The sequence below is a fragment of the Lampetra fluviatilis genome, chromosome 77 (genome assembly GCF_964198595.1).
Source record: "Lampetra fluviatilis chromosome 77, kcLamFluv1.1, whole genome shotgun sequence".
Classification (NCBI taxonomy): Eukaryota; Metazoa; Chordata; class Hyperoartia; order Petromyzontiformes; family Petromyzontidae; genus Lampetra; species Lampetra fluviatilis.
Window position 1 is genome coordinate 3,044,990 of NC_136351.1, and position 72,089 is coordinate 3,117,078.

The 72,089-nt window shown below is 49.4% G+C and overlaps 1 protein-coding gene across 1 annotated transcript; it reads left to right on the forward strand.

The window, feature by feature from the left end:
- The first annotated feature begins 706 nt into the window (after window positions 1-706).
- Window positions 707-21,641, forward strand: TATDN1 (TatD DNase domain containing 1). Its single transcript, XM_078884073.1, has 12 exons — window positions 707-802; window positions 4,955-5,020; window positions 5,466-5,515; window positions 6,377-6,440; window positions 11,086-11,226; window positions 13,442-13,484; window positions 13,994-14,079; window positions 14,703-14,743; window positions 17,401-17,477; window positions 18,025-18,095; window positions 18,208-18,334; window positions 21,439-21,641. Exons 1-12 carry the CDS (start codon window positions 766-768, stop codon window positions 21,533-21,535), a joined length of 900 nt encoding a protein of 299 aa, XP_078740199.1. The 5' UTR covers window positions 707-765; the 3' UTR covers window positions 21,536-21,641.
- The last annotated feature ends 50,448 nt before the right edge of the window (window positions 21,642-72,089 follow it).

Consider the following 72,089-nt stretch of genomic DNA (forward strand, 5'->3'; position numbering starts at 1 on the left):
GAGGTGTAGATTTGTGCAGTAGTTTCAGGCTGCCGCGCCCGCCGCAATCAGTTATAATGTAACGTTGTAAGCCTCATTTTCGCGCCCCTTTACCTTGGCGCCCGGGGACACGTGTACCCCCCTGCCCCCCCCCCCCTAGCTACGCCTCTGTGTGTGTGCATCTCAATCAGTACAGTAAGTGACTCTTGGTCCATCTCAATCATTACAGGTGAGTGACTCTGTCTCACCTTTCCAGTGAGAAATCAATTCCCAGCACAGTCAGTTCATGAACAAATTAGCATATTTAAAATCAAGGATGCACTTTCACACATAAAGTGGTCACAGTATCTCTAGAAAAGACTTGGAGTGAAATCGATACAACCACAGCAACGATCAGCTGGCAATCAGCACCAACCAAATAGACAAATTCGATTAATCGATTGTAATTTAATTTGCGAATCTGATCAATTCACACTACGTATGACGTCACGCTAGGCTGTAGGATGACGTTTCACGTCGGAGGTTTGGTGGGTTCAGCACCCGAGTGACGTCTGGTTAGAGAAGGGGCAGGGACGCGACGTGACGTCATGTAAGCGGGTGTTCCTTCAGCTTATCAAAGACGTCACGCCATGCTGTACGTGAAAGGGTGGTGGGTTACCACCCGAGTGACGTCTGGTCAGGAGGTGGCGGGGGGGAGGGAGGGATGTGACGTCATGTCACCGGGCGTTCCTTCAGCTCGGCGTGACGTCAGGCGAGTGGGAGCGTGGCAAGGCTTCTGTTCTCGCAATGGCGGCTATTCGCAGCGCGGCGCTGAGATTCGTGGGTGAGAGAAGACGCCATTCCTTCTCCTCATCCCTCTCCCCTCCGTGGCTGAGTGCCGCGATGAGAGGACCACACCCCGCCCGGCCTCGCCGACCGCGCCCTGTAGCTCCGTAGAAGACGGAAACACTGGCGGCAAGGCCTAGTCGAGTTCCCCAGGGCTAGCGTGAAGCCTCGGTGTCGCCTAGCGCCGTGGCCTGGATTCATTGCCTCGAACTCCACGGAGGAGACAGGCTGCACCGCCTCCTCCTTCCCGCCCGATCATGTTGCCACGGTTACAGAATCAAAACGCTTATACTGCTGGAGGCGCAATCCGATGAGCTATAAAGCTCTTTTTATCAGATATCCAGTGTGGGGCACGGGAGCAACGTTACTGCAATAAACTACCCATTAACACGATGGGAGTGTTAACTATAGGCAAGGTAAACATGACTTTAAATATATACAAATATTACTTTTTTTTTCCTCTTAAACAGTTAAAGCCCACTGAGCTACGTTGCTCTTTAGAAGCTGCATGGCTGTTACAAATGATAGCTCCGTGAAGTGGCTTATCGTGTGGAAATATATAGCAGCCTAAAGTATAGAAGACACCCACTCACCCAGCCACTCATTCGCCCATTCACCCAGCTATCCACTCACCCAGCCACCCACTCATTCACCCACTCACCCAGCCACCTACTCAACCAGCCACCAACTCATTCGCCCACTCACCCAGCCACCCACTCATTCACTCACCCAGCTACCCACTCATTCAGCCACTCACCCAGCCACACACTCATTCACCCAGCCACCCACTCATTCACTCACCCAGCTATCCACTCACCCAGCCACCCACTCATTCACCCGCTCACCCAGCCATCCACTCACCCAGCCACCCACTCTTCATTCATCCACTCACCCACCAGGGATGTATTATCCAATAGGCCACAGTAGTAGGCACTGTGTCTGGGGCCTACGAAAATTAAAGTGTCAATGAAAACTAATTTTTACCCCTGTTTTTTTATTAATGATTAATCACACCGCGCTGGATAATTGTGCACTCGAGCATATAGGAACATCGGAAACCATTCTGCATAGCTGCAGGTAGGCCAGGTGTGGATTGTTTAAGAGCAGGCAAATGGTGATCGGAGATTGGACCAGAGTACGAGGCGCGCCCCAAATGTAGATTCGGGGCAATCTTCTTGACCGAGGATTTCAGCTGTGTTGTGACGTAGAGGCTGAGTCTGTTGATCGCCGTTGCAGCCGTGGTCAGGTCGCTCCCACTTCTCTGGAGGACAACACAATGCAGTCACGTACCCATCTTCTCCAAGCTTCACTATTTTTCCATAAGAGGTTTTTTTAGTTAGATTGCGTCATTAAAACCCGCCACCACCCGACACAGCCAACTGGTAAGGGTTGTCACATGGTGGCGGATTTTAACGACACTTTTATATATTTACGCGATCTAACCCAAAAAACCTCTATCATGGATGATATTGGTCGCGAAAGCCTACGTGTTAAACTAATCATTATTTTTATTGTCTATTGAGCGGATCCTGCACCTCCCACCTCGACAGGAGAGGGGACGGGGTGGACCGACTACAATGGCCAGATATACATCCTTAAAGCAGTGTAAACATTCTGGAGAGCCACTGGCTGATCGGCTTGTCAGATGTTTGGGCTTTGAGCATATCCGGACGAAGTACTGACGCGTGAAAAACGGGCGGAGGTGACAGCGGCGGTAGTGGTGACATGGACAGCAGCAGTGACAACTGCTGGAAAGTCCTCACTGATAGGCCTGCCGAAACAGAAGTGCCTCGAGCCTACACGAACCTTGATCCGGCCCTGCTCAAATGAGTTGGCTTATCTTACAATAATTTCTATAGCGCCTTCTCCAAGGCACTTTATGCAGAATTAACAAGGGCGCACAACATATGAATGTAATGGTGGAGATGAGGTGAATGAAATAGATGAGAGGAAGCAATTGGACGCGAATCTGTGATGGTGATGCGTGCATTCAGTGAAAGCGAGATTGATGACAGTAAATGATGAATGGATTGAATGAGTGGGGTTGATGAGTGGTAGCCGTATAATGAGAATAATGAGAGGGAACAGTAACGGTGGTGGTTATGAGGTGGAGAGTGTGGGGGGTCGTGGGGTGAGCTAGGGATCATCAATAAGTGAGCTTTGAGTGCAGGGCAGAAATTAGTGAGCAAAGGTGACTGCTTAATGTGGCGTAGTGGACGTGTAGTAAACATCGCCACTATAGGGAGACATTATTTGGGTCTTTCGGTAAAGTCACGTAGATTAGTTCAGAGAAAATAAAAAACTACGATGTTTCGATCGCAGCATAAGCGTTCGTCATCAGGAAAAGGGGGTTAGCTTCTAAAGGTAAACTGTTTATAAAGGTTTGAAATGGGCTTAGCCCAAATGTCAGCAGCCAATGTTAATATAAGTGGTGGGCAGCGACCGCGACGGTGGTAGGTTTTCCCACCAATCAAAGGGCTGCCAAGTAAAAATGAGCATCATAATGTTAGATCGTTGAGCGGCCTCCACGGCGGGCACCCTGAGGTGGCTATGTTAATGTGAGAGATTAGCATGTTAATAGAAATCGCAAAGCATGTACATTGACCCTCCCCTCTGGTCTTCGCACCCTGATGGACTCTCAAGTGACTACATCACATTTATCCCAGCCCGTCTCAGGCCAAATATACGAAAGAGAGGATTTCTCCACAACTCTGATGAATGTGCTCACCTGAGCTATAAGTGATCTGATATGTGCATTGTCTTTGTACTGTTCGAATTTTGGCATTGTTCTCGGGTCTGACACTGATAGACTCGGCCATGAAGAAGGCTGCTGTTTCTGGTGTACGCCAATCAGTTTCAAAGACAATGCCCATATATTATCATAGCATGTTTGCATGTTCACAAATACGTGTGGTTAATGCAGTCTTTGATTCTTTGCAAAAGTATCTGGTGTTTTATTGCCGGAAAGGGTAAAACCTATTCTTATTTTTCATACGCCAATTATGCTGCTTGTTGTGGTTGCTGTAATCACCAGCTACTCGGATTGTGTAAATGTTCCTGTGGGTTTAACTCTCCAACACACAACAACCGGTTTAGTGCTGAACTAGTCACTAAATTGGCCACGTATTGTGTAACGTGACAAACCTCTCACTGATTGGCTGTGTTGGGGTAGTAGTGGCGAGTTTAATAACATGTATACTTATGCAATCTTGAACCCACAAACACTTCTATTGTGGATAATGTTAAGACTGCAGAAGGAGGAATGCAACGAGCTATAAAGCTATATCTTGACCTAAAGCTTTCGTGACTGCAGAATTCATATTCTTTGGGTCTTTCGGTAGTCACGTAGATAGGTTATTTTTTTATTTTTTGAACCTATCTACGTGACCTTACCGAAAGACCCAAAGAATATGAGCTATAAAGCTCTTTCACAGATCTCCAGTTATGGGCACGGGGTCCTACAAGTTACAACAGTGACTGACAATTCATAACTACAGATAGGTGTGAAACATAGAGAACAAAGTTAAGCAAATCACTAAATATGTCTAAATAATGAACAACTTATACGAGAGGCGTGGTGAGTGCTGAACTCTCACCCCCTCTGTGTGTGCCACAGTGCCAGCCTTCATAGGTGCTGCTACTACTTGCTACTAACAGCACTTGCCCCTACATTCTGTTACAGGCTAAACGGGGGATCTTTGTCTGTGTGTGTGTGCGGTAGCACAGCGGTCAGCGCTACACTGTGCGATGAACCCAGCGACCTGAGTTCGATTCCCGCTCACGGCCAACACCAGTGACGATTATTTGAACCGACCCTGGGTCTCCCCTAGGTCGACTCAGCCTCAAATGAGTTACCTGGTGCGGTGTGTAAACATCACCACTGGGGAAACAAAGGCGGCCGGTCGTGGTATTGGCCACCCACCCCCTCGTGTACCGTGCCAGCCTTCATGGGTACTGCTGCTCGTGAACAGCGCTTTCCCCAACAGTCTATGACATGCTATACGGGGGATCATTGTCTTTGTATCTGAAAGTGCAGCTAGCATGGCACAAGCGCCGTCGTGACGTCACCGCCACTGAGTGGTCAATGGTCGTTTTTGTTGATATTGTGTGTACATATCCGTATGTGTGTCTTTGTGTCTCTCTCACTCAGATATTGGGGTGAACCTAACAGACCCCATGTTCAGAGGCATCTACAGAGGCCATCAAAAACACAAAGGTACATCACTCTCACTCAGAGGGTATCTATCATACAGAGTTATCACTCACACAGAAGCATCAATCAGAGGTATCACTCTCATACAGAGGTATCACTCTCACTCAGAGGTATCTCACACAGATGTATCACTCAGAGGTGAATGTGAGTAGATGATTGAGTAGGTGGGTAAGTGAATGTGAGTGAGTGGGTGAGTGGTGAGCAAATTCATGTGAATGAGTGGTTGAGTGAATGTGAGTGAGTCGGTAAGTGAGTGAGTGGGTGAGTAGGTTAATGGGTGAGCGAATGAATGTGAGTGGGTGAGTGGGTGAGCGAATGAATGTGAAATGGTGAATGCGTGTGTGAATAGGTGAGTGAGTGAGTAGGTGAGTGAGTGGGTTGATGGGTGAGGGAGTAATTTAATTAGTATTTGAGTGAGTACCGCTCTCCCCATTGTCTCTCCCGATAGACGACTTTGACGATGTCATCCGCAGAGCGGTGGATGCAGGCGTTGAGAAGGTTCGTACTGGTGGTGATGGTGGTGGTGATGGTAATGATGATAGTGGTGGTTGTGGTGGTTGTGATGGTGGTGGTGGTGGTGTTGGTGATGATGGTGGTGATGGTTGTGGTGGTTATGGTGATGGTTGTGGTTATGATGATGGTGGCGGTGATGGTAATGATGATGATGGGTGCTGGCAATGCTGTGGATGGTGATGGTAATGTTGATGTGGATGGGGTTGATGATGGTAGTGGTGATGTTGATGATGATGGTGGTGGTGATGATGATGATGTTAGTGATGTTGATGATGGTTATGTTGATGATGGTGGTGCTGGCAATGCTGTGGATGGTGATGGTAATGTTGATGTGGATGGTGTTGGAGATGGTGATGGTGATGTTGATGATGATGATGGTGGTGATGATGTTGGTGGTGATGATGTTGGTGGTGATAGTGATGTTGGTGATGTTGATGATGTGGATAGTGATGGTCATGATGTTGATAGTCTTGATAATGTTGATGATGGTAGTGATGATGGTCATATTGATGATGGTGATGTTGATTATGTGGATGGTGGTGGTGATGATGATCGTGGTGATGATATTGTAGATTGTATTGTTGATGATGATGTTGGTGATGATGTTGTTTATGATGTTGGTGGTGATAATGATTTTGTTGATGATGGTGGTGGTGATGTTGATAATGATGACGGTGGTGATGATGATGGTGATGTTGGTGATGGTGATGTTGATGATGTGGAAGATGGTGGTGACGATGATCGTGGTGGTGTTTGTTTATAATGTGGATGGTAATGTTGTTGATGATGATATTGATGATGTTGATGGTGGTGATGTTGTTTATGATGTTGCCGATGTTGTTGAAGTTCATCATCACGGGAGGCAGTCTGAGCGACAGTGAGGAGGCGCTGGCGCTGGCTCACACCTCAGGTGAACTCCTCGCCCTCGGCTTCCACTATCCCAGCAGTTTCCAAAGCTTCATATACACAGCAGGCTACGAGTCTGAATCTGTGTGAGTCCGTGTGTGTCTGTGAGTCTGTGTGAGTCTGTAAGGGTCAGGGTGAGTCTGTGTTAAGGCTATGACTCTGTGTGAGTCTGCGAGTCTGTGCGAGTCTGTAAGGGTCAGGATGAGTCTGTGTTAAGGCTATGAGTCTGTGTGAGTCTGCGAGTCTGTGTGAGTCTGTGTTAAGTCTATGGGTCTGTGTGAGTCTGTGTTTAGGCTGTGAGTCTGTGTGAGTTTGTGATTCTCTATGTGAGTCTGAGTCTTTTTGTGTCTGTATGTGTCTGTGCGAGTCTGTGCGAGTCTGTGTGCGTCTGTGAGAGACTGAGAGTCTGTGTGAGTCGGTGTGATTCCGTATGAGTCTCTGTGAGTGTGTGAGTCTGTGTGAGTCTTTGTGAGTCTGTGCGTGTCTGTGTAATTCCGTGCGAGTCTGTGTCAGTCCGTGTGAGTGAGTGTTAAGTCTACGAGTCTGTGCGGATCTGTGTGAGTCAGTTTTAAGGTTGTGTGTGTGAGAGTGTGTTAAGTTTGTGAGTCTCTATGTGTCTCTGCGAGTCTGTGTGTGTTTGTTTGAGTCTTCATGAGTTTGTGTGAGTCTGCGAGCAGCAGCTTCAAAGCATCATACGCACAACAGATTGCGAGACTGTGTCAGTCCCTGTAAGTCTGAGTAAGTCTGTGATTCTGTGTGAGTCTGTGAGGGTCTGTGAGTCCGTGTTAATGGTGTGAGTCTGTGAGAGTCTATGAGATTCTGTGAGTCTGTGTTAAGTGTGTGGTCTGTGTGGGTCTGTGACAGACTGAGACTCTGTGCGAGTCGGAGTCCGTGTGAGTGTGTGAGTTTGTGTGAGTCTGTGTGAGTCTGTGCGTGTCTGTGTAATTCCGTGTGAGTCCGTGTGAGTCAGTGTTAAGTCTACGAGTCTGTGCGGATCTGTGTGAGTCAGTGTTAAGGATGTGAGTCTGTGAGTGTGTGTTAAGTCTGTGAGTCTCTGTGTCACTGCGAGTCTGTGTGTGTTTAAGTCTGCATGAGTTTGTGTGAGTCTGTGAGCAGCAGCTTCCAAAGCTTCACACTCACAGCAGGCTACAAGTCTGTGCCAGTTTCTGTGAGTTTGTGTGAGTGAGAGTCTGTGAGAGTCTGTGAAAGTCTGTGAGTCTGTGTGAGTCTGTGAGTCAGTGTTAAGGGTGTTAGTCTCTATGAGTCTGTGTGAGTTTGTGAGTTAGTGTTAAGGGTGTTAGTCTGTGAGCATCTGTGAGTGTGTGAGTGGGTCTGTATGAGTCTGTGTGAGTCTGTATGAGTGTCTGTGAGGCATTGTTAAGTGTGTGAGTCTGTGTGTGTCTGTGTGTGGGGGGCTGTACGAACCCAATGACCAGAGTTCGATTCCCGCTCATGGCCAAAAACGGTGACGATTATCTGAACCGGTCCTGGGCCTCCACTAGGTCGACTCGTTCTCAAATGAGTACCTGGTGCAGTGTGTAACAATCATCGCCACTGGGGAGACAAAGGCGGCCGGGCATGGTGCTTGCCACCCACCCTCTCATGTGCCGTGCCAGCCTTCAATGATTCCTCGCCAATAGCACTTTCCCAACAGCCTGTTACAGGCTATACGGGGGATCTTTGTCTTTATCTTGTGAGTGTCTGGGTCTCTGTGGGTCTCTGTGAGAGTCTGTGAGATTCTGAGAGTATGTGTGTGTCTGTGTGAGTGTCTCAGTCTCTGTGAGAGTCTGTGCGATTCTGTGAGTATGTCTGTGTCTGTGTGAGTGTCTCGTGGGTCTCTGTGAGATTCTGTGAGTGTGTATGTGTGAGTGTCTCGATCTCTGTGGGTCTCCATGTGAGTCTCTACAGTGAGGGAAAAAGTATTTGATCCCCTGCTGAATTTGTACGTTTGCCCACTGACAAAGAAATTATCAGTCTATAATTTTAATGGTAGGTTTATTTGAACAGTTAGAGACAGAATAACAACAACAAAATCCAGAAAAACGCATGTCAAAAATGTTATAAATTGATTTGCATTTTAATGAGAAAAATAAGTATTTTACGCCTCTGCAAAACTTGACTTAGTACTTGGTGGAAAAACCCTTGTTGGCAATCACAGAGGTCAGACGTTTCTTGTAGTTGGCCACCAGGTTTGCACACATCTCAGGAGGGATTTTGTCCCACTTCTCTTTGCAGATCTTCTCCAAGTCATTAAGGTTTCGAGGCTGACGTTTGGCAACTCGAACCTTCAGCTCCCTCCACAGATTTTCTATGGGATTAAGATCTGGAGACAGGCTAAGCCACTCCAGGACCTTAATGTGCTTCTTCTTGAGCCACTCCTTTGTTGCCTTGGCAGTGTGTTTTGGGTCATTGTCATGCTGGAATACCCATCCACGACCCATTTTCAATGCCCTGGCTGAGGGAAGGAGGTTCTCACCCAAGATTTGACGGTACATGGCCCCGTCCATCGTTCCTTTGATACGGTGAAGTTGTCCTGCCCCCTTAGCAGAAAAAACACCCCCAAAGCATAATGTTTCCACCTCCATGTTTGACGGTGGGGATGGCGTTCGTGGGGTCATAGGCAGCAATTCCTCCTCCTTCAAACACAGTGAGTTGAGTTGATGCCAAAGAGCTCCATTTTGGTCTCATCTGACCACAACACTTTCACCCAGTTGTCCTCTGAATCATTCAGATGTTCATTGGCAAACTTCAGATGGGCATGTATATGTGCTTTCTTGAGCAGGGGGACCTTGCGGGCGCTGCAGGATTTCAGTCCTTCACGGCGTAGTGTGTTACCAACTGTTTTATTGGTGACTATGGTCCCAGCTGCCTTGAGATCATTGACAAGATCCTCCCGTGTAGTTCTGGGCTGATTCCTCACCGTTCTCATGATCATTGCAACTCCACGAGGTGAGATCTTGCATGGAGCCCCAGACCGAGGGAGATTGACAGTTCTTTTGTGTTTCTTCCATTTGCAAATAATCGCACCAACTGTTGTCACCTTCTCACCAAGCTGTTGGTGATGGTCTTGTAGCCCATTCCAGCCTTGTGTAGGTCTACAATCTTGTCCCTGACATCTTTGGAGAGCTCTTTGGTCTTGGCCATGGTGGAGAGTTTGAAATCTGATTGATTGATTGCTTCTGTGAACAGGTGTCTTTTATACAGGTAACAAGCTGAGATTAGGAGCACTCCCTTTAAGAGTGTGCTTCTAATCTCAGCTCTTTACCTGTATAAAAGATACCTGGGAGCTAGAAATCTTTCTGATTGAGAGGGGGTCAAATACTTATTTCCCTCATTAAAATGCAAATCAATTTATAACATTTTTGAAATACGTTTTTCTGGATTTTGTTGTTGTTATTCTGTCTCTCACTGTTCAGATAAACCTACCATTACAATTATAGACTGATCATTTCTTTGTCAGTGGGCAAACGTACAAAATCAGCAGGGGGTCAAATACTTTTTCCCTCACTGTATGCGATTATGTATGTATGCTGAACTTTTTTCGCACCAGGGTATATAGGCAACTGCGCTAATCGGAGATGCGGGGGGTAAGGTCAACAAACAAAACACAGCAACAACAACAAGCAACAGTTCTACAAAATGTATTTTCAATTTAGTAGTGTATAGTGTAATGTATAGTAGTGTGGTGTATCGTAGTGCATAGTGTAATGTATAGTAGTGTATAGTGTAGATTATAGTTATGTATAGGACCTTAGTGTATGACAGTATAGTGTAAAGTGTCGTGTGCAGTGTATAGCGTAGTGTGTGCAGTGTAATGTAGAGTGTTATGTGCGTGTTGAACTTCTTTCCCACCGTACGTAGCCAACCGCGCTAATCGGAGGACAACAAACTAAATACAACAACGAGCAGTTTTAAAGAAGTGAGTTTGTCAATCTCGATTATTATTTCAAAGTTGCATAGCTCCCAGTGGCTTCCTAATATCGTAAGGAAGAGCGTTCCAGACGGCCGCAGAAGCAGCGTATTTGAAAGCGCCGCACGATGATGCGGTGACCACAGTATTTGTTCGATGGCCAGCCAAAAGCTGCTGTGAGGATGATGAGTCTCTATGCAAGTCTCTGTGTGAGTCTCTATGTATCTGTGTGAGTCTCTATGTATCTGTGTGAGTCTGTATGTGAGTCTCTGTGTGAGTCTCTATGTGATCCTTTGTGTTAGTCTCTGTGTGAGTCTATGTGTGAGTCTGTATGTGAGTCTCTGTGTGTGTCTCTATGTATCTGTGTGAGTCTGTATGTGAGTCTCTGTGTGAGTCTCTATGTGATCCTTTGTGTTAGTCTCTGTGTGAGTCTATGTGTGAGTCTGTATGTGAGTCTCTGTGTGTGTCTCTATGTATCTGTGTGAGTCTGTATGTGAGCCTCTGTGTGAGTCTGTATGAGTCTCTAGGTGAGTCTCTGTGAGGAGTTTTTGTGTGAGGAGTCTCTGTGTGAGTCTCCGTTTGAGTCCGTGTGGTGCGTCTCTGTGTGGTGAGTTTCTGTGTTAGTGTCTGTGTGAGTTTCTGTGTGGTGAGTCTTTGTGTAAGCCTCTGTGTGTGAGTCTGTTTGTGTAAGTCCCGAGTCTCTGTTTGAGGAGTCTCTGCGGTGGCCCCACTGGTACAGATCGCTTCCTCTGCACCGTGGGCTGCCACCCGACTCGCTGCGCCGAGTTCGAGGCGGAGTCCGAGACCTACGGAGAGCGCCTCCTGGCGCTGGCACGGAGCGGAGCCCCCAAGGTGACGGCGGTCGGGGAGTGTGGGCTGGGTGAGGTGCCACTCGCTCACCCGCTCACTCGCTCCCTCACTTGCCGACCCACTCACCCATTCGCTCACTCGCTCACTCACTCACTCATCCACTTACTCACTCACTCATTCACCCTCTCCCTCACCCACCCACTCACTTATCCACCCACTCACTTACCCACCCGCTCACTCACTTGCCCACTCACCTACGCACCCACCCACCCACTCAGTCACTCACTCACCAACTCACTCACCAACTCACTCAATCACCTACTTACCCACCCACCCACTCACTTACCCACCCACTCACTCACTCGCTCACCCACCAATCACTTACCCATTCACTCACTCAATTAGCCACCCACTTACTTACTCACCCACTTACCCACCCACCCACTCATCCACTCACCCACTTACCCATGCATCCGCTCACTCACTCACCCACTCACTTACCTACCCACTCATTCACCCACTTGCTCACTCACCCACCCACTCACTTACCTGCCCACTCACTCACCCACTTACCCACCCACTTACCCATGCATCTACTCACTCGCTCACTCCTTGCTCGCTCGTTCACCCACCCATCCCCTCAATCATTCACTCACCCCCCCCCGACCCCCGCCAGCCCACCCCTGCCATACACAGGGTAGACAGACCCAACTACAGTGATCTCCATCCAGTAGTGGACAGACCATGTTGATGGTGATCACGCTGAGAGGCAGAGGGATGGAACTGATGATGGAGCAGCCACCTGTTAACGGAGCGCCTCCCACAGGAGGAGATGGAGCGACAGTGGCATCAGTGTTGTGTGCAGGTGCTGGGTGCGGTATCTCATCACAGCATTGAGCCACGGTGGCTTAGAGATGTTAACTACCTCACCTAGTATGCATGAGGTCGTGGGTTTGATCGCAACCCTGAAACCACGGTGGATAGATGTTTACTGCCTCGCCTGGTATGCAGAAGGCCTTGGCTTCGATCCCGACCCTGACACCACGGTGGCGAGCAGATATTAACTACCTCGCCTGTATGCAGGATGTCGTGGGATCCTGATCCTGAAGCCAAGGTGGCTAGGAGATGTCAACTACCTTGCCTGGTATGCAGGATGTCGTGGGATCCTGATCCTGATGCCGAGGTGGCTAGGATATGTTAACTACCTCGCCTGGTATGCAGGAGGGTCGTGGGTTCTATCCCGACCTTGACTGCTGCTGTATGTGTGGAGTTTGCATGTCTCTCTCCCCATGGATTTTAAAAAAAAATTGTTATTATTTTGCTGCTATAAATTTGCACACGATAAGCCACTTCATTGAGCTATCAATTGTGGTGGCCGGGTCACTTCTGAAAAAAAAGCTAACAGTTCAGTGGGCTTCATTCGTTACTTGCAAATTCATAATTGGGGATTATTCGGCACGGCTGCACTTTCGGCATTTTTCCAGTATTAGTAATTCGCCGTGAGCCAAATTGCCGTACCGAATGGTCCAATTTCGGCATGCACGTAGAGCGACGCAACGCGCCACGGCCAAAACGATGAAGCAGTCTGGTGGTGGTGCGCGTGATGAGCGTTAGTGCAGACCTGTTGCTTTGAACTTTACCTTGTTTATGCGCTCTGTGCAAGCCAACCTACTCAGAAGTGTCATCTACACCTACATAAAGCAGTAATAGAAATAATGTGGTGTAAAAGTGTAAAATAATGTAGACTTTAAGTAAACATGAATTGTTAAGTAAAAAACGTGAAGTTTAAGTTCGTGTAATTTGGTGTTTAAGTCATAATTTAGTGATAAAGTGAACATACAGTACAGTAAGTCCATGCGAAGTGCATTCAGCTCCCCGCCACAACCTCTGTGACCTACCACATGCAACATACCACGTCCTCCTTCGCATGCAGCGCTAGTTACTGATGGTAATGTTACTTGGAAATACATTTTTCGAAAACAAATTAGGATTTTTTTTTATTGGGGCAGGAGGAACTGGGGAGTACAATTGTACATAATTAGGAAAATTAGATAATTCGGCAAGGCCATATGTGTCGAATTAACAAGGGTTTACTGCATACGTGATTTGTTTACCTTTCCTATACTTTGCACTCCCATCGTGTTTGTGTGTTGTGTGTTTGTTCTTCTGACCCTGTGCCCCTCGAACTGGACATCTGTGAAAAAGAGGTTTATAGCTCATCGCATTCCTCCTCCTGCAGTACAAACACAGATTATGATTCTCATTCTCTGCTCTTTGGTTTTCAGACTACGACCGGCTCCAGTTTTGTGCCAAAGAGACACAGCTCAAGTGAGACACACACGGGAACACAGCACACACGGGGACACACAGCATACAGGAGACACACAGCACACATGAGACACACAGAACACACGGGGACACGCAGCACACAGGAGACACATCACACATGAGACACACAACACACACAGCACATACAGCACACACGGGGATACACGGAGACACAGCACATACGAGGACAAAGAGCACAGACGGCGACACATGGGGCCAAACAGCACACAGAGCACACACGGCATACACGGCACACACGGGGACACACTGCTCACACAGCATACAATAGACATACAGCACACACAGCATGTCTCCCCGTGTCCCCCCACGTCTGGCTGCGTCTCCCCGTGTCTCCTCATGTCTCCCCGCATCTCCTCGTGTCTCCCCGCGTCTTCCCACATCTTCGTGTGTCTTTCCACGTCTCCCCATGTCTGACTGCGTCTCCCCGCATCTCCCCCGTGTTCCCCCCGTGTCTCCCCGCATCTCCCCGCATCTCTCCGTGTGTGTAGGTTCTTTGAGAAGCAGTTTGAGGTGGCCGAGGAAACTCGGCTCCCCATGTTCCTGCACTGCAGGAACTCACACAGCGACTTCCTTGGTGAGACTCAGCCCGTTCCAAGTGCAGCCCCATCCAAGTACAGCTCCACACAGCTTTGTTATCCTCCATTATCTGACTCCAACTCTCAGCCAGTTGTACAGTTAAACTCAGGAGACCAGGGGGAGAGAACTTACAAAGTCTGTCCACTCACTCATATTCACTTATTCACTTGCTCTCACACTCACTCACACACTCGCTCACTCACACACTCTCACTGACACTTTCACACACACTCTCACATCCTCACTCACTCACACACTCACTCGCTCTCATGGAGCACGGGGCAGCTAAAGCACAGCAATTTGGCACAGTAGGAGCACAGGTGGTGCATCTGCCAGTCATCTAAGTCAGTCAACCCATGGCACCTGCTGGGTCTGTGCCCTGATGTCCTGCGATCGAGACTTCGACACTTTACATGGCCTCAAAGTGCACGTAGGCTGGCACAGGCATTGTGGTGACGTCCACCGCCGTGTAGTAACGAATGGTGGCTGTTGTTGTGTTTGTGCCGGCTTTCGTAGGTGCTACTCGCAAACAGCACTTGCCCAACAAGTCTGTTAAAGGCTCGATGTGGGCCGATGTTTGTCTTTTGCTGTGTGTTGCGTGCGCGTGACTGCGTGTGACAGACATCGTGAGGAGAAACAGGGATCGCTTCACGGGCGGCGTGGTGAGTGCTAGATCGGTTCGCTCACATCTGGATCGGGGGACACGAATTAAGGGAAGTAATAAATATCAATAATAATCTCGAGTGTAGATCTGTAGAATCAATTCAAAGTTCTGATTTTGACGTATTTCTGGAAAAAAATGCTCACATGGAAAATCACATCTAGCCAGTTAACCTTTTTTTAAATAATTATATTGTTTACCAGCTTATATCCCCTGAGCTCTTAGCTTTTATTCAGAGGTAAACTGGCCACACATGATGATAGCTAATCATCGAAGTGGCTGATATCGCCCCACGACACTTGTGTCAGGCTAGGTGCACTTCGAGGCCACTTGAAGGCTCGCTGACAGGAGGTCACGGGACAGACCCAGGTGCCATGGGTTGACTTGAGGGTTGACCTGTGGCTCCCACTGTGCCAAATCTCTGCATTTTAGCCGTGTGATGCTCTGCACGTTGTTGTGAGCATCGCTCCTCTGCCCGACGTTGCTACTGGAGGGCAACTGCCTCTAACTGCCCAGTAGCGTCCATCATGAGCCTCCTCCATAGACGCCGATCTTGACACCGCTGGTGCCATTCTTCGGCAAGTCCACTCAGCTTCACATCTTCTTGTACCATATCAGTCCACTTACATTATGGGACCTCCCTTGCCAGTATCAAATATAAGAATAGGTTTTACCCTTTCTGGCAATAAAACAGTTGTGTTAAGATGTTAAAACACCAATCTGAAAACTTTTGCAAGGAATCATATCTGCATTAACCAAATATACTTGTGGTGAACATGCTAAAAAAACATGCTCTGGTAGAATATGCATTGTCTTTTAAACGGATAGCTTTCTTACTGGTATAACACTGTTTGAGACTAGGCTTTAAAGAAAGCTGTCTTTGGAGAAGACCAATCAGTTTCAAAGAGAATGCATATACTACCAGAACATGCTTTTTTGTTTGCATGTTCATCACAAGTATATATGTTTAATACAGAGATGTTTCCTTGCAAAAGGTTTCAGTTTGGTGTTTTAACATCTTAACATCTGTGATTTATTGCCAGAAAGGGTAAAACCTCCTTTTATATCGGTTCATCTCTTCTCCAGCCCATGTTATGCCCGTTTAGCCCCCTCTGTCCAGGCAAACAGAAGCTGCTTGGGAATGTGGTGGCTGGGCATGCAGGCTACATGACCCAGCCAATGCAGCCTTGCCGACCAGAGGAGCTCACTGATGATTGGACTGTGTCCAGATAATATCAGTGATCTGTGATCTTGGATGGATCGTAGGTAGACCAGCCCGAATGTTTCAAACCAGTGCAGATGACCGAGAAGATCCAAAGCTTCGTGTGCAGTGATAGACCAGTAAGCTTCCAAACAGCGCGTTTGATGACACAAATACCCAGGGAGGTGCTAAGGTTTGTTGGTGCTGATGGTAAAGGCCCCACCTCTTAGTGGCATGCTTCAGGTTCAGTAGCAGAGCCTCCAATTCAAGCACGCATGCACAAATAATGACAAAGATCCCCCGTATGGGCATAACAGACTATTGGGGCAAGTATTGTTAGCGAGCAGCAGCACCTATAAAAGCTGGCACTGTGGCACACGGACGGGTGGGTGGCCAGCAACTCTACTCAGGAGCCCGGGAGTCGATGCCAAGCTCTCCCCCATGTCATCTCTATGCGGGACGACTGTTGCGCTGCCCCTGTCCCTGCCACGCAGCTTCTGTGCTCAGACATGGCTCCCTAGCTCCGTCTAAAACAATCAAGCGCCCCCTGCTGGTAGTAGCACCAGCAGTTGCTATAGCTGCTGCTGCTGTCCAGGCTCGGCTCTACTGAGCCTGCGAGCTCTAAGGAGGAGGTGGCCCCCTCCCCACCGCTCTCCTCATCCCTTTCCTCTCTCCCCTCTATCCATCCCTCTCCCCCCCCCCCTCCTTTCGTACCTCTCACCCACTCCCCGTCCTTCTGCCTCTCCGCGTCCCTCTCTCCATCCCTCTCCTCTGCTCCTCTCCCTGGCCCTCTCCCCTCCTCGTCCCTCTCCGTCTGCCTCTCCCCGCCCTTCTGCCTCCCCCTGTCCCTCTCCCCATCCCTTTCCCTGGCCCTCTTCCCGTCCTCGCCACTCTCTCTCTCTGGGACCCGTTTTTCAAGCATCAACAGGCCGGAAAAGGAGAAAAGTCTTCATCTTCTTCTTCCACGCATTTGTCCCACTCGTGTGGGGTGTTCTGCTGTCCCCTGCCAACCTTCTCCATGCTGCCCTGTCCTGCGTCATCTTTTTTTCTGCTCATCGGGCCACCATGTCCGATCGCACCACATGCCCCCCCCCACCTCTTCATCTGCCTTCTTCCTCTTGATATCTTTCCTTCCCCTTGCATCACTTGCCATCTTCTGACCGACATCTTTTTTCCGTCGTCTCTCTCGACATGACGAAACCGCACCAGTCTTTTCTCTCTGTCATCTTCTCTGATTTCTACCACCCTGAGACATCCGCTCACTTGTTCATTTCTCACCCTGTCCTTGTTAAACCCCAACATATCTGTCAAGGGTAAAGGATGAAGTAATAACACAGGGCGGTAACATAGTTTGCGTTTGACCATCTAAACACTTCCTGTGTTATTATTTATGGTTGTGATTGTTGTTATTATCATAGCCAGAACAGTCTACAGCTGTTGTAATTTGTTATCACCAGGTCCACTCGTTTGATGGGAGCAAGGAAGAGGCAGCGGCTATCGTGGAGCAGGGACTTTTCATCGGCATCAATGGCTGGTACAGCTCCCCCCTGCACTACAGCCACCGCTGCCTCCACCACCACCACGACCACCACCACTACCATCTGCATTACCACCGCTACGACCACCACCGCTACCACCACCTTCACGACCACCACCTCCACAACCACCACTACCACCGCTACCACCACCTCCACGACCACCACCACCACTACCACCACTACCACCGCTACCACCACGATCACCTCCACTACCACCGCTAACACCACCACCGCCACGACCACCATCTCCACGACCACCACCTCCACGACCACCACCTCCACGACCACCACCTCCACGACCACCACTACCACTACCGCCACTACCACCACCTCCACGACCATCACCACCACTACCACCACCGGACACATCCCATCAGCCACATACGCCCCCCCAGAAGTACCACGCAAAGCCCGATTGGTTCAGTTGTGGTTAGGTTATTGTTGTGGTTAGGTTGTGATTGTAGTTAGGTTGTGGTCAAGTTGTGTTTAGGTTGTGCTAAGATTGTGATCGTGGTTAGATGGTGATGCAGTTGTTATTCCCAGTTCACTGAAGACGCGCGAGAATCTGGACGCCATCAAAAGCATCCCGGCTGAGCGCCTTCTCATAGAGACAGGTAAGCATGGCGACGGTTGTGGAAACACAGCGACGGGTGTGGTAACCATGGTGATGAATGTAATGAACCGAGTTAACGGCTGTGATGGTGCTGTGGGGGTGTGCTGCGATAGATGCGCCGTGGTGCTCCGTGCGCCCCCTCCACGCTGGGTTCCCCTTCGTCTCCACCCACTTCCCCTGCAGCAAGAAGTGGGAGGAGGGGAGGGCGCTGAAAGGGAGACACGAGCCCTGCTTCATCGTGTAACCTACACAACGCATACACACAAGCATACACACGCATACGTACACACAAAAACAACGATTCCCCGTATAGCCTGAACAGACTGTTGGGACAAGTGCTGTTAGCGATCCCCTATGAAAACCAACATGACACCCGAGGGGGTGGGTGGCCAGTACAACGCCCGGCTGCCTTTGACTTCCCAGTGGCATCAGGTACTCATTTGAGGCTGAGTCGACGTAGGGAAGGCCCAGGACCGGTTCAGATAAGCATCACTGTTGTTGTCCATGAGCGGGAATCGAACTCCATCTGTAGTGCAGTGTGCAAACCGCTACACTATAGATCTCCAACAACAACAACTGCCACAACAACCGCCATTCGCCACTAAATGGCGGTGACATCACCGCGGAGTCTGTGCCAGGCCATATGCACTTTGAGGCCACATGAAGTATTGAAAGCTCGCTGACAGGAGGTCACGGGACAAACCCAGGTGCTATGGGTTGACTGATTGGGATGACTGGCAGACACACCAGCTTTGCTCCCTACTGTGCCAGCTTGCTGCGTTTTAACCGCCCGGCTCTCCGCACGTTATTGTCGCTCCTCTGCCCTCCATTATTTCTGGAAGGCGACTGCCTCGAACTGCTCAGTAGCGTCCTTCACGAGCCTCCTCCACAGAGGCCGATTTTGACACCACTGGTACCAGTCATTGGCAAGTCCATTCAGTTCTACGTCCTCTTGTACCACATCACTCCATCTTCTCTTTAGCCCATGCCGCGCCTGTTTAGTCCCCTCTATCCAGCTGGACAAAAGCCGTGTAGGCATGTGGTGACTGGGGAATGCGGGGTACGTGGCCCAGCCAATGCAGCCTTGCCGGCCAGATTTGTGAGCTCCTCACACAATCTATCCTGGGTTTAACCAGGCTGGATTGTGTGAGGAGTTTAACCAGGCTGGATTGTGTGAGGAGCTCACAAATCAGGCAGATAACCTAAACACGGATCTGCCATTAGGTGGGTGATGTTTCATAAGCATAGAAAAGGGAGGGCATGACCGTGGCCGAGAAGACTCGAAGCTTTGTGTGGAGCCACAGACCCCAGGGAGCTTCCACACAGCATTACGCAGCCTATGAAAATAAAATGCCTCTCGACTGATTTGGAGTAAGACCCCTGCTGTAAAACCGGAGCCGGCCATACGCGCACTGCCCAGTTATGGGAAGCTCTCCACTCTCTACAACTGCCCCATCACCAATGGGGAGTTGATGTGGTGGAGAATTTCACTTGGGAGATCATCTCTGCCCGGCACCTTTCCTGGTCTTAGACTCTGGATTGCCTTCCGTACTTCATCAACAGATGCCACTTGGGGTGACCGCTTCCAATATTTGAGGTACCGTAGCCTCAGCAGGGTCTCTCGGGAGGTTTGTACCATGTACTTAAAGCAGCCATTGCAGCTGCATGAGCCACAGTCCTAAACCTGGCCTATTTCCCCTCGGTATCAGGAGAGGAGGAAGATGCCAACCCCAGGTGCAAGCAATCATCAGCTAGCTGAGACCAGGCCATTGTGGGTTTGAATGGGGTCCTAGATGTACATCAACCACCGGAGTGGAAGAATGGCAGGTACATTTTACAGATAACAAGCCGATGGTCAGTGGGCAGATCAGCTCCACGGTAGGTCCTCGTGTCAAGGACATGGGCCCGCATCCGCTGTTCCGCATCAGTGGATGTTCTTGCTTGGACCCGGCGTGCATCCATAATGTATGGATGTGCCGATGCCAGAAGAGCGTATTGGTAATTACAAGTCCATGGGCTGCACAGAAGACTAACAGCCTCCCATGTTTTATTGAGCTGATCTGGCATATGCCTTCCAATCACTCCAGCTCAGGTGTCAGCGTCATGACCTACTCGGGCATTAAAGTAATACAAAAGGATGACTATATCCTGAGGGGCCACTTTTTAGCTAGCACCTCAGACAGGATGTTATAGAAGGCATCTGACTCATCGGCCTTGCTTGCATCCTCCCACTGATGTTCATCTTCGGTGGGGGCGTAAGCAACCACCACAGTTCATTGCCTCCCGTTGATGGGGAGGCAAGCCCATAGTAGCCTGGGGCTTACAACTTTTCACACTTCACTGCTACGCTCCCATGACCCCCTTAATTATTTTGTTCAAAAGAACAGCCACACCCTGTTGTTTGGCCCCTAGTAGAGGATTCAACCCCTCATGGTGACTGAAGCCAGAGCCAGTCCACTGGACCTCCCGAAAACCACAGAGATCCAGGCGGTACCGATCCAGCTCACAACAGAGGAATGGCAACATCTCCGCAGTGAGCATTCGACCATTCCATGTGGCCACTCGCAGTGGTTTTTTGCAATTTCTGGAGGAACCCCGAGGGTATGGGTTCAGTGTCCTGGCTCTACCAAATAGGGTTCGGCCAGGCAGTGCCATAGACTCCTGTTCCTCCCAGAGTCTCCGGCACTAGCTTTTTTAGATATTTATTTTGTGGTTTCGTTGTAATTCAATTGAAGGTAGAGGCGTTACCAGCTCCTCGCACCCATCCAGCACCCCCATTAGCTGCTGTGGTGGCAACGTGCTCCATGATTGGAATTGGCAATGGTCATAGGCACCATAGTGTTACAGTCCGTCACCACCGAGGAGACATATACACACACAACATACATAGTGTACACAACACACACACAACATACAGTGTGCACAACACACACACAATGTACAGAGTGTACACATCACACACACACAACATACAGTGTCCACAACACACACACAACATACAGAGTGTAAATAACACACACACACAACGGAAGCATGCTAACTGCTCCCCACGATATATACAACACACAGGAGACACACAACACATGTACACAATATATACAACAATTACACAACAAACATACAATATATGCACAATACACTGAACACATGAACACATACACAATTCTTGTTGATATTCCTGGCGATGTTGATGGTGGTGGGGAAGGTGATTACTGATGGTGATGACGATGATGTTCATAATGTTGATGGTGGCGATGGTGATGATGATGATCTAGTTGATGTCATTGACGATGATGTTGACAGTGGTGATGTTGGTGATGGTGGTGGTGGTGATCTTGTTCCAGTCAAGTGCTAGAAATCATCGCAGCCGTTCGCGACGAGGATCCATCAGAGCTCGCAGCAACGATCTACAGCAACTCCACTCAGCTGTTCCGCCTCTAGCCTCATGAAGAACCATCTACAGCAACTCCGCTCAACTCTTCCATCTCCCCCTCGCCCCATCTCCCCCTCGCCCCATCTCCCCCTCGCCCCATCTCCCCCTCGCCCCATCTCCCCCTCGCCCCATCTCCCCCTCGCCCCATCTCCCCCTCGCCCCATCTCCGCCTCGCCCCATCTCCCCCTCGCCCCATCTTCCCCTCGCCCCATCTTCCCCTCGCCCCATCTTCCCCTCGCCCCATCTCCCCCTCGCCCCATCTCCCCCTCGTTCCATCTCCCCCTCGCCCCATCTCCCCCTTGCCCCATCTCCCCCTTGTTCCATCTCTTTCTCGCCCCATCTCCCCCTCGTTCCATATCCCCCTCGCTCCATCTCCTGCTCAATACATCTTCCCCTCGTTCCATCTCCGTGATGGAATCTGCTGTGTTTGTTCAGGAATAAAAATTATGCACGCTCACAGATTCTGGGGAAATCTCCGACGTGGCTTTGTCCTCTTAGATGCACACCGAGCACTCACAGTCACTCAGACAACCTGCAGCTTTCCTTAACACAACCCCCATCTTTTCTACCCTAGCTTAACCCTATCACTACCAAATCACTACTCCAACCCCTAGCACTACTCCAACGTCTATTGCTACCCGTATCACTACTTCAACCCCTATCACAACTCCAACGTCTATCACTACCCCTATCACTACCCTTATCACTACTCCAACCCCTATCACTACTCCAACCCCTATCACTACTCCAACGTCTACCGCTACCCCTATCACTACTCCAACCCTTATCATTGCCCCTATCACTACCCAAAACTCCTATCACTACCCCAATCTCTAACACAATCAGAACCCTTCCTTAACCACTCCCACATGTTCTACTAAACTGTCATAATAACTACACCACTTTTAATAACAACCACACTATTTGTTAGTACCTCAACCACTGTCATCTTATGTAAAGGACCTTGGAATAAGAAGGCACTGCAATATAAATCGACGCGGTGGCTAGGAGATGTTAACTCTTTCGCCTAGTTTACAGAAGGTCGTGAGTTCGATCCCGACCCTTGAGGCCTGCTGTATATTTGGAGTCTGCGTCTCCCCATGGTTGCGTGCACTTTTTTTCGGGTCCTCCGGTTTAACCCTCCACATAAAAAATTTACATCTCTACGCGTTTAGAGCTTTTGGCTGCCATACATTTCCACGTGATGATAAACCGCTTCGTTGAGCAATTACTTTTGGCCAGCTTGCTTCTGAAAGAGTTACGTAGCTCAGTAGTGGGCCTTCTCTGGTAAAGTAAAACATTATTTAGTTTAATAATGTAGTTTAAATCTAAGATATATCAACATAAGAAGCTTTCTTTACATTCAACCTGCGTTTCTCTCTTAGACCGGGAATGACAAGGCAAGCGACCACAGCTGTGGTTTTTATTCACAACGTTGTTCCTGAAAATTAATGAGTGTATTGCTGCATCCAGGAGTCGCAGGTTATCTCTAACCCTTAATCTTAGGAGTATCCTGCCACTGCTGCTGCTACAATGGTTTATTTGTAAGGTGCGTTGATCCTATTGATGATGACGAGCTGTGTTTGGTGTTCACGTGGGAGGAGGAAAGCAGAGATACTCGGAGACAAACCCATGGCTTGCACCAGGGGGAAACGCTATATCCCCATACAGATGGAGATTAGTCCACGTTGCTGTACTGCATTCTCTCCTGGCAAAGACAAGGGTACGGCTCCTAAATGCCCACCCACAGGTAGAAGGGACGTTTCAAAGCCCATCTGTGTGTGATCCACCAACCCTAACTGCAGTTGCTGCTACCTCCAGACACTGCAGGCAGCCATGCGAGGTAGCAGAGCCACTACCTCCACCACCTCCACAATCATCAAAGATCCCCTGTGTCGCCTTAAACAGACTGTTGGGGCAATTGTTGTAAGTGAGCAGTGCCTTTGAAGGCCGACACGGCACACGAGGGGGTGGGTGGCCAGCACCACGCCCGACCGCCTTTGTCTCCCCAGTGGTGATGTTTAGACACTGCACCAGGTATTAATTTGAGGCTGAATCGACCTAGGGGAGGTCCACGACTGGTTCTGGTAATCGTCACTAATGTTGGCCATGAGGGGGAATTGAACTTGGACCGCCAGATTCGTAGTGCAGCATAGCGTTAACCGCTACACCATCGTTCTCCATCGCTGCCACCAACAACAACGGCCGTGTTGCTTGTGAAGTACCGGTGAAGACGATGGACACCCAGGTTGAGGCACACGCATCTTTATTCAAGCTTGTCGGTACAGGACAGCACTAGAGGGGGTAGCGGCCCCCTCACCCGGATAACTGGGGATACACCCTAGCTAATCCTGACCTATCCCCAAGTCCTCCACTAACGGGCTAGGGGAGGCTAACTGGCCCGACACTGGTGAGTCGGGCTACGGTCTCCGGAGTCCCAGGGTCTAACCCTGGTTCACGGAACCACGCCTCTGGCTCGATCCTCTGCAGCCCTTACAAGGGCGGCGTCGAGGGGAGTCCAGGGCTCTAACTAGAAGATCTTCCTCCTTCCTTCTTCGTTCCCAGACTGAGCCCCGAGCTCTCTCTGTCCTCCCCCTTTATACCCCCCACCAGGATCACAACCCCCCAGGCCGCCTGACGCGGACGTCGTTGCGGGCACCCCCCCCCCGTGTACTCCCGTAACTCCGCCCACTGTGTTTGTTACCTGTTGGATCGTATGCACTTACAGCCCTCCCGTAACAGCCCTACACTTGTGTGCCAGGCCAGGTGCACTTTGAGGCCGCTTGAAGTGTTGAAAGGCTCGCTGCTGGCAGGAGGTCACGGGACAGACCCAGGTGCCATGAGTTGACTGACTGAGATGACTGGTCGATCAGGGGCGGTTTCTTCATTAGGGCAATTGGGCGACGCACCACCAATGTCATTCAACCACAGAGTCACGCTAGCCGTCACTGTCAGCCTCTGGATATAGTCCAATCAGCGTCATGTCACGTTCTGTGGAGTACCGCCTCTTTTTGGGCGATTTCACTACGGCTGAGAATCGCCCCGAGTGGCCCCATAGACTTACATTCAAAGATGTTTTTTTTCGAACGGGAGCGCTGCAATGCATTCTCTATGGCTTCCGGGAGGGCATGCACTAACGTGCTTACGTCATCATACGTGCTAACGTCATCATACGTAAGCACGTTTCATCCAACAATATAATTTATCGCCACCTAGTGGAATCTTTAATAAAATAAACTTGAGTGGTTTGTTTTAATAGTGAGTATATAAACAAACAAGATGTATTGTAAGTCACTTTATTTTTCATTAATATTAAAGAAGTGAAGTTGCCTTTACATTCTTAAGCTGTTAATTTATTCATTGCATGGGTGGACCTTATCCTTATCAATCATCCAGACATTTGCCCCCCCTGAGAGATTTTGCAGGAGCCGCCACTGTGGTCGATGCACCACCAGTGCTCCCTACTGTGCCAAATTGCGTGCGTTTTAGCCATCCGCTGCTCCGCTCGTTGTTCGTCACTCCTCTGCCCTCCGTTGTTGCTGCAGGGCGACTGCCTCCAGCAGCCCAGTAGCAGCGGTCCTTTACGAGCCTCCCCCACAGAGGCCAATCCAGACACCACTGGTACCAGTGATTGGCAAGTCCACTCAGCTCCACATCCTCCTGTTCCGCATCAGTTCATCTCTTTTCCAGCCCGTGCCATGCCCGTTTAGCCCCCTCTATCCAGCCAAACAGAAGCTGCTTGGGCATGCGGTGGCTGGGCATGCAGGCTACATGACCCAGCCAACGCGGCATTGGCTGCATGAGGAGCTCACCGATGCGACTTTGTTGAGATCTCTCAAGGATTTGTGAGCGCCTCACAATCCAGCCTGCAGGTTAAACCCAGGATGCATTGTGTAGTGTTGAACAAGGAGGCACACACTTGACTTGGATACGCCTCTCACTGGCTATTCTAACCCTTCTACAGTGAAGCTTGGTCTTCACTGGTATGTAAGCTGGAGCCGAACCTTGCCAGGGGTACGACTCTGCCCGTGGGCTCTTCTCTTCAGTCTTCACTGGTATAGCTTAGAACCGACCCTTGCCAGGGGTACGGCTCTGCCCATCGGGCCCTTCTCTTCAGGAGGCTCTTGATCTTTGGGTGGACGATGACTGCCAGGACCGTTCAGAGGTCCGACTTTTATACAGGTCCATGGCTCGCTTCGCCCCGGCCACACCTTCCTTCCAGAATCTTCCACCAGGTCCTGGAAGGGTGACGTCATCCCCCAGCCCCCTCCTGGGGTCTGGGGTCTGCGTCCCTGGATCCGCTATCCCATAGGGGTTACCGTTGGCCCCTTGGGCCATAGTCCTTCGACCCTGGGCTAAGTCACTCTTCCACCCCCTATAGACACGCGTGGGATACTACCAGCTGACAGCATGGGAAGTGCACAATAATACCTCTACACATGTATGGGTCACAGGGGACAAGGCCTGGCTCCATTGTCCCCAGGTGCCCTTAGCGACATCGCCTACGCTGCTCAGGCCCTGGAGGGGCCCAGTTGACATTGTCCAGATTGTCCGCCCCCAGTGTGTCAAGGTCAGATGGGGCAGACAATACTGGTTCGTCCACCCGTCGCACCTCAAACCCTTCGTCGCGCCGCGCCCTCCCACATCACCTACACACAGTGGGGGCCGAGCTTGTGACGTGTCCGACAAGCCAGGGAATGCGTCCGTGATGCCTAACCCTCAGCGCAGTCGTGTTGTTGCACCCCCAGATGACGCAGGAGTGATGGCTCCGTGCCCGTCCACGCCGGCCACTTCTGACGGCGAGCGCTCAACCGGCCTGCCCAATCTGGAAATGGGCCGGTCGCGTCAAAACCGCCACCAAAATCCCGTCCCTTACGACGGGCCGGCAACGCGGACACGGGCAAGAACTATATGATTCTCGTTACTTCCCCCCCCCCACCCCCACACACGCACCGCACCGACCCCTTACCTTTGTATCCACCAGTTCGGCTCTGTCATTGAATGTCCCCTGCTTCATTGTCGTAGGTCGGATGCCTCGTCTTCGCCGTAGTTGGTGCGTGTGTTGTGGTGGGGATGTGTGTGACCGCTCATGATCCTTTGTATACATGTACATAGTGAATATTTATACAGGTGGGCTGGGGTATTTATGTTGGGTTGGCACACGCGTTTTCACTTTGTTGTTATAGAAATTTTATGGGGATAGTTAGCAGCCGGGACGGCTAGGTGCTACTAGGGGGGGGGGGTGATGTAGGGGTATTATTGGGTGCGATACGCCATCTCCAATACTCATCGCCAGTAGTACCGGCCACGTGTCAATAGGGGGCAGAAGAGGGGCTGAGCCCCAATGTTAAGGGACAATGTTAAGCTTCACCAGTGTAGGGTTAGAACGTAGCCAGAGAGAGGCAATCTAGCCTAGAGGAGATACCTCCCGAGCATATTGGGTGGAAGGGGCCATTACCCTTTTGTGTTATATAGTTGCTAATGTTATAATAAACGTGTTCCCACAATTAAAGTTTCCTCCCGTCGGTACCCACTACATATGTGTAGTGACATCGTGGATGTCAGTGTGTGGTGCCAGCCCTAGAGGCATGGCGTGCGATGTATTTACATCGCGGACATCCCGTACATGTGGGTGTAGTACCAGCCCTAGAGGGGCTCGGTGAGTGCTGATAGCGAGCACTGAGTGGCACCACGCTCGGCGTGCAGTGCTGTCCCCTATAGGAGGGGGTGTGAGGGTGCCGGCCATGAATGGGGTTAATGTAGGCCATGGCACTCTGGTTGACCCTGGAAGGCACGTGATGGGTAAGATCTACTCAGGGGCTCCAAGTGGGGGGGCTAGGGGTGGTCACGTGTTGGGCCAGTTCCTGCTAGAGGATTCGAAAAGGTGGTCGTGGCCAAGGGCGGGCCAGCCACGACCAGTGAGGATATAAACCGGGTCCCCAAAGAGACCGGGTTCAGCATTACTGTGTTATCCTGAAGATCTACGTTCTACTTTCTACATCCGAGAACAGTCACCAACACGTGGACCTGGACCCAAGCCAGGGTCCTGTCCGTTGTAGCTACTCCCAGTGTGATTAGTGTAGTTAGCCTGGTGGTCCACCACCATAGGTTGTTATCTGGTAAGGGGGCAGTTACCCCTTTGTGTTGGTGTTAATAAATGTGTTGCCTCCAAAGAGTATGTCTGCGACTCAGTTGAATCCACTACATATATAGGGTGTGTAGACATATATATGGAGATACTATTCTTATTTTTTATTTTCTTTGAACCTATCTACGTGACTTTACCGAAAGAGCCAAAAGAATATGAATTCCTGCAGTCACGAAAGCTTTAAGTCAAGATTGTATGAGATACTACCGACTCTATTGTATTTAGGGTGTGTAAGTATATATATGGAGATACTACTGACTCTATTGTATGTACGGTGTGTGCCTACAAAATATATATTTTCGAGGGGGGTCTACACCTTTTGGAAACCTGTTGGATCAACGTTTTACCCCACAATCTTGGGGGGGGGGGGGGTCCACGTTCTATAACCTTTTGATTCAGGCCTTCTGAAAGGCTCTTATAATTTAGTTGACGGACAGACACATGGACAAACGGAACGCTGGCCTTTTATAATGGAAATCTGTTCCGTGCAGAAGCTGTTCGCGTCACCGCCCCAGCAGAAATGCGTTTCAGGAGTTTTTCTTTGACCATTTTCTCGTTGCCTTTTTTTTCTGGGGTTGTTGTGGTGGGCATCCACCGATTGATTGATCCGTGTCATTGTTGTAAATATTGTAAAAAAAAAACATTTAAATCTAAAAATGTAAATGATAAAATAATTTTTAAGAAAAAAAAAATATGTTAACGTATGTTGTGGGGGCCGACGCCCGCCTTCCCGCTCCCTGTGAGCGGGCGGGGTGCGACGTCCACCCCCTCCACTCCCCCCTCCTCCTCGTCGGCCGCCTCTCGCAGCGTATCCGCCGATCGGGTGATCCCCCCCCCCGCGCCAGCGCCCTCTCTGAGGGACATGGCTAATTGGCTGGCTCACCACCGCCCGGGGATCCCGCACACTCCCACATACACCACCACAAAAGCGAATGCGGAGGCGTGCACGCGCGCCCCTTCAGGCGCGTATTTCGCACACACGCGTGTAACCAAGCGTACCCCTACAGGCGCTTATTCCACACAAAGGTTAGCGCTAAAGAAAACGGAGGTATTAATATGCGCGCGCACTCCCGAGTGGTTAAGCCTTAATCCGTTGCATCAGAGGATAGCGCTAAACAAAAAGGAACGGCGGCAGTATGAATTTGCGCGCATGCCTCGCCGTTAATGCTATTGTCGCTGTGTAAACACGCTGTATAAACGCCGGCGAACGGGTTTATTGCACCCTGTCCCCGCCCTACACACTGCCGGCGCTCATTTTTCACACACGCACGCCTCACACACACTCAAATTACCAGCACCGCGCCGAGGTTCTACCCACACACACAGAAATCACACTGCACGATCCTCTGAACTAAAGTTTATTACCGGCGCAAATACACTCTACCTGGGCGGGGGGGGGGATATTTCGTGGGAAGAGCTCAGCCTAACTCTGCCTACGAACCCAGTTGCACAAACGTCCTACCACGTACCTTGGATCTGGACTCACGGCGTCCCCTGGACGCTGAGAGAGTTGGGAGGAGAAGGACGAGAGAAGACTTGACCTATCACTGTCTCGCAGCAGCACTCGCTGGCATCACACGGATGCTGTGAGCGGCTTGAAGAGGCAGGATGGCAGGGAGAGGGTCTTGATGGCCCGAAGGTTGAAGACAACTGACCTCATCGTCCCGAAGCTCCCACCTTTATTCTCTAAACTTCAAAGGCCCAGGGGGACGTCGCACCGTGCAGCCAGTCATGCGCCTACCTTTCGATTTTAAACTGATACCCTGCCCTTACCTGAAGTGTTATTTTACATTATGCCTCGATTCATTGTCTAAGCGCCCACCCTCCCCCTTCCGGATTCAGCCGGTTTGGTCGGTGTTGCCGTCCCGCGGAATACACCTCCGCGGGGGGTCCAGAGCTTTCCCTTCCCCCTCCCGGTCTGCGCTATTTTTCCCCTGGCCCCTCCCCCCGTGCTGTGAGCGTTCTCGCTGTGGTTAGCCCGGTGAGTTTGTGCCCATATACAGTACAATTTTAAGCCGATTCAAGGAGGCCGCAATGTAATTTGGCCTGGGGGGGGTCTGCCAATCTCCTGGCACCGGGAAACCGTGAGACATCCCCGCTAGGGGCCCTTTGGATGAAAACCCATGATGCCAGGCGATCCCCAACCGGGACCCTACGTGTGTGTGCGCGTGTGTGCGTTCAGGGCGGGGTTTAGTGGACCATCCCGACGTTTGCAGAGCTGCTCCGCGGTCGTGGCACCACAATGTTAATACGTGTAATTAAGTTAAAATGTGTTAAATGTAATTAAGAATGTGTCTGTGTTAAACATTAATGATTAATGTGTATGTGATTGTGGGTATGTGCTTATTGTGTGTGTGATTATGTGTGAGGGATTATTTGCTCTCTCGTTGTCTAGGGGTATGTTTCAGTGATTGTTTTGTGTGTGTGATATCGTTTTAACAATGATGTGTTTACTGTCAGGTCCCGGGATTCAGATCTCACTGCATGATACAGTTCGTCATTACGACAGTGATGCACAAATTTAGGAAAGAAGCACTCGGAACCCGTTTTTAATCTAGGCAACTTTAATCTCACTTACTCTAACATCCACCTCTTATCTACATGAATGAATAGCAACGACAGTACCCATGCAAATATACGAACTCATCAATCCGTTTTAAATAACAAACAAAAAAACAAGTATTGGCTAATACTCACGATTAGCCAATACTAATCTTGTCAAAAATTAAGCGTATCAAATGGTCAGAAGAACATCAACGATCAGATCTCATGATCACGTGATTAAAATAAAAAATAGGCTGTCTCGTGGTAACGCGACCATACACACAATGCCCCCGTTATGGTGATTCTTCTTGGCCCACAACCTGTGCAAGGTACAGTGAAAATAGTGAGTGTAAAGTTTATGTTTCTCACTTCTTCTTTCTGAACAATATCTCAAGTCTCACAACGATGTGTAGAACGGCAGGCTTCAACCACAGTTGCAGTGCGCTCGCGGCCTCGCTGCTCCTTGCTCACTGCTCCTTCCATGGTTGTCTGTGCGTCGTGCTCGACCCATGCTGGAGGGTGCTCGGGGCTCCCGAGTCAGCACGCTCGTGGTCAGCCGTTAGCTGCTGCGCTGCACCGGTGCAGGTTATCTGCACGCCAGGCTCGATCAGCAGTCGGAATGGGCTGTGGCCACGTTGCTCCTCATTCCTTGTCATCAGCAGCTGCCTGCTTCTCGCGAGTACCCTTGGTGCCCCCAGCTCCCTCGGGACGGCTCCTGCTGTGCGCCGCTCATCACTGCTCCTCGTTCACTCTCCAAAACTCATCATAACACTTATCATTAGAATATAAGTCACTTGGGCAACATAACTTTTTCTTAGGTTTTTTCGGTAAAGTCACGTAGGTAAAACATCAAAATGAATGAAAATAAAATAAAATAAAATCAAAATTCACGACGTTTCGGAGGCAACACAAGTCTCCGTCATCAGGTGGGACCGTCACAGCCAGATTAGCTGTATCAAGTGAGGCAATGATTCAAGATGTAATCCCTTAAAAGCGAGTTGAGGGGGGGAGGAGAGGGAGGGGGGAGCTCATCAGACTATGGTAGCCAATGAATGGAACGTATCGGGAGGGAGGGGGGGGCGAGGCCAAAAGGGTTGAGCGATTGTGCGCACAATCGCTTGCACGCCGACGCCCAACCCTTTTGGCCTCGCCCCCCCCTCCCTCCCGATACGTTCCATTCATTGGCTACCATAGTCTGATGAGCTCCCCCCTCCCTCTCCTCCCCCCCTCAACTCGCTTTTAAGGGATTACATCTTGAATCATTGCCTCACTTGATACAGCTAATCTGGCTGTGACGGTCCCACCTGATGACGGAGACTTGTGTTGCCTCCGAAACGTCGTGAATTTTGATTTTATTTTATTTTATTTTCATTCATTTTGATGTTTTACCTACGTGACTTTACCGAAAAAACCTAAGAAGATGATTCCTTGCAGTCACGAAAGCTTCAAATCTAGAATCAACATAACTTTTCCAGCCTATAGCTTGGACAACATTTCATGCACACTCGATATTGTTGCATAACTCAAATCTCCACTTAACTTCTCACATATCTTAGCTGATCACTGTATGATATGAAAATGCATTCGCACACCTCTTAGCTTCTCACAATTCCTATAGCTTAGTACAGTACAACTTATCGAAGTCCTTGACTCTGCAAGCGACTCAAAACATAAGGAAAAACTTAGAAACTTTCAGCGATACTCAAGAGTCTGTCAGCGCAGAACTCAACACTTGGCAACACAGAGCCTTTGACTCTGCAAGACTTGACTCTCTGGTTGTTTACGAGGATCACCCCCCGAAGTTTGCCATTACAAGACTGACCTGTACGATTTTGGGTGCTGTTTATATAGGATTTCTAGCTCATGTGGTTAATTACCTAGGACACCTTACGGCCCAACTTCTTCCTTTCATCTTTGCACACGTGGTGCATCTGGCGGATCCTGGTTCTTGCTCTGCAGACCTGGCGCCTGATGTTATAACCCCTATAAAATCCCCTCCCACCGGAAGATCATCTTGCGATTTGTGCAGTCAGTTTTTAGTTGACCTTTTAATCTGGCTGCCTGGATATCCTGAGCCAGTGATTGTCACTTACCCCCCCTTCCTCCAGAGGTCGACTCAAGGCTTGTGGATGCAGATGTTCTTAATTGCCCCTGAGTGTGTTGTGTGTCTGTCGCCTTATTTATTCTGAAACGGCCTTCCCCTCTCTTTAGGTCGGCTCATCTTTAAAATGTATTGCTGCAGCATGTAATGACAGCCAATGGGAAGACAAAGGTGGTTCGGCAGGCTCTAGTTATATCCCTGGAATACATATTATTCTGGTCGTGGAGAATTTACGTAATTCGTATTATGTATATCTTCTTAATGATCCTTTGGTTCAATAATTCAATATAAAACTTACATAATTCGTTATCAAGTTTATATGCCTAACCCAGATCACATGGCACTCATGTATAGATAGGTGGATGGTAATAAAACATGCAACTAATCGCATTCAAAACCTCAATATTTTATGTATTGTCATGTAACAATATATCCTATCACCAAAGTTAATGTTTAATGCCAGGTTGTTTAAGAATGTTCCTATGCATGGTTGGCATTTGAACGTTCCAACTTTCCAGGCACCAGGGTTTGTTTAATTCAGAGTGGAATGGCAATGGACATTCTTGTCTCTTTGCCCTGGATTTGCCCTCAGTGGGCAGCGAGGTTATGGTGTTTTGCCATGGGTCCTCCCTTGCTTCTCGGAAATTCGCTGATCACTCCTTGCATTATCATTAGTTTTACCTGCTTATCCCAGACCGTATGGCATAATAGTAATTGTTAATGAAAATATACAAAATAGTTACATCAAAATATTATATCATGTTAACATTTACTACCATAATGTTTGAAAATATTCTTATGAGGTGGTAGTCAATCCACCTTTACAACTTTACAGCCAAAGCCTGTGGAAATTTTACCTCCAGATGCGTGAGGAACACTGCAGAAGCAGCGGGGGTGCTCCTTTGGCCTTTGTTGTCTCAATGGAGTTCACAGGCCTCCATTACTGCGTTTTTTAGAACGCGCTAAATCCAAACATGTGAAAAAAATAACTCTTACATTAAAACTAAACAATATCACTCAATATTATTTCTTGGAAAAGGCATATATACAACAGTCATGATCTGTTTCTATGCAAACTAAAGGTTTCATTAAGTTATAAATAAAACACAAGACAAATATTTCCCGTATAACCTTAACAAACAGTTAAGGCAAGTGCTGTTAGCGAGCACCCATTAAGGCCAGCACGGCACACGAGGGGGTCCGGTGGCCAGCATCACGCCACCTTTGTCACCCCAGTGGCGATGTTTACGCACCGCACCAGTTACTCATATGAGGCTGAATCGACCACAGGGAAGCCCACGACTGGTTCAGATAATTGGCACTGATTTTGGCCATGAGCAGGAATTGAGCTCAGGTCGCCGAGTTCGTAGCGCAGTACACTATCGCTCACCACACACACACACGTGCACGGGAAAATGAACCTAAGAACAATGCACTGTTCGTTGCGATGATTGCGGTTCCGTTGAAAATTTTTAAATGTTATTGCCGAAATTCTTATTTTGATATATAAACATACTGTATTGTATAGAATGCTGTTTTTTGCAGTTGTGTGCGTGAATAGTAATATAATATGCACTTAAGATGCACCTTTCACAATTTATCATGTTCGCCAGCCACCGCAACACAAAATTAATTGTTAGATTCACATAGAATCTCTTTTATTGTAAAGCGACAAAAGCTAAAAAGTGTGCAAACTAGCGTGGATAAGTGCATGCTTGGAATTACATTGAGAGACAGAAAGAAGAACACGTCGAATAGAGATTGTTTTTGTTACCAGGTAAGGCCCACCAAGCTATGTAGTAGCTCTCTTTCAAAAGTGACCTGGACACAAATAATAGCTCAACGAAGTGGATTACCACATGGCAATTTATAGCAGCAAAATACTCTTAATGCACGTTCATTCTAAATGTGGAAGTAAAAACCTGAGGATCCAGATAAAAATCCATGCGACCACGGGGAGAACAAGGGGGGGGGGAGACACGCAAACTCCAAATATACAGCAGGCTTTAGGGTCGGAATCGTACCCACGACCTCCTGTATACCAGTCACTGCAGAAAGATTTGCATCACACCTGGATCAATAGATATTCAGATGTTGAAACACCAAAAGAAACCCTTGTGCAATAATCAATCTGTTTAGCCATGAATGCTCCTGCATCAGAAATTACCATATGTTTTAAAATACTAGTAATAATTAAACAAAGGAGAATGCAAACTAACTCCAAGCTTCCAAGACACCCCTCGTTGTTTCGACGGGCAGTGAGTAGTCATTTGTGTTATCCTCTTTACAAAAGTTACAACCTCTCCTACCACATGACAGCGAAGTTACAACCTAATATTTCAGAAGAGGCACGCATTCTACAAACTACTCCTTTTTGTACGGGACTGGGTTCTGGTTTTAGGGGTCGGGATCGTTGCTCAACTTTTTGCCTCAAGCCAATGCGGAGGTCCTCTTAATTCACTGCTGTTGATTGGGTTCATTGGGTCCTTAGACTTGAGTTGCTCCATGCCCATCATGAGGCGGCGTCTTGGAGTAGAGGAATGACGCCTAAAGCTGCGATGGCTCCAGGACGTCGCAGATGCCCTCCCTTGGGCCCAGCGCCGTGTACTGTGAACTCACAAGCAACAACAACCGCCATTCGCCAATAAGTGGCGGTGGTGTCGCCACGGTGCTTGTGCTAGTTCAGCACACTGGTGTGTTGGACAGTAAACCCAGTACAACATTTACCATTTGAATACAGTGACGTTTCACTGGTAATTACAACCAGCTTCATCGAGCGAGTTAAATGTCCCCCTGTCCACCGACTATTCCCGGCACTGCAGATTCCCACTTCCACCTGGGTACCGCGTTGGCACCCCCCAATGCCCAAAGATTTGCGGATCCAGAATTGGACTCCTCAGCCACCTCGAGAGCCACCACCAAACCTGGTAGACATCAGCCTGGCAGAACAGTTATATCTATGGGGAATTTTTTGCCGGTACCAAAACGATGAAACAATAGAAATAGGTTTTACCCTTTCTGGCAATAAGTAATATTTAAAAATACTTTTTCAAAAACACGCTTTAATGAAATGTACCGTACGAGTAATGGCAGAACTCCACGACTCCAGGAAGTGGCCCGAAGCTTGCCATAACGTAAGGGACCGTGGTGATTACAGCCAACGTGAGTTGAGCGTGGACAATTAGACCCAAGCCGAAACATAACATGTAAAAAAAATGTTTAAAATATATATTTTTTTTATGATAAAATATAGTATTGTCATGAGTATGACATAAGTATACCAAGATTGCAGTCGATACCACATTGGGAAGTGGGTTGAAATTGAGTTACAAGATTTGAGGCTATGACAACAACAACAGAGTGAGTTAATAGAGAGCGTGTAATAAAACAGGTGTTAAGATGTTTTGCCACAAGTACCGGGTGTGGTTAATGCAGACTTGATAACTTGCAAAAGGTGTCTATTTGGTTTTCTAACATTTTAACACAAATCCTGCTTTATTTCCAGAAAGGGTACAACGTATTCTTATTGTTTCAGCGTCATCCTGGACCTCCCGAGTGACTGACAACGACGGCTATTCCCATTTCATCTCAATGTGTGCCTCTTACTGAACATTGTTCCTCTGCTAGCTATGGTTTACTTTCAACTCATCAAGTGCAGTTTCGAAACGTGGCCATCATTATCCGTGTGTAGGCCATCACGACCGAGATTATAATTCGTAATCAGATTTCACGCGTGTTAGGTCGTGTAAATATGAGTGTGTTGTACACCCTCCTCTACCCAACACAGCCAATGGATAAAAATGTCACGTGACTCAATCGTGCAAATTCTAGTACTGCTTCAGTAATCTCACAAAGTGTACGGAAGTTTCAATGGAGATTACATCCAGCATTATCAGATGTCCCCTGGACATCTGTGAAAAGAACTTCACATATGATCAGATTCCTCCTCCAGTTTCAATAAAGATTCTGATTCTGTCAACAGGAGCTCAGATCTCGAGCGAAAAAGCTTCCTGATCCGGGTCCTCGAGTAGATGCCATGATATCATCATCTCAGTCATGCACGTGATCGAATTTAACCAATTAGTTGATTCCAGGTTGATTGCTTGGTGAATGTTCACCGTTTAGCACGGTTTGGGTACGTATGGCGCAAACATTAATTACACTATCCTAACCTGCCAGTCACAATAAATCGAAAAGGAATCAACTGGAATCACGTGGCCATTGCGTGACCCGTGATAAAGACACACAGATACCCAGCCTCACGGATTGAACACAACCTTGCGGATCTTAGTGGTGACGGCTCAGCACATCCGATGCAGTCATGAAGCCGAATGCACATCTCATTGTACTGACCACACTGTTGTCCAGCAAGATTTCAACTCACCTCATTCTCAGGTGGAGAAGCCTCTTGGTTAGACGCTTGTCGATTGCCTGCTGAGCACAAACACGCAAATGGTAATGATACAATCGACTCATGCTTAGCCCAATTAAACCTCATATAGTTTTCATGATTTTTGTCAAAATGAGATCAGACTTATTTCTTGGGTACGCTGAGCAAGTTCATTTGTGAAACGTTCACTGAGAATTAACATTGTTCAAACTGAGTGCCTCAGAGGAAAAGCAACATTTAGGTGCATCATAGGACAATGGATATTATCTGCATTGCCTACCATAATGTGTACATGCAGTCCCCGGGTTACGGAAAGGTTAGGTTCCCGATAATGATCCATAACTCGAATTTTCCATATGTCAGAAACTGAATAATTTCCCCCCAAAATTAAGATAAAATCCCATAGCCAAAATAGTTGTGCCTCCCCTACTGTATCGCGTTGTTGTCCATTTTCTATCGCTACCTGTATCATATCGCTGTACATACGCTCTGCGCTTCTTATCATTATTTCATTTAATCTAATATCTAACCTAGCACTACCCATAATTAAACTAATGGAACATATGTTGTGTCCAGAAAACAAAATTTTTGTAATGCTACAAAAGGAAAATAATTCTGTAACGCAAAAAAATTTTTTTACCTTAATCCTAGTGAAGCTTGGGCTCGGTGACGGCTGGGTTTTGGAAGAGCAAGGCGTAAGGTGGCCCCGCCTAACACCTCGCTCTGCAGTATTAATCTGCAACCTCGCCGCACCGCACTACTTGCGCTTACGTAACTCACGCAAACATTTCCGCATTTTAAACGTGTTTTTTTTTACATTATTTATGGGAGCATTTCCGTAAGGTCGAATTTCCGTAAGTCAGGTCTTCCGCAACCCGGGGACTTGCTGTACTCGTGATTACGACTGAGTACATAGCCTATCCAACACGAGTGCCCATTATTATTTCTCAGTAAAGACCAAAGTCGCGAGGATTTGTTTTTCTCAGGGGGACCGGTATTAGGATGTTCGTAAAGAAATCCACTTTAATCAAGGTATGAAAATAATAATCATAGGTTTAATCCTTTCTGGCAATAGAACAATGAATCAAGTCTGCATTAACCACTTGTACTTGTGGTGAACATGCAAACAAACTTGCTCTGATAATCTTTGCATTGTCTTTAAAACTGATTGGCCTTCACCAGAGACAGCCTTCTTTCTGGCCTAATCTCACCAGTGTCAGACCAAAGAACATCAAAAGCCGAACAGTACAAAGCCAATGCACGTATCAGAGCATTTAAAAATGGTACTTTATTCTGTTTTTTATTGGGTTCTCCGACACAACCCCCCAAATACAGGGGAGGTGGTTTGCCCCGAAGGGTACAGAAAGGTCACACACCAACTTGGTCTTTTCCCAATATTTTGCACAGGCCACCGCTTCTGGCGATGGCATTTACAAATATTGAGTGCATTGTGGTGCTGCAGGGCGTTTATACTTTTCAATGTGAACGTAAGCGTTGCACTCACGTGTGAACCGGTACACGATGAGGACGATCACCACCGCTGCTGCCACAACCACCACCGCCACCACCACGACCACCACCATGACCGCCACCAGCCAGTTCACAGGTACAACAAGCACAGGCGTTGACGAGGTGCTTTCTTAACAAGAGAGAAAGAAGGCCACTCCACGATTACAGCAAAACAACACAACATGGATTCCTGCGGACATTGAAAACTAAAATTCCATTTGAGTGGTGACTAAAATGGTCATATTCCGAGTTAACAAAATTCATCATCATCATTGCCATAAATAAGCATCAGCAATGGTCTATGCACTTGTGGTTGAATGCCTTTACCGACACCGAACCTCATGGCCGTGTGAAATACGTTCAAAGCTTGAAACCAGTTCGATATCACTCGCCACTGACCTTAGCCATGTCTAGGAATCGAACTCAGGTTGCTGGCACCACCTTTCCACTCCTATTTAGTCTCAAAGTGTCAACTGCATCATGGCATGGCATGAAGAATGACATTTGCATCTCTCACAAGGAGAGGAGTGTAACTTCCCCTTGTGTACAATTATGGGGAAAGATCTGTTCAGAACAACACTGTTCCTTTAAAAGTCACTTCAACAGTTATTCACTTACCCAGAGAAGCCTCTCTGAGATTCAATAATCTCCTTTCAAGAGCGTCTGTGAATTTGTGATGTTTGTGTAATAACCAAAATTAACCAGCACGCACCCCAAGTCAATTCGCAGCCAAACGGTTATTCAAAAGTGGGCCAAGGTCACCGATTGGCGGAAAGAGGCCTCCACAGTGATTGGTAGGGGGCAGGCTTTTGAAGTGTTTGGAAGAAAGGGTTTGAACGAGAATAGGTGGGATGAAGGTGATGGTTGGGAATCATTGCGAGGGGGACACACAGTAACGGAAGATTCGAGAAAGGGGGCTCGAGAGATGAATGTCATGGCGGGACCCCGGGGTCCCATAAGCCCCCGGCTCTCACATAAACTGTGTTGCGACGTCATTTTATGCCTTGAAGGCGAACGATACGGCAATCTATTTCTCTTGACGAGCTTTACACGATGTGCTAATCAAAGTTTTGTTCATGACTACAGCAATTTTGGCAACATGATAACAAAATGATCCGCGCCTTGGTGGGTCGCGTCGTTTATGTGCGCGGTGAGACGGAGTCGCCAAAAATAAATAAATTCATTACGATATTGACTTTTGTTTATTCGGGACCCCGGGGGCCCGCCATAAAGTTCAGATATAAAAGGCGAGATCACAAGGGGAGGGGACGTTGAATGGAAGGCACGAGCTTTGAGACGAAGCGTGAAGCCCGGACCTCATGTTACTGTATCTGAATAAAAGAGGCTCCTAGTAGTACGCCGTTCGAGTCTTAATTTATATAAACATCCCAGAGACAATCAACTGCAGTCGTCAATTAAATGAGAGGTGATGAGGGTGGTAACTGGTGTGTGGTTACCTGTGTAGTGAGTTCAACTGAGTTTTCGGACGTACTCCTTGGAGGCACATTTATTGATACCAACACAAAGGGGTAATTGCATGTTCTCCCCGTGGACATATGTATTTTTCTCTGGGTTGTCAGGTTTTTTCCCTCTAAATTTAGAATCAACATCATGCGTTTCGAGTATTTGTGCTGTGTCTTGATCGCCAAGAGCAACCCCGGACTCACTCCTTCATCAGACCAGAGGCAGAGGAGCTTTCACATGAACTATTGCTTTACTGAACGACTCCATTTTGTGGCCCCAAATCCCAGGGACCGCGATCCTTTATAGCTCCGAGCGAAGCTTGACATAACGTTAGGGACCGCGGACAATTACACCCAAACAACGAAACATAACAATTTGGCTGCTATAAAGGTACACATTATAAGCCACTTTGTTGAGCTATCATTTTTGGCCAGGTAGCTTCTGAATAATATGGAGTCGCCCACTTCCCCAGATGACAGAACGCAACGCGGACTAACAACTCAATCGTGTCCTAACTTAATTATTTTTTATTGCTGTCTATTTAGCTGACCTGTCACATCGTTATGGTTCACAGGTGTAGGAGTCCGGGTGGGCCGACTACAAGGGCATCTATGAGCGTCTCAGCAGCAGCTGAAGTAAGGGTGTGGCGATTAAGCGTGGACTGTAGGAGGGCGTAAAGTGACGAGTATTATGGGATGAAAATAAGGGCTAAACGTCAATGACATCTCAAAGATTACGCATGCTCTTTTCCAATAATGATCTTTCTACTTTTTATTATTTCCTCAGTCAAATGACACAATTACCCGTATATACGAGGGTCCACACACTCACGTTCATTGACCACGAGTGTCACGCTGTCACAGCGGAACTTCTCTCGGCCTCCACATCTCCACTTGCGCAAACAGCGATACTCTCTGCTGTCGTTGAGGGCGACGTCGGTGAGGATCAATGAGACGTCATCGGTTCCCGGCTTGGCCAGGCGGACCTTGTCCTTGTACATGGGGTCCGTGAAGTTTGTGGCATCCGTGACGAAGTACAGCATTTCCTGTATCTCCAACTCGGATTTGTCTTTGAACCATGCCACAGATTGGAAGGTGCAGAGTGGTGGCGAGGCGCGACATGGAAGAGTGATGCTCTGACGCAGAGTGGAGTGGAGTGGCGTCGCCTCCTTACACTCTGATACAAAGCACGGGGGAACAGCGACATTCACGCACATTGCAAACACATACATGGGCACACACACACAAGTAACAACTGCCATTCACTATCAAATGTAATCACCGCAAAGCTTATGCCAGGCTAGGTGAGGCAGGTTTTCTAATGGAGGTCTGAATTGGCTGAGATCAGGTGATTGTGCATTTGGATATGGTCTGAATTGGATTTCCACTCCAGCAGTCGAAGAATGACACGGGCATCTTACAGTCGACAAGTTGGTGGTCAGCAGGCAGATCAACTCCATGGTAGATCAACTCCATTGTGTCAAGGTTCATATTTGCTGTCCTGCCACTATATAGTAGTAAATCCTTCCTACGGGAGAGACTATAAAATGTGGTCTGCAAAACCGCCTGTCACAGGCATAACGACAACCACCACAACCACCATAACCAGCAATGCTACCACTACTATAATCATTAATACCACCACTACAATCAGTAATACCACCAATATAATCAGTAATACCACCACTATAATCAGTAATACCACCACAATAATTACCCGAGCATATCCATGGTAAGACCAATCACGACCACTAACAAACACAACCACCACAGCCACCATAATCACCATTGTCCACTACAACCGCCAAGACGCATGTGTATGGGGGCTGCAGCCCGAGATTCAATCCCCAGATCCCCCCTCAATAGACTTCAATGTGGACTATGGACCCCAGATAACCTTTTGTCTAACCCCAAAATCAAACACTTCCCACAGCTCCCTCCTCCTCTGCGGTTAACCTGGCTTCACAATCAGGTTCCATGTTTCCGGCTACGTGACATGGGCACCACATGACCTCTTGCCGAACCTCAACCTCAAACACTTTACCCACTGCTTGTTAATCGGGCTCCGTAATCAGGTTCACATCTCTGTGTGGCTACGTGACATGGGCTCCACATGACCTCTTGCCGAACCCCAACCTCAAACACTTTTCCCACTGCTTGTTAACCGGGCTCCGCAATCAGGTTCACATCTCTGTATGGCTACGTAACATGGGCTCCACATGACGTCTTGCCGAACCCCAACCTCAAACACTTTCCCCACTGCTGGTTAATCAGGCTCCACAATCAAGGTCGCATTTGAGCCCGGGGTTTGGGTACTGACACGCCATCGCCTTTTCCACTCAATTCAATGGGAGGTGATTTTGGTGGTGGTGGTGGCTGTGGCCGATGTGTTGAAGTCAAAGGGTGGAACTTTTTTTCATATTTGTGCTCTGCATCTGACTGGAACACATTACTGAGTTGCTGATTCAGTGGACTCAATTCTTCAAATACCGTAAAATGTTCGTTAAAATAATGCACAAGCCAATATGAGAGCCTTTTTCTTCCAACTGTTGGATCAGAACTCCTTCCTTCATGGAAGTGCTTCTTACCCTAGGGTGCATGCACTCCCTGTGGGTGCGAGATGCCCTTTCTAGGGGTGCGAGACATACCAGATGGAAACACAAATTAAGCACGGGCACGTGAGTACAACTACTATGTTTCTTTAAACCTATGTGTTAACATTTTTATTTGTTTTACGATTGAGAACCACAGGGGTGCAAGGCTGCAGTAAAGGTTAAGAACCACTCCTTTAAGGCAATGTCCCTTCGAAAATACATGCTTGTACCTTGCAAAAGGCAATTCGAATGAGGAACGTGCATTTTCTGAATACAGACACATAGCAAGATAATTGAGTTAGCGCTATTAGACACTGCACTGCACTGAGCCATATCACACCTCTGTAGTTGGCTATGCCTGTGTTTACTATGTTAAACTTATTTTGCTACCACACATAGCCAACCGTACTAATTTGTGGTGCGGTGGAAAGACAACAAACCAAACACGACAAGCAGTTATAAAGAAATGAGTTTTGAATATATACTTAAAAGTGCACAGCTTAAATGGCTTCCTAATATCGGATGGAAGAGCATTCCAGACGGCCGCAGGAGTGCATCTGAAAGCGTCGCGCGATGCAGTAACCGTCGTTTGATGGTTAGCCAAAAGCTTCTCCGAGGGTGACTGGAGTTCGAGTGATGATGGTTAATGCTCCTTCACCATATCGTGTGTACTCCCGTGTAAAAAAACATTAATTCAGTTAACCGATTGGTAGACCTGATCATATTGGAGTGGGGACATGTCCATGCACCTCACACCAAAGTTAAAGAGCCAAGAGTGGACTGTACAGTATATTGGACTGCTTTGGTCGACTGGACGTAGATAATTCATAATGATGTATTCAACAGTTTGTCATCGAATCGACCAATAATAATAACTACAATAGAATTGTGACTGAATTAACGCCATGTACTTAATTATATGTATATGTGTACATGTGTATCTCTGTGTACATGTGTAAGTCTACGTGTTAGAGTGCATATCTATGTGTACATGTGTTAGTGTCTATGTATGTTCAGTGTATCCAGTACCTTGTGCCTGCGTGAGCAGTGCCAGAGCCAGCAGCAACAGCCAGCCCACGACGAATCCCCGACTCTCCTCCATACCTTCACTGTGAATAGCCACTGAACGAGCGAGACACGGTTTGTACAACGACAGAGAACAAGCGGAGTGGGCGGGTTAGTAAATGAGAGGGCATGGCTATAGCAGAGATGATGGGGCTGGAGATAAGGGCTAAAGAAGGATTAGACTGAGGGGGGAGGGGCTAGAGTTTGATAAGGAAGGGGCTGGAGAGGGATGAGAGGGGAGGTGAGAGGGATAAGAGAGGGGCTAGAAATGGAGACGGAGGGGCTGGAGAGAAATAAGGGAGGGGTCACAACGGCCGGGGTCGTGAGCTGCAAAGTGTCAGAATCCGAATATTTATTTCAGAATATTAATAGGAGAAATCCGATTAACTCTATGAGATCTCTTTTACCAGTGGAAAAATATAATAGTAGGTTTTTACCCTTTTAACTGGTACAAAACTGACACCTTTATTCAAGGCATCATGTTTGCAATGACCACAACACAAGTAGTCAAAAAAGCAAACAAAAAGAAGCAACTCTGATAAGGATGATAATATGCACTGTCCTTGAAGTTGATTGGCCCACACCCGAGACGGTTTTCTTTAGAGCCTAGTCCCCATTGGTGTAGGGCCAGATGACACCAGAAGGCGTACAACTCAAAGACAGTGCAATATCAGAGTATTGAGAGCTCGGGGTAAGCATTTACACTATGAGATCTCTTTTACCAGTGGCAAAATATAATAGTAGGTTTTTACCCTTTTAACTGGTACAAAACTGACACCTTTATTCAAGGCATCATGTTTGCAATGACCACAACACAAGTAGTCAAAAAAACTGACACCTTTATTCAAGGCATCATGTTTGCAATGACCACAACACAAGTAGTCAAAAAAGCTTTTTTGACTACTTGTGTTGTGGTCATTGCAAACATGATGCCTTGAATAAAGGTGTCAGTTTTGTACCAGTTAAAAGGGTAAAAACCTACTATTATCCGATTAACTATCAAGCTCTTTTTTTACAGATGTCCAGTCGGTGGCAGTGAGGTTCGGCCACGTGATTTTCCTTACTTTATCAGTGCGCTCATTGATTGGGTGCCGTGGTGGCTCGGATATGTTGACTATCTCTCCTGATATAAAGGAGGTTGTGGGTTCCATCCCGACCCTGATGCCTGTTGTATATTTGTAGTTAGCATTTCTCTCCCCGTGGTCGCATGGATTTTCCTTCCGGGTCCTCTGGTTTTCCCCTCCATATTTAGAATCAACGTTACACGTTTAGAGTATTTAGCTGATATACATTTCCACACGATAAGCCACTTCATTGAGCTATCATTTGTGATAGCAAGGTCCCTTCTCAAAAATAAGTGTATTCCTGTGGGCTTTCCCTGGGAGGATGGGGACAGTTTAGTTGTATTTGTATGCATTTGGGTGATTTATTTACCTTTCTTGTACTTTGCACTCCAATCCTGTTTGTGTATTGTTGTTGTAACGTTCTTACCCCGTACCCCGACTGGACATGCTAATGTATCACATTAACATAATGCTAATCCCTCACATTAACATAGCCACTTCCGTGCCCTCGTCGAGGAGGCCGCTCCCCTATCTTACAGTTACATGCTAATTTCTCACATTAACATCACTAGCCCCGGCTACTTCTTTATAACCTTTGAGCTACACCCATTTCAATCCATTTGTAATGCGAGCGTAAACGGCCTCGCGGATATTACGTAACAGGTGGGAGGAGTTGGGTCACGTGGGGAGAGGGAGTGCTTTTAAGAGCAGGAACCGGAAGAGCAGGAGGAGAGTGTGGGAATAAAAACAGGAGGAGGCCACGCAGGGCAGAAGGTGGAAAGTGGCGTGATCGCCACAGGTTGGGGCTCGGCACCGTTGGCCAGCGGTGTTCGGGCACGGAGGAGACCAGGAGAGCCAGCAGCGGGGCTGCATAGAGAGCAGCCATGGGGCTGCAGGTCGGAGGCAGAGAGGCTGAGGGGAAGCCAGCAGCGGGGCTGCATAGAAAGCAGCCGTGGGGCTGCAGGTCGGAGGCGGAGAGGCTGTGTGGAAAGCCAGCAGCGGAGCTGCATTGGGAGCCCCCAGCAGGGCTGCGGGAGCGGAGGCAGCAGTGGGGTTGCCGAGCGGGAGACATAGGAGATTCTGAGCGAGACGCCGTGCGGGCAAAGTTGTAAGAACCACAATAAAGGACAACGGAGACAGACCCAGTGCAAGAGTCCTTTATTACACTGGTGTCAGAAGTGAAACGGCATGTCAAAACAGCTCAGAAGAAAAAATATCCCCGCACCATCGTCTGCTACATCTTCCGACGACGACGACCTTCCTCAGGCAGTGGAGCTGCCGATGATGGAGGAGGAAATCGACGCGGGGACGAGTGGTGGCCCGGGGGTGGAAGAAGTCGCCGCTTCGGTGGATCCGCCCGCGCCGGAGGACGCTGACCAGCGATGGAGACAGATGGCGACCCAGTTGGAGACTTTGAAGACCGTCTTGGCGCAACTGTGCGACCTCGTCACGCCGGCGACGGCTTCGGGGAGGCCCGGGGGTGACCAACGGACCAGGGCCTTGCCTGCGCCGCCAGCGCCCTCTGCCACGCGGCACGAGGACGCCATCTTGGGCGTGGCAGGGGAAGAACCGCGGGAAGCCGCCATCTTGCGCCCTCCGCGGCGGGAAGCCGCCATCTTGGACACGTTGCGGTGCGACGCCATTTTGAACATGCCACGCGACGCACCGTCTGCAGAGGACAGCAGAGCGAGGACCCGCAGCCGTCACTTGACAACAGTTAAAGAATTTTCAATCGGAGGCGACTGGAGTGCATTCGCTTGCCGATTTTTGGCGGCGGTGCGCTCCGCCAGATGGACTGATGCGGAGGCCCTGGAAGTTCTGCCAACTCTTCTCGACGATGAGTCGGTCAGATTTTTCCGTTCCATCAAGGCCGAGAAAAAGAAGACACTGAGGGGGGTTTTTGACGAGATGGCGGATGCATACGAGCCACCGGATGACGCTCACCGACGATTCGTTCAGTGCCAGCGGGCGCCCGAAGAGTCGCCGGTGGCATACAGGGGTGCTGTCCTGGAATTGGCCATGGCCGCATACCCTGAGACGGAGCCTGACTTACTGGAACCCCTTATTTTGGGCAAAATGCTTGAGCTGTCGAGAGATTTGGGGATCCCTATGTCGGTGTGCGGCCATGAGTAGCTGACGTCTCAGGCAGCTGCAAAGTGTTTGGATGCCCAGTTTAATCTGCGCCGTTGGAAGCAGGTGACGGCGTGGACGGGGGGGGGGCCCATCGTGGAAAGGGGAGCCGTAGGTTGGGATCCCAAAAGGCGGTGTACATTCCTGATGGGGGGGGGCCCACAGGAATTGACGGCCGCCTCTGCGCAGTGGCCTGCCCGCGGAGGGCCAGGGCCGCGATCTGCGCCGCCAACGTGGGAGCGTCGAGATGGAAGGAGTGCTGTGCGTCGCAGTGACGTCGAGTGTTTCCGCTGCGGTCGCAAAGGCCACTACGCCAGGGATTGCTGGGCCCGTATACCGGGGCCGCCCCAGCAGGAGGCCTCGACCACGGACGTGCCGCGGAAGGACCCTCCTGGACAGGCAAGTCGATGCGCACCAGACACCCGGCAAGGCTTGGCACCTCATTCATCACCGTTGCCGCGCGATCCGGGTGTCGTTAATAACGGGAGGCCGCCGACTAGCCTATGTCGCTCGGTAACGCAATGGCGTAAATTGGCGCGGCGGGTTGTTGCGGCCGCTACTGGTTCGTCCACTGTGCCGGTTCTATACAAGGGGTCGACGTGCGCATTTTAGTGGACTCCGGTGCGTCCGCGACGATTATATCGGATGTCATTTTCCATCTGTTGGGCATCCCGCCGGACGCAGTGCGCCCGGTTTACGATTCCTGTGTAGCAGCGAACGGGGGAAGTATGGGCATTGTGGGCCAGGTGGACGCCAATATATCCATCGGGGGGGTGTCGGCCTCGGGAACTGTGTTGATTTCGAGGTCCCTTGCAGTTCCGTGTTTGTTGGGAACTGATTTTCTGGCCAAAATGCCCATTCTAATAAGAGTTGATCAAAATTGCATTGAATTACTGGGAGGTCGAAAGATTACGTTTTTGCCGTCGCCATAGGGGCGACCTGCTCCGGTCTGCTAGGTACAGGCGCTGTCCGAAGTATTTGTTGACATTCCACCGCATACTCTGACCACGCAATCCGCCAAGCTGTTTCTCCCACCATACAGAAACAGCCACATGAAACTCCGATCAAAACTATCACGTTGCCATACATAGCAGGCGTGACCAAAAAGATCTACAAAATTCTAATCAAACATAAGATCCAAGTCCGATTCAGTACAGTACATAAAATCCGTGATCTAATTCCATCTGTGAAAGATGTCATTCCTGACTTAGAATACCCTGGAGTCTACAAACTGAGTTGCAGTTGTGGTGATTGCTACATTGGAGAAACAAAACGTCATATCTCTGATCGTGTCCGCGAGCACAAGTCGGATCTGAAACATGGCAAAACTGATTCTTCCGCCGTTGCTGATCATTGCTACAACGCTGTGGGCTCTCAAGAAATTGTCTTTTCCGAGACCAAGGTGCTCTGCAAGCCTCCTGGCTACCATCAAATGTTTGTACACGAGGCCTTCCAAATATACAAACACAGACATAATTTCCACCGTGATGATGGGTACAAACTTAGTAATCATTGGAAAGATGTTATTAACCATGCAAAAAAGATTTAACTACACATATTTGGAGCATTCCTGGCAGCAATTTCAGCCGCACCACCTCTACATAACAATAGGCTGTCAACCATTCTACACAACAAAGACTAATTTCCTGGCAGCGATTTCAGCCGCATCACCTCTACATAACTAAAGGCTCATTCCCATTTACACGCACCTTTACATCATCCGCACCTAGTTTACACAACAAAGGCTCATTCCTAACAGCGTGCTTCAGCCGCACCGAACCTCACAAAAATAATATTCAGGGCCTACCTTGGCTCCTCCCACCCTCAACCAGTATATATACAAGGACTGTTTTCTTGGAATTTATCTCACTTGATACAGCTATCGTGCTGTGACGGTTCCACCTGAAGACGGAAGCTTGTGTTGCCTTCGAAACGTCGTGATTTTTATTTTATTTTTTATTTTACTTTTATTAATTTTATTTTTTTACCTACGTGACTTTACCGAAAAAAAACCTAAGAATATGCTGGGAGATAGACACACAGTCCTACTGTGTCGTTGTGCCAACCTCCATACACAAAATTTTGGTGTCGGAGGTGCATCGCCACCACCTCTTGCATTTGGGGTAGCTGAAAACACTTTCCACCACAAATACACATGATTTCTGGCCGGGCATGATGGCAGATATTCGCGAAATGGACGACCTCATACGTAAAATATGCAGGGTGGAAACCAACAGAACACCCGGTCAAAGTTCCCCGACAGTCAATCGATAATGGACAACCACTGCATGCAAGACCACGGGACCGCAGATAAAAATTACACTGTCGTTTTTTTCGTGCTGGAGGTTCGTAAGTTTTTGCATGTTGGGGGCTCCAATTAACTTCCTGTGTGTACCGTCTTGTCTTATGGTTGTTTGTTGCTGTTGTCTATACACATGCATTTCACGCCTACACACAAAGTTCAGGACTTGGGTTGAGTCGAAATTGCTTGTTATTGCCCACATTTTTTTTCTGCCGTCAGGGTTACCCTGAATCCCTTGGATTCGCATGGGTTATGTTTAGTCGAGGATGACGTTTTCTTCATAGGGGAGGGGGGGACGTCATGAGGAAAGGGAGAGAAAGGTGACGTCACCGGAAGAGTCGGGGTGATCTAGGCGTTTCTTTGGGGAGATCGGAGTAGGATGGACGCGTTCGGTGTGAGCTCGTGGGGACTAAAGAAAAGTGTTTGACTCTCATTCTTCGCCTGGTGGACTCTCTACACTAGTACAGTGCACTGGTGTGTTGGAGAGTACACCCACAACATTTACAATTCTAGTACGACGTTTCGCCAGTAATTACAAATAGTATTGTAAAGGAGAGCCGACACAAGATTGCAGGGGTTTCGTCTTTTAATCCTTTTCTCCCATCCACACCTGTCCCCAGCCGTCTCAATCTCGTTCCCGCAAAGGCCCCTCTCTTCCCGCCCGTTCTCTCCTTATATCTCCTCGATCACCCCTCCCACTAATCCTCCTATTGGTGGGAATCCTTCCCCTGACACCCTTACAGTATCATCAGGCGACAGCCGGATCTGTGGAGAAATCCTGTTTCGTTGTCAAATAAATGGGAGGTAAATGGGATTTCCTCACTTATGAGCCAATCAGGTGCGAAGGCCAGAGGGGGTTAGTGTATTCATATGAATGCATATAAATTACAATGGATACCCATTACCGGTTGGGTTATTCATAGGGGTAATCAATACACACTATGCATGCACATCGTGCCTGTATATCCTGCTGTTTTGCATTATCAACCACAATGCATCGCTTCTGATCTCACCAAGGAGCATAAACCATGAACACGCGACACTGCTCATTGTCGCAGCAGTATCGGCTTTTGGCTGATAGAGATCGAACTGCGTATTGTTTTACTTAGATTATTGTCCTTCCCCGGCATCTCCAATTAGCATGATTCGCTACGTACGGTGCAAAAGAAGTTCAACATACATACGTATATTTCCAAAAACGTAACCCCCACGATGGGCAAGGGTTTTCGTGTAGCTGGTGTGATGCGTAAACATCGGTAGGGCGTGGTGCTGGCCACCCACCCCCTCGTGTGCCACAGTGCCGACCTTCATAGGTGCTGCTGCTACTCACTATTTATTATCAGCCCTTGCCCTGACAGTCTGTTCAAGTTATGCGAGTGATCGTTGCGTATTCAGTAGCTCGTGCCTGTGTGAGCAGCGTTAAAGCCAGCAGCCAGATATATCGTGAGCCCACTCCTTCATCACTCCAAACTCAGAGTCGTAAATGAATCAGTCGCAGCTCGTTAAACAAGATCAAACGGAGAGGGCGGGGCAGGATATAAAGAGGGCGGGGCCAGCACAGGAGAGAGTGGGACTTGAGATAGAGTAGAGGGTGGGGCTATAGAGGAGATAAGGGAAGGTCCGAAATGGGCGAACGTGAGGTCAGGAACATTGGACAAGGGAGGGGTTAACGCGTGGGTGAGGAGCGAGGAGTTAAATGTCACAGAATCTTCAGGACCGCAGCCTCTCTGCTATGACCGTCTGTGTGGCCTGTTTAAACTAATAAAACGCAATAATGTTTTAAAACTATTTTTATTTTACCAGGTAAGGCCCACTGAACTCTGTAGCTCTTTTTCAGAAGCGATCTCGCCATTACAAACGATAGCTCAGAGAAATGGCTTATCGCATGGGAAATTATAGCAAAAGCCAAATACACTTTAACTCGTGATGTTGATTATGAATGTGGAGGTAAAACCCGGAGAATCTGTAGAAAAATCCACGAGAACACCACCAGGAGAGAAAGAGACACATAGATGGGGATACAGATTGAGACAGAGACGAACATTCAAATATAAAGCAGGTATCGTCAGGTTCGGGATAGATCCCACCAGCTCCTGTATACCAGGTAAGGTAGATATTGACTCACCACAGGATGCAGGTGCAGTGTACCTCGCGTGCAAAGGACAATCAACTTCCCCTTTCCGCTGCATGAGGGGTGAAGGTTTCTGACAAAAAGGAAATGATTGTGCCGTTAGATGAACAAACACGAAGCAACGAGATGCCCCGTGGCCTTTTCACCATCACCACTTGCCCTTGCAGAATGAATCAAAACACATCGCTGAATTATTTTATTTTAACTATTTTTATTGTACCAGATATAAGACCCCGTACTGTGGAGCTCCTTTTCAGAGGTGGACCTGACTATCACAAACGACAGCTCAAAGAAGTTGCCTATCATCATATGGAAATTAAAGGCAGCCAAATACTATAAACTCTACTCGCATGTTTCTTAAGGTAAAAGGAAACAACGATGGACCCGGAGATACATACAAAAGCCACGGGGAGAAAATGCAAACTCGAAATATACAGCAGGCATCGGGTCGGGATCGAACCCACGGTATGCTGCATACCAGGCGAGGGAGTTAACATCTCCTAGCCACCACAGCGCCCTAAATTTGGAATCCGCTTACTTCTTCTGTCGTCCGGCTGCTGATGTTAATGCAGAGCCAACGACTACAAATTCACATTGGAGTTGTGAATCATCATTACTGTGATGTTTCCTTCGTATTTGTGGATCTGGGCAGTGCGTCATTACATACTGCACGGTCTCTGTTCTGGATGACCACAGTCACATCACTACTATTGTAGAGTATTTTTATTTTCCATTTGAGCATCAGCTATCATCCGCATCTACTGCTGCCTCCATGGTTTGTGCAGTGGATAATGCGATTCATGGTGGACCATGAGCAACTTCTTGGAATATCAAACCCAGGGATCTTCTGCGTTGGGTATTTCACAAGGCGATTGTTTGTGAGTTCTTTTGAATTATATTCAGCTCTCCAAGCTTCATCGGGGGGTTGAATGCAAAGGGTGATAGAACTATGAAGCAACCGGGAAGATGTTACGCAACTCATTGCGTCAATTGCAGCGAAAATAACATCTCGAATCAAAAAGTGTCATTGCGTCTCGCACCGACCGCAATACGATTATAAATGATTTTCCATCACTGTGATTTTTAAAAAAATATAACGAACATCGATGTACATTTCATTTTCTACATATTTAATACTTTTTTTAATGGAAACGTTGCATGCTACAAATGTCGTTTCACGAAATGGGTTGCCACCTCTACAATGTTCAGCTTGTTGTGCCACTGTGGTGAGGTAAGGATGAACAAAAAATACATCTGATACAAACACTATATTTTGTGTTACTAGGTAAGGGTCAGGGTCGGGAATTAACCCGCGATTGGCACGGTTTTCTATATACGGTGCCCAAAGAGGCTCAACATATATACACTACATCAGCTTCCTACACTTGAGAACCGGGTTTAAAATCAGAGGGGTCGAAAGTTGGATTCTAATGTCCAATGTCTCAGCAGTGCCAGCGCAGCAACGTGGCGTGTGGACGAGCCCGTTCACTTCTCATATCTGTTGGCGGATATTGTCGGCAAAGGGGCCGTCCATAAATGATGTCACGCACCTAGGGTTGGGGGGGGGGTGTCAGACATTTGTGACGATGTGTGACGATGGGGGGGGGGGGGGGTTGATAAATGTGACGTCACATCAAAATTATTTTATAATACTTAAACAATGGATATTAATACATAAAGATACTAACAACATTATAAACATAACATTAAAATAAATATGGTTATTCAATGCGGAGGCCCGCCGTTAAGCGATTAGTCGTTAACATTATACACTGCACTATACACTACACTAATATACACTACACATTGGGCTCTATGGAGGCCCGTCGTTAAGCGATTAGTTGTATACAGGAGTGGTCGTTAAGCGGGGTTCTACTCTACACAACAATACACTTACACTACACTCCATAATATAGGTTTTTTTGGTTTGAAGAAAAGTATCCTCCCTATAGAGGCTCGTCTGACCTTAAAATTGGAGAAACTCCGAATCAAGTGGATGTAAGGAACGAAACAAGAGGATTTCTCCACAATTCTGGCTGTCACCTGATGAAGCTAGTTGTAATTACTGGTGAAACGTCGTACTCAGATTGTAAATGTTGTGTATTTGCTCTCCAACACACGTGTGCTGTACTAGTGTAGTGAGTCCAACTGAGTCACAGACGTTATCTTGGGAGCAACACTGTTTATTAACTCAACAGTACATAACACAACACAATCTGCACTCGGGTCTCGAATGCCCATCTAACCACGCTACGGGAGAATTAGACACGGTTCGCTATCCCGGTCCGGACCACAAGCTGGGTCCCAGACCGCGTGGCTAGAGGCTTCTTCTCCCCGACGTGGATCTTCCAACACCAGCACATAAAGAACCCCGAGCTCCTCGCGGAGCCCTCATTATATGCTCCCGGGCTGCGGCTGGCTTCGCCTTTAGCCCAGCCCACCTTCCAGGCCTCTCGAGCTCATTCTCGAATGTTCCCGAGAGCCCCTTTGGACCATGTGACCGCCCCAGATCCCCCGTCCACCAGTGCCCCCCCTCAAGTATCGTCTGGTCACGTGACGGCAGGTCAACCAGAGTATCATGCCCCAAGGTAACCCTGGCTGGCTGACGCTCCCTCTCGCTCCCTCACCGGGAGCCCGCACCGCACACGCTCGCAGTGCCTCTGTAATGTAGTAACTCGGCGGGAGACGACTTCACGGGTAGCACACTCTTTTATTGAACCAACTGTATTTACACGGGTGATCAACACCCACTTAGCTACACGGGTGACCAACACCCACTTAGCTACTCGAGCGACTAACGCCACTTAGCTACCCGGGCGACTAACGCCCACTTAGCTACTCGGCGACTAACGCCACTTAGCTACCCGGGCGACTAACGCCCACTTAGCTACTCGACTCTCTACTCGGCGACTAACGCCACTTAGCTACCCGGGCGACTAACGCCCACTTAGCTACTCGACTATCTCCTCGGGCGACTAACGCCACTTAGCTACCCGGGCGACTAACGCCCACTTAGCTACTCGACTATCTACTCGGCGACTAACGCCGCTTAGCTACCCGGGCGACTAACGCCCACTTAGCTTCTCGGAACACACCCAGCCGGGGTGTCCGTCTCGACCCTCGGTCCCACAGTCCCGACCCACATGGGCGTCGGACCTCGGGTCCCACGGTCTCGCCTTCGAGCCACACGGGCCCTACCCCTTCCACTCCGTCTGTAATCTCTAACTGGCTAACTGCCTCGAGTGCTCTTGCGCGTAACCCTTTATACCCCTCCTGCGGACGTCGCTGCGAGCACCTCCCCTTCGACCAATCACCGGGCGCTGGCTACGATCCTCTTTTCCCCATCTCGTGTCAGCGCGCCTCAACACCCACGCCGCGCCGCCCGTCATCTGTCACTCCCGGCGCGCGCGTCCATACCACGCCCCCAACGCGTGCCCAACCCCGCACCCCGTGCCGCCACGTGATCCATCACTGTCACAGTCGGCGCACGTCAACACCACCACTACATCACCCCCTACCACATAGCTCGCAGCCGACCCGGCTGCTATAAAAATATACAAACCCCCCTTCCCCCTGTGTGCCCCGTAACACAACAACAACAACAAGAACAACAACTAACGTAACAACACAACACAACGCGAACACTACCATCCGCAACCATCAACCAATGCCACCACGACAACAGAACAATATATACAATCAGGCGAGAGACAACAATAAATGTGTATGCGGAAAAAAAAATGTGTTTCCTCGGCTCGTGTCAGCGCGCCTCAACACCCACGCCGCGCCGCCCGTCATCTGTCACTCCCGGCGCGCGCGTCCATACCACGCCCCCAACGCGTGCCCAACCCCGCACCCCGTGCCGCCACGTGATCCATCACTGTCACAGTCGGCGCACGTCAACACCACCACTACATCACCCCCTACCACATAGCTCGCAGCCGACCCGGCTGCTATAAAAATATACAAACCCCACTTCTGACACCAGTTGTAATGTAGTAACTCGGCGGGAGACGACTTCACGGGTAGCACACTCTTTTATTGAACCAACTGTATTTACACGGGTGATCAACACCCACTTAGCTACACGGGTGACCAACACCCACTTAGCTACTCGAGCGACTAACGCCACTTAGCTACCCGGGCGACTAACGCCCACTTAGCTACTCGGCGACTAACGCCACTTAGCTACCCGGGCGACTAACGCCCACTTAGCTACTCGACTCTCTACTCGGCGACTAACGCCACTTAGCTACCCGGGCGACTAACGCCCACTTAGCTACTCGACTATCTCCTCGGGCGACTAACGCCACTTAGCTACCCGGGCGACTAACGCCCACTTAGCTACTCGACTATCTACTCGGCGACTAACGCCGCTTAGCTACCCGGGCGACTAACGCCCACTTAGCTTCTCGGAACACACCCAGCTGGGGTGTCCGTCTCGACCCTCGGTCCCACAGTCCCGACCCACATGGGCGTCGGACCTCGGGTCCCACGGTCTCGCCTTCGAGCCACACGGGCCCTACCCCTTCCACTCCGTCTGTAATCTCTAACTGGCTAACTGCCTCGAGTGCTCTTGCGCGTAACCCTTTATACCCCTCCTGCGGACGTCGCTGCGAGCACCTCCCCTTCGACCAATCACCGGGCGCTGGCTACGATCCTCTTTTCCCCATCTCGTGTCAGCGCGCCTCAACACCCACGCCGCGCCGCCCGTCATCTGTCACTCCCGGCGCGCGCGTCCATACCACGCCCCCAACGCGTGCCCAACCCCGCACCCCGTGCCGCCACGTGATCCATCACTGTCACAGTCGGCGCACGTCAACACCACCACTACACCTCCGCTAACCAGCGCTCACCCAGCCCCACTAGGGCTGGTACTACATCCCATAACCCGTGCTGCCCATAATGACAACACATTACCGGTCGTGATTTCGCAAGCCCCGGCACCATACAGTGACAAGCACAGTCACTACACTAGTAACGAATTGGCATGCTCTATTTACGCAACAACCTTACTAATTGGCTGTGTTGGGTGGTGGCGGGTTTAATGACACATTTATATTCATGCGATCTAACCACAAAAAAACCTATGTTATGGATGATATTGGTCGCGAACATCTACATGTTGAACATACACTACACTATTATAGACTACACTATTACACACAACACTACAATACACTACACTACATTACACTACACTAGTATACACTACACTACTATACATTATTCGCTATACGCTACACCAGTATACACTAAACTACCATACACTACACGACTATTCACTACACTATACACTACACATTGGGCTCTATTGAGACTAGTCGTTAACAGGGGTTGTCGTTAAGAGGGGTTCTTCTCTACACTGCTATACACTACACTACTTTGCACTACACTAATAAACACTACTATACACTACACTATACACTAGACTAGCATACACTACACTACTATACATTATACATTACACTACACTAGTATACACTACACTACCATACACTACACGACTATACACTTCACTGTACACTACACATTGGGCTCTATTGATTCCAGTCGTTAACAAGGGTTGTCGTTAAGTGGGGTTCTACTCTACACTGCCATACACTACACTACTTTACACTACACTAGAATACACTACTATACACAACACTACTATACACTAGACTATCATACACTACACTACTATACACTCCACTACTATACACTACACTACTATGCACTACACTACTACATACAACACTACTATACACTACACCGTACACCACTACTATGCACTACACTATACACTACACATTAGGCTCTATGGAGGCCCGTCTTTAAGCAATTAGTGGTTAACAGCGGTGGTCGTTAAAAGGGGTTCTACTGTATAAAATTACGTTTATTGTCGTTTACCCAGGAAAGTCTAACACAAGTCTCAAAATTGTGTATGCGCAGTCAGGGTTGATGTTGCTGCTATGTGAAATCCCAATTGAGTAATCTGCAGGTAATGGTTCACAAGTGGAATTGTTAGGGCAATACCAGTTACGTTGTGTCATTTATTTTCGCTATGGAAGGAAACCAGTGAACACGGAGGAAACCCATGCGGAAACAGGGGGTGGGGACACAAAAACTCGACACTCATACAAGCACCCTGCAGATCCAAAGGAGAACATACAAACTCCACTAAGAAATGCACCTAATGTATTAATCGAACTCATTGCCGTCTTGCTGTGAGGCTCAAGTGTTGCTACTCCACCATCACGCTACCTCACTTAGTGCTCTTTAGCGAGTTATACCAATCAGACGCATGATCAATGCCTCACAATACAGATATGGCTAGAACCTATACCGAAGGGAGGTTGGCGTGAGTTCAAATCACCACATTTCAGATCTGATTGATAAGGGTCCTTGCCACCAAGCCATAGAACAGTCCTTATCGTTCTTCCAGGTGGTTTCTGAGTCTTTATCAGTGAGTGGAAAAAAATAATCAGCGGTCGTGGAGAGGTTCTTGGTTTGACCGTAATTTGCTGAATTTATTAGTGTTATACCTTGGTTCATATGTAATATTGTAAATTACAGCGGGAGACCACTTGACAGGTAGCACACTTTATTAACACTTTCTTTAGCCACAATAACACGTGTGGTCACTACAGCTCACGCTACGCGTTCCACCCGGCTACACACACACGGGCTCTCCAGCCCCGTAGCTTCCAGAGGAACTTACAGACCCACCCCAGCTTGGGTATGGATCACGACCACTGGGTCCCGCAGCCCAGCCCTCACACGGACGTCCGGCCGCGGGTCCCAAGGTCCCGCCTCTGAGCCACACAGGGTCCCGGCCCTTACAAGGACAGCGGGGCTAGGGGTCTCAGGGCCCTATCTCTGCCTCCTCCGTCTTCCGTCTTCACTGGTTACCAACTCCCCGAGCGCCCGCGCGCATCGCCTTTTATAGTCCTCCGCTCCCGAGGGGACGGAGCCTATGCGGACCGCGATGTGAGCACCCACTCTAGTTGACCAATCACCACGCGCTGCCACACGATCCGTTTTGCCAGCGCGTGTTACCACCACATAACCAATAACCCCGCGCTGCCACACGATCCCTCACTGTCAGCGCGTGTCACCAATACACAGCCAATCACCACGCGCTGCCACACGATCCTTACTGCCAGCGCGTATCACCACTACATCACCCCCTCCCAAATAGCTCGCAGCCGGCCCGGCTGCCAAAAAAAAAAAAACCCTACTACCCAAGTGTGCCCCGTAACATAACCACAATGCAACACAACAACACAATACAACACAACTCCGAACTTTAACCAGTAACAACAACGAACTATGTACAAACCGATGAGTAACAGAATAAAAGTTATTTTGAAAAGACCAACGTGTCCAGTGTCTCCTCGACTCCCGATCCCCCTCCCGCTTACTCCTTGAACGGAACGATAGAGCGGTCGAACGGACGGGGAACGCCGTGACGAGGCGAGCCGGCCGACTCGCACCGCACCTCCACCTCATTTATTGGGTCAGGAAAAGTGGCGCGACCTAGCGCGAGTCCGCCTGGCCGGTCCGTCGTACGGGATGGGACGCTGTCGACCGTCCGGTGACTCTGGCAGCCCAGGAAGGCACGGTTCGGGCCTGGAAGGACCGCCCGTGTCGCGGGGATCCGGTCGCCGGTGGTCGGCAGCCGTCAGTTCCGAGACACCTGGGAGCGGATCAGGTGAAAACATGTGAGGATCAGGCGGAGACATTTCCCTCCCCGGGTCGTCGGTCACATCATATGCTCGGTCCTCACGACATAAAGGAAGGCCATATGGTGGCGAGAACGGTTTCAGCCGGGAGGGGTGAACGTACCAACAGCGCTTTCCCCATTTTATCTGAACACACTGGGGGCGTGCAACCCGCACGACCTCCACAGGTCCCCGCCATGGCCTCAATAGTTTAGGAGACGTAGGCAATGGTGCATGAGGGCAGTGCAGCCAGGCCCTATCGCCCGGTTTCCAATTGTGCACGGACACCTTCCGTGCACGCAAGCGCTCGTTGGCGATTTGGCGAGACCTTGAATTTAGCCGTGCGGCCTCCCGTGCCTCGGCCAGTTTTGCAATGTTAAATTTAATATGGTCGGCCAACTTTGAATTAGGCCGTGGCACGGAAAGCCCTAGCTGAGTCTCCATGGGCGGATCGGCCTCCCGACCGTACATCAGATAAAATGGGTAAAATCCCGTAGCTGCATGGGGGGCCATCCTGTACGCGGCGAGGACCCCCGAGACCTGCAAGTCCCAGTCAACCTGTGCTTCGCACACCTGCTGGCACAACATGGAAGTTAAAGTTCTGTGGAGTCGCTCCACCATCCCGTCAGTCTGTGGGTGGTACGGGGAGGTACGCACCTTCTTTGTACCCAAAAGGTCGCACACCTCATGCAGCAATTTGCTCGAAAAATTCTTCCCCTGGTCGGTCAGCAAGCGTTCGGGAGCCCCCTTGTCCAAGACGTAGCCCTGGACAAAGGCGTTCGCCACGGCTGCCGCCGACTGGTTGGCGAGTGGCCACGCCATAGGCCACCTAGTAAAGTATTCCACACCAACCAACAGGTACTTGTTACCCCTAGGCGTGACAGGAAAAGGCCCCAAAATATCCAGCGCAATGAGCTCGTTAGTGCGCGAGACCTGAATGAACTGCAGCGGTGGATTTGGCGCAACGGGCAGCGGTTTCCGTTTCGCGCAATCCACACACCCCTTCAGTATATTGACCACATCGCTCCACATCTCCGGCCAATAATAGTCACGCTGGAGCAGAGCGAGTGTTTTGTTTACTCCCAGATGCAAGAGGCGCTCGTGTGCGGCCAGAACAACTTTTCCCCGCATAGCGGAAGGCATGACGAGTGCGTGCCGCCGGGACATATTGTCCCATCTCATTATCAGGCCCTGCTTAAGCAGCCAGGAGCCAGCTCGCTTCTGACCTTCCTCGGGACCCCCCGCCCTGCGACGCAACGCGAGCAGGGAGCTATCAGCCATCTGGAGTCGGCCCCACTCAACGAGAGACAGTGAGAGTAGCGAGTCCCCGCCCGCAGGAGTAGCGGGAACGTCAACCAACGGTGCATTCGCGGCCGCGACCAACTCACCCTCGGGTACAGCACCATGCGGTTTACAGCGCGCCGACCCCATCAAGCACGCACATTCGGGACGAGGCGACAACCGCGACAGGGCATCCGCGTTGGTGTGGCGCAACCCCTTACGGTAAGTGGTCGTAAATTGATAGTCCTGGAGGACCTCCAACCACCGTGATAACTGGCCCGAGGGTTGGGTGACCCTCAATGCGTACTGAAGCGCCGCGTGGTCCGTACGGACCGTAAAATGACGGCCATAGAGATAAGGTCTAAACTGCTGCACAAAAAAAACAATAGCCAGCAACTCGTGACGAGTCACGCAGTAGCGCTGTTCCGCTGGCGATAAACCCCTGCTACCATAGGCGACCACCCGTTCGACTCCCCCAACGACCTGTGAGAGCACCCCCCCCAATGCCCGTGTTACTAGCATCAGTATCCAGCAAGAAGGGTGTCGTAAAATCAGGGTAACATAAGGGCGGGGCACCCACCAAGGCGTCCCGAAGGGAGCAGAACGCGGCCTCCTCCTCTGGCCCCCATCGAAACCTGACCCCTTTGGCTGTCAGAGCATGCAAGGGTTTGGCAATGGTGGCGAAATGCTCAACGAATCGGCGGTAGTAGGAAGCAAATCCAATGAAACTGCGGACCTCAGAAACCGACGTGGGCGTCGGCCATGAACTGACACAGTTCGTCTTCGCGGGATCGGTGGAGATCCCTGAAGAGTCGACAATGTGGCCCAAGTACCTTACGGATTTCCGAAGCAGGTGGCATTTAGCCGGTTTAAACTTCAACTTAGCCGATCGCATCCGCAAGAACACCCCCCTTAATCGCTGGAGGTGTTCCTCGAAAGTTCTACTGAAAACAATGACATCGTCAAGGTAAATCAAGCAAGTATCCCATTGCAGACCCGACAAAACCAATTCCATAAGGCGCTGAAACGTCGCGGGAGCGGAATGGAGTCCCATGGGCAAGCGATTAAACTGGAACAGGCCCCCTGGGGTCCGGAATGCGGTCTTAGGTCTAGACTCATCGTCGAGTGGTAGTTGCCAGAATCCCGACAGTAAGTCAAGTGTAGAAAAATACCGCGCCCCGGATAGTGCGTCCAGAGACTCATCCATTCTGGGGAGCGGATACGCGTCAGCCACGGAGATCTTATTAAGGCGACGGAAATCTACACAAAACCGCAAGGACCCGTCTTGCTTCTTAACCAGAACGATAGGTGCTCCCCACGGACTGGATGAGGGTGAAACGATGTCGGCAGTCAGCATGCCATTGACGGCCGATTGAACGTGTTCCTTCTCGGCAGGACTCAGCCGGAAGGGATTCTGCCGGACTGGTGCCGCATCACCCGTTTCAATGTGGTGGCGTAACAGGTCCGTGCACCCAATATCATATTTGTGCTTGCTGAACACATCGGAGAATTCGATCAGCAGAGCGCGCAGCGCACCCAATTGCACCCTTGACAAATCACAGGAGCCCGCACACAGCGAGTCCACCCATTCAAGGTCCTCACCCGATAGAATTTTCTGCACCGGGACGGGATCAACATGCGCAATAAGCCGCTCTTCCACAGGGACTCGTGCCGCGTGAGCAAGCACGGTGCCCTGCGGAATAACGGCCGGCCGCGAACCAGCGTTTAAAATCATAACGAACGGGTCCCCGTCAGCCCGAACCAACGTTTGAGCCACCGCCAAATCCAGACCCCCGACAGCTCTATTCGACGGACCCAAAAGCACGCCTTGTCCCGCAGTCTCCCCACCCAATGGCTTCCGCAACCGGAGGGGTACCAACATCTGCGAACCCAGGGGCACGTGCACCGTATCAACATGCGCAATAAGCCGCTCTTCCGCAGGGACTCGTGCCGCGTGAGCAAGCACGGTGCCCTGCGGAATAACGGCCGGCCGCGAACCAGCGTTTAAAATCATAACGAACGGGTCCCCGTCAGCCCGAACCAACGTTTGAGCCACCGCCAAATCCAGACCCCCGACAGCTCTATTCGACGGACCCAAAAGCACGCCTTGTCCCGCAGTCTCCCCACCCAATGGCTTCCGCAACCGGAGGGGTACCAACATCTGCGAACCCAGGGGCACGTGCACCGTATGGGTCGCTAGCGCTTGGATCGTCGCACACGCCGTCCGTATTTCAGTAGGGTTAGATAAAAAGGAAATACGGCGACCCGATGGCAGCTCAATACAACCTTGATCAACCAGAATTTTAATGGGCATCTTAGCCAAAAAATCTGTACCCAACAGACAAGGAACCGCTAGGGAAGAGGAGACCAAAAGAGGTCCCGCCAATTTATATCCCCTATGCAAATGCTCGCCCGAATCTGACCGACAATGCCCAACGAGCCCCCATTTGCCGCGTAACATGGCACGTCCACCGGGAGCAGAGGTCGACATTGGACGGGGAGAATGTTATAAATGAGATCGGAAATTATAGTCGCCGACGCTCCCGTGTCCACCAACACCCTGACCTCCATACCATCTATGAATCCCGTAACGACAGACAAGCCGGCCGACGCAGCCACTATTCTGTGGCCCAACTCGAACCATTTAATTTCCCCCCGGCCCCGTACGAACCCCCCTTTCCGAACCGAATCCCCGGCCCCTAATCGCACATCCTCCGCCGTAAGGCGGCGGCCCATGTGTGTCGTGTATGTAGGCCGAGCATGTGAAGTGCCGCGACTTGTCGGGGGTAGTTGGGACGACTTGGGGCCTTGGTCGTCGTCCAGCCGAGGTCCCGTGGTGCGCTGACGTGGAGCGCGGCACCCGGACGTGGCCCCGAAGGCCGCAGTTGTAGCACGTGACGAGGGACGTCGGAGGTCTCGGTTGCTCCAGCTTGCGGGTCGATCGCAGAGGCGAACGACCCCCCGACCTCCAATCCCCTGGTCGTGCTGCAGCGAACGCCTCCTCCCGTGGGCGAATGACTTGGGGCTCGGCGTCCACCGGGGCCGGAGCTGAGACCGCGGCAGAAGCGCAGACGACCACTTGTTTCCACTTCAGGACCTCGTGCGCCTGGATGCTGGTCGCCACCCGCAACGAACATATGTCCACCTTGTCGGCTGTGTGGATGGGGACCCCCAGGTCCTGAGCCAACTTCAGCAGTTGTTCCAAAACCATAGCGTCCTGCCCCTCCTCGTCCATACGAGGGAACGCGGCGTCTGCGAGAGCCAACAACGCCGTGTGGTAGGCGAGCGCGGTCTCCGTGTCCACCTTCCGTCGCTCGTAAAATTGGTGGCGGCAGGCCGAAGGTGGTCCGTACACCTTGGCCATGAGGCCCAGCGCGGCCTTGAGCGTGGAGCGGGCCGATCTCGGGGCGGACCTGAAGGCCGCGAGTGCGTTGTCGTCCAGCATCGCAGGCAGTGCCCGCAGCGCCGTAGCGTCGGACCAGGCCGACATCTCTTGATGGGCGAGAAATCTTCGCTGGAATGCGCGCCAGTCACCCCCTTCCGCCTTGAAAGCCGTCAACGTGGGAAGACGCTGCTGGAAAATAATATCGTCCTCCGCCTCGTGTTTTTCCCGCGCCGCACCGTCGATAGGAGAAATGGCGGCCCCTATGACGGGTGTCTGATGGCGGCCCGTAGTGCACGCTGATGACGTGAGCAGCAGAGATTGGAAGACCTCCCCCACGTGTTGCTCGCGATTCCTGCCAATAGATGGCCGCTCGGTAGAAATGGCGGGATTTTCAAAGTCATTCGTGTGAAGCACATTTTGGCGGGAATCTGCAACGCGACCCCTTTCGATGTCCGTCAACGTTCTCCCTCCTCCAGACGTGGTGATCTCCGCTAGGATGGACGCCGCGGCAAGTAGCAGCTCTGCCAGGCGGGAGTGCGCGTCGCGGAGTCCAACATCGGACCCCAGCTGCTCGTTGGGCGCCCATGAAGGGTCCCGTGGCGCCGGCATCTCCTCCTCTTCTCCCCCCGATGCCTGCTGGCCCGAGTCGTCGTGGTTTTCCTCCCGGTCACGCTCGTGAGTCCGATGAGTCTTCCTGGTATCCATGGCTGGAAGACTGTTTCACTTCTGACGCCAGTTGTAATATTGTAAATTACCGCGGGAGACCACTTGACGGGTAGCACACTTTATTAACACTTTCTTTAGCCACAATAACACGTGTGGTCACTACAGCTCACGCTACGCGTTCCACCCGGCTACACACACACGGGCTCTCCAGCCCCGTAGCTTCCAGAGGAACTTACAGACCCACCCCAGCTTGGGTATGGATCACGACCACTGGGTCCCGCAGCCCGGCCCTCACACGGACGTCCGGCCGCGGGTCCCAAGGTCCCGCCTCTGAGCCACACAGGGTGCCGGCCCTTACAAGGACAGCGGGGCTAGGGGTCTCAGGGCCCTATCTCGTCCTCCTCCGTTTTCCGTCTTCACTGGTTACCAACTCCCCGAGCGCCCGCGCGCATCGCCTTTTATAGTCCTCCGCTCCCGAGGGGACGGAGCCTATGTGGACCGCGATGTGAGCACCCACTCTAGTTGACCAATCACCACGCGCTGCCACACGATCCGTTTTGCCAGCGCGTGTTACCACCACATAACCAATCACCCCGCGCTGCCACACGATCCCTCACTGTCAGCGCGCGTCACCAATACACAGCCAATCACCACGCGCTGCCACACGATCCCTACTGCCAGCGCGTATCACCACTACACATACACTAATATTTTCAGACCGGATTTTTTTGAGCGCCTCGTTAGCAAAATGGTAACAGATATGCTCAGCACCCAGACTGACCAGAATCCACCCAGGTTATACAGCCAATATACTCTTTTTCTGATGTAGTATTATGATAATAAGCATTCGTCATTTACAACCCCTTTTACGGGGAAATGAATAGATTGAGTGTGGACTTGACCAGTAATGTACACAACTGTGGGCAGTACCAGATGGTTGGGGCAGCAGAGAAAGACAGTCCTCCCACTGCACTCCTTCCGTTGTATTGTGAGGGGGTTGGTCAGCAAGATGTACACTTTCATTTTGAAGCTGAGAAGCCAGCGAGCGATTTCAGGAGTAGCCTAGACAACATCCAAAATGCTGTCGGTGAATTGTCGAAGCAGAAAGTAGTGGTATTACTCTAAAGTCCATGGTTCGAGCTTTTTGATCGCAGTCACACTGTGGGGCATTGTTGTTCGATTCGGTGCAGGTTGTTGTTGTTTGAGTGGTGTATTGAGACTGGAAGGTTGTTCTGTGGGGCTGGCAATGAAGTGTTTGTTGGAGGCGATGGCATTGTCACAGGTTACCCTCCACTCAGGATGGAATGAGAGCACGTTGAGAGTGGGTGTCGGCATTGTATTCTTGCCTTGAGGAGTCTCTGAAGGTCGTTTTGGATCAGTGGTTTTAGGTTTGTTCATTAATTTGGGTGTAGATGCGAGATATGTATGCATCTCTTAAAATCGTCGGTAGTTTTCTGTGGAATATACTTGAATGCCAAATAAACCCGCATTGATTTTGGTGGTCAACTTATGAGCTCCACCGTTAATGTCTCTAACCCAGCCTATATGAAACTCTCACTGTGCTACTACGATCTTTGTCTCTCTCAACAACCCCACCTCACAGCCTGTCAAGTGAACTTCTCCCAGGCGGTGGTTGGAAGCTCCATGTCCTTTAATCTGACCAAGGCTCCTCCAGGCTGTCTCCTCCTCAGCCTCTACCTCCAGAATCACGGAAAGTCTGGGCAAGCGTGTACTGAGCCAGTGAGGATCTTGACCTGGAATTACTACTCTGGTTTCAGGCTGGAGCCTGGCCGCTTGGGCAGAGTGGTGGTGAAATATATGGAGTCTCACGTGGACTCAGTAGAATTGATGGTGCCAATGTCGCAAAACGCGGGCGAGTTCTCAATCACGCTCTACTGGGAGTACCAGGGCAGAGTCTTGAATGCGACGTTGTACGAGAAGGTGATGGTCATTGAACGTAAGTGTGTGTGTGTATGTCTTTGCATGTGGATTGGGGAATGGTAGTGTCGTGGCTAGTGCCGCTGCGCTACAAAACCGGCAACCTGAGTTAAATTCCCGCTCACAACCAACAACAATGATGATTAACTAAACCGTTCCTGGATCTCCCCTAGGTCGACTCAGCCTCAAACGAGTACATGGTGTGGTGTGTAAACATCGCCACTTGAGAAACAACAATGGTCGGGCGCGGCGTTGGCCACCCACCCCATCGTGCACTGTGCCAGCCTTCATAGGTGCTCGCTAACAGCACTTGCCCCAACAGTTTGTTAAGTCTATATGGGGGATCTTTTCGTTTGTTCATAGATATACAAACAGCCCCCTAACTCATCGATGGTGCCAGATGGTAATATTGTTGTGGCTGTGAGCAATGCTATGGGGGGAGGGCCAATTCCAATCGGCTCTTCCTGTCATGGTGCTCGTAGCCACCACAGCAACTAATAGGGGATCTGAACGGGTGTGAGGGGCTGGTAACTCCTCCACCTTCAATTCATTTACCACTAAACCATGAATTAAATATCAAATGAAGCTTGTGCCAGAGGCCCTCGGGGGACAGGCGTCTATGACGTCAACTGGCAAAACCCCATTTGGTGGAGCCAGAAACAGCAAAAAACCACGGTGAGTGGCCATATAGAATGTTCGAACACTCACTGCGGAGGAGCGGCTGCCACTCCTCTATCGGAAGCTGGGCTGATACTGCCTGGATCTTTGTGACATTCAGGAGGTCTGGTGGACTAGTTCTGGCTCCAGTCATAATGAGGGGTGGACAGACCTGTACTACGGGCAGGAACTGCCAAACAACAGGGAGTGGATCTTCCTCTGAACAAAATAATAAAGGGGACATGATAGCGTGGAAGTGAGGTGTGGGAAGCTGTGAGTTCCAAGGCTACTGTGGGCTCGCCTCGCCATCAATGTGAGATGAGGAATAGTTTAGGTGGCTTACGCCCCCACCAAAGATGAACATCAGTGAATGTAGGCAATGACTATGAGTCAGATGCCTTCTACGATGTCTGGTCACAAGTGCAAGGCTGCAGCAGAGAGAGGTCACCAATAATTGCCATGGCATTAGCCCCTGATCCCTCTCTGTCATAGGATCGTGTGGCAGCTGACTGTGCATCCGTCTCCCCATGTTTAAAGATATCATGCGCAGGCATTCTCTTGAAAGGGAACAAACTCTTGCACATCCTAGATTCAAAGTGCTGTGGCGATCAGGGAATAGTGTCGGAAGCAGGATAGTGATAATCGGGCATTGGCATGCAGGCAGTGGGTGTTTGATCCAGACGTTAATTCTAGACTTGAAGCTTTCGTGACTGCAAGGAATCATATTCTTAGGTTTTTTCGGTAAAGTACTTTTTTCGGTAAAGTGACTTTGCCGAAAAAACCTAAGAATATGATTCCTTGCAGTCACGAAAGCTTCAAATCTAGAATTAATGCCCTCTACGGGGAGGAATTCCACCTATCTGTTAGAGTTTTTAACAGACAACGAGACAAGAAGTCACAGCTTCTCGAGACGCTGGCCTTCCTCAAGAGATGCCGAGATAACAAGGTAATACCCATCGATTTCACACTCACATCCGCTGCTGTATCCTCACCGAACTCTAAACAGATCTTATTTAAAGCTAGCCTATCACTAATCTCGGAGAGAATAAGGTTACTCCGATCTGAACTCGATTATTTAGACAAGACTCTCTTACAAACACATTTAATGTTAACACAAAAAATGTCACCTTCTGATTGGAACCACGTTGATAACATGCTTCTGCTTCTGCTGACTCAATGTCAGCCAAATGCAAAGCTAACCTGATTTCTAAATTCAACCTCCTATCTAAGAAGAAACCAGAGCCACACATCGCAAAGCTGGATGTTAACAAGACCGTGATTAATCAGAGTAACATCCCAATTTCTGACACTCTAAAAACGGTACTGGCCAAAGGACTAAATTTCGCCGTCACCCCTAAATATATACCAGTAGAGGATATGATTTCTCAGATTGATGTAGCCCTCAGAGGCATAGGACACATCCATGTGGATGTAGCAAGAGCTGAAATAGCTACTATTCTTAAGAATGCTAAGAAACCCACTAGTAACATCAGCAAAAACGAACGCTCTGAACTCGCGGACCTAAAAAAGAGAGATGATATAGTCATCCTCTCGGCAGACAAGGGAAATGCAACGGTCATCATGGATAAAGATTCATACAACAACAAAATCCTGGACCTTCTTAATGATGGGAGTTACTCCAAAATTTAAAACGATCCCACTAAAAGCCTAACGACGAAAACCAACAGTATCATCACGAGTTCGACTTCCCTAATCGAACCAAACAAACGTCCCTCTCTAAAACCATCGGCGGCAAGACCTCCCAGACTCTATGGTCTTCCCAAAATCCATAAGGAAGGCACCCCGCTACGACCCATTGTGTCGACGATAAACTCTCCTACGTACAAACTAGCCCGTTTTCTATCAGATACTCTGCTCCCTTTCACAGGCAAGACCTCTTCGGCAGTACTCAACTCAACCCAATTAGTCTCTATGGTTAAGGACATGGTACTATCTCCTGATGACATCCTCGTCAGCTTTGATGTAGTATCTTTGTTTACCAAAGTCCAAGTACCGGACACCCTAACAATAATTGAGGACTTAGTCCAACATGGATTGAATTCTGATGCACCTGAGCTGGTTAGGCATTGCCTCACCAACACCTATTTTACCTGGAATGGCACCTTCTACAAACAGAATGAGGGTACCCCTATGGGCTCCCCTTTGTCACCAGTTATAGCCAACATGTTCATGGAAAAGTTTGAATCAGACCCCATCCAGACATCCACCCTGCGTCCTTCCCTGTGGAAGAGGTATGTGGATGACACTTTCGTCATCTGGCCACATGGCCTCCCAGCATTGAACCACTTCTTGGACCACATCAATTCTAGACACCCATCCATCAGATTCACCATGGAAGTGGAGAAAGACGGTAAACTACCATTCTTGGATATTCTGTTTGAGAGGAGGCCTGACGGATCCTTGGGACATTCTGTCTACAGGAAAGCCACCCACACAGATTCCTACTTGAAACCGGATTCCCACCACCACCCATCTCAAAAGAATTCTCTCATCAAAACGCTATACCACAGAGCCCATGGCATTTCTGACAAACACCACCTGACCGGTGAATTAAGACATGTACATCGGGCCCTCAGGATGAACGGATACTCTGACCGTACTATCCGCCAAGCTGTCTCTCCCACCACACAGAAACAGCCACATGAAACTCCGACCAAAACCATCACGTTACCATACATAGCAGGCGTGACCAAAAAGATCTCCAAAATTCTAAACAAACATAAGATCCAAGTCCGATTCAGTACAGTGCATAAAATCCGTGATCTGATTCCATCTGTGAAGGATGTCGTTCCTGACTTACAGTATCCTGGAGTCTACAAATTTAGTTGCATTTGTGGTGATTGCTACATTGGAGAAACGAAACGTCATGTTTCTGATCGTGTCCGCGAGCACAAGTCAGATCTGAAACACGGCAGAACTGATTCTTCTGCCGTTGCCGATCATTGCTACAACTCGGTGGGCTCTCATGAAATTGTCTTTTCCGAGACCAAGGTTCTCTGCAAACCTCCCGGCTACCATCAAAGGTTTGTACACGAAGCCATACAAATATACAAACACAGACATAATTTCAACCGTGATGATGGGTACAAACTTAGTAATCATTGGGAAGATGTTATCAACCACGCAAAAAAGACTTAATTACACTTTTTTGGACCATCTTATCTGACAGGCACTATTTTACTTTACTTTACCGAGTGTTAACATCCCCAGTTATTTTTAACAGTACTCTCTTCATTGTTCAGCCAGCATTGGTATAAACATGGGCATTTTCGTTCTTTTGTCTATCATGTGTATCAGGCCTCCCCTCCCCCTCTCTGTCCATTGTGTTGGCGTGTGCAGCAGCAACCGCGTCCAAGCCGTCGTCCTTTTTTTGGCTCCGCCCCCCCTCCCCCTCCCGATGCGTTGTACTTAGCACTCCGTGCTGTCTTTGAGCCCCGCCCCCCTCCCTCCCGATACGTTCCATTCATTGGCTACCACATTCTGATGAGCTCCCCCCCCCCTCTCCTCCCCCCTTCAACTTGCTTATAAGGGATTACATCTTGAATCATTGCCTCACTTGATGCAGCTAATTCGACTGTGACGGTCCCACCTGATGACGGAGACTTGTGTTGCCTCCGAAACGTCGTGATTTTTGTTTTATTTTATTTTCATTAATTTTGATGTTTTACCTACGTGACTTTACCGAAAAAACTTAAGAATATGATTCAGACGTCTTGCTCAGGGGCAGAGGCAGATACTTATTTTGGGCAGCTTCACCCATGACTGAGCAGCCCTTTTTAGGATCCGCTCTTTTCACCCCAGTAAGGGAAGGAGCTGGAAAAGGTGCCCTTCAAAATAGCCTGCCTCATAACTTCCGACTGGTTTACTGTGTCCAGTGGGATCACCTATTTGGGGTCAGAAACAAAGACATTTAACATTTTTAGCCTGCATATTGCGAACCCTGATGGAAAGTGCAACCAATGATCAACCTCAGAGACGAACTGCGACCATTGCAAGATAACTGGGAAGATTTCGGATTGACCTCACTGTGCTCTCTGAAACTCAACTGGCAGTTGAAAGGCAACTCAAGGGGGAGAAAGGCACACCTTCTTCTATAAAGGTAAACCAGCTGATTAGCCTTGGCACCATTAAGTTGGTTTCGTTATTAAGAACAGACTCTTCAGCCACCTCTCTGAACTCACTGTGGACATCAATGAATGCATAATGACCATCCGTCTGAAGCTTGCAAACAACCAGATGGCCACAGTTGTGAGTGCCTATGCCCCGAACCCTGGACTCACAGGAGGAAGTAAAGGAGACCTTCTATGCCAACTTGGACATAATACTCTCAAGTATTTTTAAGGAAGACAAGATAAATCTTCTTGGGGATTTAAGGCCAGGGTCGGTTGGGACCACAACCTTTGGAGAAGCACGATTGGAAAGGAATGTGTGGGCAATGCCGACTCAAATGTAGTTCTTCTCCTATCCAAATGTATGGACCATGACCTCATCATCACCAACACACTCTTCCGTCAGAAAAACTAATTTCAATACATCCTGGATGCATCCCCGCTCCAAACTCTGGCATCTCATTGACTATGTCATTGTCTGAGCTAAGGATTGTCGTTATGTGAACATCACAAGAGTTATGACGAGTGCCGACGACTCTTAGACAGACCATTGCCTGATCTGCTTTACTATGTCCATTAGTGTAAAAAAAGGCTGAGCCAGCCAAGACTTAACATCGAGTGTCTGAGCAATACCAGCAAACTATAACACTTTCAGCCAGTTATTGGTGCAGAACTCCCCAAATAATGTCCTGATGATATAAAAACACACCAGAGCATGCTCAAGTCCACCACCCTCAACACCTGCAAGAATACCATTGGTTATAAGATCAACAAGTACCGACACTGACATTGAAGAGCTTATCGACACAAAACGAAGAACCGTTTGTGCATCGCAGAATGACACAAACTGCAAGACCAAAAGAGAGGCTCACACCAAAGCAAAGGTGGATGTCCAACGCCAGGTAGGGGAGCTCAAGAACAAATGGTGACTAGGGAAAGCCCTGGAAATCCAGCAGCTAGCAGGCTCAGGCAATACCAGAGGCTTCTTCAACGCCACCAAAGCAGTATACGAACCCAGTTACCGTGGGCTAAACCCCCTTCGCTCTAATGATAGACAAAAGCTACTGAAGGATGATTAAACAATAAAATCCTAGTGGAGAGAACATTTTCATAATTCCTCAACAAAACTACAACCATTGAGATGGAGGTCATCGACCGAATCCCTCAGCGATCCATACAAGCGGACATGGAAGAACCACTCAGCATGCAGGAGGTACGAGATGCCATCAAGAAGATAAGAAATAACAAGGCCGCTGGTGCTGATGGGATTTCAGAAGAAATTCTAAAGGTGGGTCAGAGTTCTTGCCCTGCTCCTGAAGATCTGGCACAATGAAGAAATCCCCACATAACTCAGAGAT

What these genes read in the sequence shown, in the direction of transcription:
- TATDN1 (XM_078884073.1), top strand. Translation starts at nt 766, where the DNA reads ATGGCGGCTATTCGCAGCGCGGCGCTGAGATTCGTGG. An exon ending in CGCGGCGCTGAGATTCGTGG is followed by an intron (nt 803 to 4,954) that starts GTGAGAGAAGAC and finishes TCTCTCACTCAG; the next exon opens with ATATTGGGGTGAACCTAACA. An exon ending in GCCAAAGAGACACAGCTCAA is followed by an intron (nt 13,485 to 13,993) that starts GTGAGACACACA and finishes CCGTGTGTGTAG; the next exon opens with GTTCTTTGAGAAGCAGTTTG.